The sequence below is a fragment of the Thunnus albacares genome, chromosome 1 (assembly GCF_914725855.1).
Source record: "Thunnus albacares chromosome 1, fThuAlb1.1, whole genome shotgun sequence".
Lineage (NCBI taxonomy): Eukaryota > Metazoa > Chordata > Actinopteri > Scombriformes > Scombridae > Thunnus > Thunnus albacares.
This window is the reverse complement of record NC_058106.1, coordinates 32919647-32991735: the sequence shown is the minus strand read 5'-3', so window position 1 is coordinate 32991735 and position 72089 is coordinate 32919647. Positions and strand designations below refer to the sequence as shown.

The following is a 72089-nucleotide window of genomic DNA, read 5'->3' as shown; positions in this document are numbered from 1 at the left end:
TATAATTTCAATAGCTACATTTCATTGAGTCTGCTACACGTTGAAATAAAATGGTTTAAATGCTTTTGAAACAGCTGTTATGTATAACCTTGGTATCTATTCCATTGACTTGCTTATGTTCTTCTGTCTTTCTTTTTTGATACTTGTGTTGACTTACTTATACAATTTGTGACACTGACTAGTGAACATTTTGAGCATATATAAATTATTACATATATTATCTTACTTCTAATTACCACTTTTTCACTGTCAGCAGGTTTTCATTCAGGGTAAATCCAGTATGACATGAATACTGCATTAGTGCCTGTGAACTGGTAATGCACCTCCTCCTTCCAGTCGTCTACAAGCCAAACTGTGGTATTTTTTTCATCTCTCCCTGTAGCTCACTCTGAGAGATCTCTCTGGGCTTGTCATAATTAAAGTGCAAGCTTTCTGTTGGCCTTGTTATCTCAACAAAAGTGTGGAATTTATCAACATTTCTCTGCAGGACAATGTTCATTTTAACAAGTCATACATTAGTATTTTTGAAAATGTTCCCCGCTCTACCTGTTAAATGTGGAATTCACTTCACACATTTTCTATTGTTCTTTATTCTCAGCCTTTCGAGGGCTCAGGGGCTTTTAAACTTTTCAAGGGTAAATGTGACTTGAATGAAGAGAAAATAACATACAGTATGTAAATACCAATACAAAGGATTTATTGTTAGACTCTCATGATCCAAGGTGAACAGTGTCAATATACATCACAGTTTTTCTCAAATGCATTAGCAAATTATCTGAAACACTGTTGCAATTCTCAAAAGACAAAGGGCAATTACCACACCGTTTTATACCGAGCAACACTTAATTTGTCGTGGAAAAGTCATTCACTTAATCAAGATTTAACTCACGTGTCAAAAGTAAATAACATCTACGGGTTCATCACTGACACCAAAAATCAAATAGATAGATAGACATCAACAGCGTTACTTGTTATGATCTCATGACCATCTTCTTCTCCTTCATAATCTCAGGAAGTCCCAGTTTCTAGTGATAATCCTCTCCTGGAATTGCGTGTAAGAGGTTGTAGGAGTGGATTTATTAGACAAACAAAACAGTAAACCCCAAGAGAAATAAACATGAAATTGATTTAAATAAATCTTATTATCGGAGAATGCATTCAAGCTCTGAGAAAATGCAGAGTGGTGGAGGCGATTTGAATCATCTATCAAGTTGCCAGCAGAAATGCTGTTTTAGCGTAATTCAACTAATCAGAATGAAGGCATTTAATAACTGTGCTCTCTGAAAAATATGAGCTGACAATCAAATGAATTTACTATGCAAGGTCAGTAAAGATTTAAGCACTTGGGAATACCTGACATTTATTTCAGCATCTGTATTACCTTTCCATTGAAACTACCAGACAGTTTTATTACTAATCCCCATGCTTCCTTTCTCTGTGTTCTAGAAATACTTTTACCTTATACATATGAAGGTGGAATTAGCAAACATGAATAGTATGTGTCAGAACCAAAGAAACTTCTGCATCACGTGTCTTGGTGACACTACAACAATAGCTTTTCAAGTGCCTCTGTAAGAAAATCATCATAAAGCAAACCAGTTCTGCATACCCTATGGCACACAGTAACTGGGAGATATACAGTACATGGGAAATGAAACCAATTAAAGGAAAACATGAAAGACATGTCAAGGTTAGCTGGTTGATTTACTCATTTAATGCAGAATTACATTTTGTAGGGCAAACCACACACACATATAGAATGATTTTATATATAAAAGAATATTCAACAATAATCCATGGCAACTACTTGACATAATGTTAAGTAAATGTGGCAAAAAATACTATTTCACATAACATAGGCATTGATTTTTTTCTACTCAATTTAAGATATGGAATAATGGACTGAAATCCTTCATATATAATTTGTTCAAACTTATACTTGTTTATCACTTTTAGCACTTCTTTTCCCTCTAACTACATAGAGTAAGCTGTGAAGCCGTTAAACTTAACATTAACATTGAAGAAAACAACAGCATACTGGGGAATTTGAGTATTTGGTCTAAAATAAAACTGCGGTTCATATGGACCAAAACTTAAAAACTCCTCATTGATGTTGGGTCATTTTTTTTCTCCAGTAATTCCTGATTTAACACATACATTTACATAATACATTAATGCTTCATTAACTTGCAATGTTGATTCTTCACTAACTGATCAAAGCAAAGCTGATCCTGTGCATCCCACTTTCATGCCAAGGCTACATTGTTTGTACATGCATCCATGCATATGTATTATTGTAATAATACATTTGAACAAACAAAACTTGCACATACAAATGTGTCCCCTGTTAAATCAGATGTACTCAGGGTTTTTACAAACACATCTGCCACAATTTGCTTTATGGAATGAAAAGATGCATATGAGATGATATCAACAGAGAGCAAACAATGATTTAAGCTGGTGTGTGCATGTATGTGCAGGTTTGCATGCATGTGGCTGTGCAAACATGCAAACATGAGCGCTGCTGCAGATTTAGAGGGATGTGATGCATTTGTGGTTGCATCTATGTATGCATCTGATTTACATGAGTGTATTTATGTATTAGGGATGTTCAGAGAGCCTGGTATTTGTATTTGTATCTTTATTTGTTGAGGCAGCAAAATTATTTGTATTTGTATTCGAATAAAAGTGGAAAGACGTTTTTATAATACTGTTTTTGTTTTTATTACATATTTAATTTTGGAAAATTAAAGTGTCACAATAAGTGTTCATGAAGAAACTACCTTATGAAGGAAGTCCCCACACCAGGTCTCGAATTGGAGTCTCCCAGATCATAGATGACTGCGCTGACTACTGAGCTAAAACTTTACTCATCGCCTCATGGCAGGCAGACCTCTACCTATTTATACACCCATAACACAGAGACAGCACAGCGTGTAACGTGTGGGGAAGAACTTCAAAGCACTTTTCATTTATTGCCTGTTTTTTATAACCTAAGTGCAGCAGAGGAGAGAGACGGAGATAGCAATGTAATTGACCTACGCACTGGTATTTGACATGGGTTTTTTTTTAATCCCGAAAACAAATCATTTTAAAAATATTTGTATGAAACAAATATTCGTAAAAAAAAAAAAAACACTATTTGTGCTTTGCTGAAACGTATTTGTATTCAGGCACAACCCTAGTATGTATGAGTTGTGAAACTAGTATTAATCAGTATCAATCATGCATGTTTTCTCATTGATTATTAATTAAATAAGTTACTCAAAGTAATTTCTGATGATGTTTATGAGATTTTATTCGGTATGATCGTGAAATATAATATCCAGGATAAAAATTATTTGTTTTAACTTTGAGTTAATATAGAGGACTGTTTTTTCTGCAGATTATTTTCAACTCACAGAAATGTTTTTCAGACATGCTGAGCATGGTCTCACCAGAAAGTTGCAGTAGCCTAAGATGTAATGAAGGACAGACCAGCACCAGGCACGAACAGCCTGAACAAGTCCTAGATGAAGAGTAAAGCCATAACATAAGACACCTTCAGATTCAGTACGGGACTGTCTTTACATCAGCAGAAATGCAGTAAAGACAAGTCATGTTGAACAAATTGGCTATGTTCTCCTGTTCCTACCTCTTCTTGATTTTCACTTAGATGTGAATGTTTTGTTGAATTAAATTGATCTGCCATATGTATTCATTTCAGAGAAATTTATTTTTGAAGTTTTCCTTCCCTCTGAACAGCAGCTACATTACCATAATGCATGGTGGACTGTTTCCATAGAAACAGTATTACTGAACCTTCCTGTGTGATTCTGACATTTTTGTAGTGTCTGAGTTTCATCAAAGCTAATTTTAGTTACAGATGAAGCAGTAATTAACTGACACATTACATAATGTCAAAGGAGATGTACTTTTAATTCTGTTTATCTTTGTATTCGTATTTTTATCATTAGTGATAATTTCTGTCCAAGTATCTATAAGCTATGGCTTGTAAACAAGTCACATGGACATTTGTTATTTTTCTCTCATTTTTATATACATACAAAATTTACCAAACAAATTAAACTGAACAAAAAACACACTTCAGATTTAACATGAAATAATCCTCTTTTAGATATACACTCACCAGCCACCTCATTAGGTACACCTGTGCAATCTAATGCAATCCAATACAACCACCACCCACTACAACCTAAATAATAAACATAAAGTGGAATTATCACCTTTCTGACAATGTCAACAAAACTGAAAATGTATAAGCTTTGTCAAAGTAGAATTTATGACAGAGCTGTTGTATTGGATTACATTAGATTGCACAGCTGTTCCTAATATATACAGTATATAAACATTTTCTAATTTGTTGTTCCATTTCGTCCATGAAAACAAAACAAAACAAGAGAAACTCTTCCTAAAAGGCCCCGAGCACCTAAACAGGTGTCTTCACTCTGGATGATTACCCTCTTAGAATGCAGCTGAGTGGAAATTTGCTGAGTTCGCCAAACTGCATACATTTAAAATAATAATAACACTCAAAATAATCATATACGTGTACTCTGTCCAGCACTAACAGGTCCAACAAATCCAACAGAAGAGTCAGAGAGCTGTTGATCAGACAGAACTATACACATCAACATACTCAATAAGCAGTGTTGGGGGTTAGGGTACTCAGATTACTTTTTGTTGTAAAGAGTAACGAAGCACGTTAGTTTTGTAATTCAAGTAGTCCGTTATTTAGTTACATTTTCAAATAAGCAATCTATTACTGTTAAAATATTACCATACATTTCTTTTGTTGCCACAAAAAAGAAAAGAAAATCCCTGACACATTTGCACTGTTTCTTTTCTGTTTATGCACCTGTTCCTACATCTTGGCAGGTAGCTGCATACTAGTGGAAGGTATTCAGTCCTGCGGCGTTTTTTTTCCCCACCTGAATTCTGCAAAGACCCGTCCCTACTCTGCCTCTGATCGGCTCTGACGCTGATATTTTTACTCTAACCATCTCACTCCTCATGCCTAAATCTAACCAACCTAACCAACGAAGGCAACGAGTACTAGCCAATCAGAGGCAGAGTAGGGCGGGTCTTTGCAGAATGCAGGTGGGAGAAAAAATAAGGCAGCTCAGCTAGCGAGATGGCAGAGAGGACAGCCTTTACAGCATGCAAGTATTCACATTATTTTGAATTTGTGGGTGAAAAGGACAAGAACATCACAATGAAATGAAAATCAGCTACAGATGATGTGCTGTAGACTAGGCTACGCAATGACGGTAGAGTCAATACATTCAAAGGTAGGTGTACAGCAGGCTATGTGCCATCTGGACAATATAACCAACATGCGCAAGGAATCGCAAAGGGGTTTTCATTTTTGGTAACCCTAAAGTACTCTTTACTTTTCTCAGTAGGTAATGCTGTAATGTAACAAGTTACTTTTAAAAGTAACGTTACCCAACACTGCCAATAAGTGATATGGGTAGACTAAGGGTATGTAGGAACCTAAACACCCTGATCCTCTAAGAATAGACATTTTCCTTTTCACAGAAGACAATTTGACTTGTCATATGCCATGTTCTACCATCTACCATACACATACACATTCAAGGATGGATGGTAAAGATGGGAAAGATTCCCAGTTTACAACTTAAGAGTGTTCACATCACAGCACAACTCAAGACAGTTGTATGATTACAGAGTTGGTTGAGTGAGGGTTAAAAATATTGTTCATCAACAATTTAACACCATACCCAGTAATGTATAACCAATGTAATGTATAACCCAGTAATATATGACTTACAGATTGTACATTTTAACTCTAATGGTAATTTCTAGGAGACCATCTACCCTACATTATTCAACAATAGTTTAGTGTCAATTTTAAGTGATAAATTGAAAGACTGTCACCACCAAGTGTTAGCTGAACACCGGTGCAGTGTTGTCCACTTACTCCATGAGTGTCTGTAATGAGTGAACTTTTAACATTGAACAATTTACACAATAAGAATTTGTTAGGTAACACTGTCATCATTTTTAAAATGTTAACTCATTCAGAAGTGTTAATTTAACACTTTCACAGTGGTTCCCATATAAACACTGGGTCAGTGTTAATTTGAACTCTCAGGGTGTTAATTTGCGATTTCAAATTTGCAGTGATCTCCTTGAAAGATGGAATATGACTGATGTGTGGCGTCCCTATTTGCTTGACTTTCAGGCAACTCCATATGAGCAAGAGGCAGGTTGGATATATCGGAGCTTTCAGGAAAATCTGAGTTTTCTAGTTGTAATTATGACTTGAATGTCAGCTGTTACGAATGTGGGAAGTTACAATCTCATAATTACGATATGACATGAACACGACAAAACCATCAGGGAAATGACAGGTGTAATTAATTACAATGATAATGGCTGCATTACATTTAAGGCTGTGGCTAGAATCACTCCCTAATTCACCACTCCAATTAGACACAATTTACTCTATAGTGAGTACTAAATTGAGATTTTGGCAGTCATCACCATTTTGCATCTACACTGACAGCCGTAGAGGAGCACAACATTCATTTTCGCATCTATAAATGTTTTTGTGGACACTATTTTATGTTTAAGTTTCACACTCAGTATTCAGACTCACATAACATGACAGAGGGTAAATATAATGCACTATATAGTGAATAGCGAGTGATTCCAGATAATAAAACAACCCTGAAACTGTAACACCTGAATGGATTCTAGCCTTCATTAATGTTATTAATTACACCCGTGAAGCTATTTTGAATCAGCAAAATACATTTTTGGGGAAATTGTAATGCTGTCTACTTTTCTTCAAATATTGTACGCATTTAGAAAACATTCACTGCCAATATTTTTCAATTGGTTACTGCTACAATTCAGTGAGTGTCAGTTTTACATTTTGTGGGAGAAGGCTTGTGTGTTTCTCATACCAAATAAGTTAAATAATACATTTACTTTGATATTCAAAATTTGATGCAAACTGCATTTTCTCTGTGCCCTAGACCTGGCTGCCCAAACAGTGGCACTATAGTGTTCATATCAAGCAAAATCATTGTGACTGGTCTCCGATATGGCTGGCGATACACTCCCTAAATTAAGTGAAAGCAAATAAATGTTTTATTCCACTCCACCTTCTGAAAATCAGCTGGAAAGTGAAAAAAGGATGCAAGGTCAGGAATAAATCCACCATGTGATTTCCCTTTGGAAATATTTTTATTTGCTGCTTTTCTGTGTATATGTTGCACTCACCAATCAAGGTTTGGTTTGTCCTTGAAAACTTAAAGCTGTTCTAAGATATGTAATGTGAAGCAGAGAGAGGTTCATATTGAGTTTAATTCATTCCGAGGCAAAAGTGGCGATGCAGGGTTTTGCCAAGCAAACTCTGTACTGTCTGTGAGTCTCCCACTGGCTCTCACAAAGAAGGAGTTTGAGGGACTTTGAGACAAATATCTCCCTACATTTCCATGAGAAAATAATCATACATTGAAGTTTAGTTTCATAAACACAAATAATTAATTATTAATTACTTTTTTTCTCTCTTTCAACTGGTGGATTTCAGTCTTCAACTTGATAAATTAACTCTAAAAATGTTCTTTTAATGGCTTGTCATACAGTACAGTAACACACTATGACAAGATACTTCAACTTGGTATTTCTTAAAGTAAACATCAGTTCAATCAAAAATGAATTCTGGCTGCTCCCCATGTATTTTCCTTAATGTAAATCCAGACAGGCCAAAGCACATAAAGCACAGCTGATCCCAGACCAGAAGGTATGAGGACGTGTACAACATGTCAAGCAAATGAAAAAGAATTCAGCTCTCTGCCATATTAGACTACATCTAATACACCCGCTTCTCTGGTGCCTTGCTGAAATATCTTATGCATAAAAAGGCTGGGAATAGGGGGAAGATGTTTAAGAGAAATTCTATTTGATATGTGCCTCGGCAAAGATAAGAGAGTTAATGAAGTTGGAGATAAGTAATTTAATTTCTCTGCCACCTCGGTGGGGAGAGATAAGAGCATAATGGAGAGGAGGAAACTGTTAGCTGAAACTGAAGGAAAAGGCCAAGCTTTTAGTCCGCATGAAAAAATATCTGACAGTCAATAATTAAAACTTATTTTGGAGATGAGAAATACGGTTTCAAGTTGCAGTCTGGTGCTGCAGTTCAGTTTGTGTGAATCATTGTTTATGTGTCCAACATTATCAACATCAGCTTTGCCGTACTCCACCAAAATGGTGGACCCTTCCAAAAAAGAAAGAATGCAGATGAAATTAATGGGGACCAGAGGTATAACAATATACTCTGTATTTTAAGATACAACAACATTACAGAGTGCATATTAATTAAATTATATCAACTGCCTACAGCAAAGTAGGGGCAGAGTGCTGTGAAGCAGCTTTTTTCAATGTCAGAGTATCAAAACAACAAGTAAGTTGCATTTAGGCACAACAAGAATTGAATCTGGGCTCAGTTTGGCTGCCGGAGTGATTTTTCACTCTGTGTCTTTTGGCCACAAGTAGTCAACAGACAAGCTCCCAGACTGACAACAAGCACCAACTCAGTGTGACAGCTCAGACCGACTGATTTCCAAACTTACTAGAAACTCCAGTTTCTCTTTTTTTCCTCCAGACCCTCTTCTTTCTGCTCCTGTCTCTCTACATTCATGAAGTCGTGCCACTATGAAATTCCACTCTCAACTCGAGCAGACATCTCTTCACTTCAAATTGCGGTGCCCACAGTAACTCAGCTTCTGTTTGTCTCCACCGACATCTTCCCATCGATTTTGTTTGCAAATATCATTTTGTGTTGAAAAATTCAACTGAAAGGCAGATTTCAACCCATTCGGTGCAGAAATTGGGGTTTGTGGTCAGCTTAGGTGTTTGGAGAATGTTAGTCCAACCACGTTCATACACACATTTGTGCTTTATCTTCATGAGAAAAGAAATGATAGGTGGTTGGTCTGTAAAAATCATGATTTAATTTATTTTTATAGTCTATTGATTACATTTTGCATTAAAATCTAGAGGACATACAAAAAATGGTGAAAACACAGTTTTACAAAAAGCAATTTTAAGGAATAAATACATAATTTTCTGATGTCAAATGCATTTTTTGTGTTTTGAACAATGATCTCTGCATTATGAATCAAACTGAGCTGACTGTGGTTACACCCCTTGTGAGAGCTCACATTTTATTAGAAGTGACAACACCTGTACCAACAAAAGCCAGATACACAGCAAGGAAGGGTTAGTCACTATTTGACATTTACAGTAGGTCAGTGTTGTTGAACATTAACAATAATACTAAAATGAACAGCATTGCGGCCAATGTGACAGCACTGATCAAACCAGATGGCACCATATCAGGGGACCGAACTGTTTCTAAAGAATTTTAAAGAATTGGACTCAGCACATTGCTGAGGTGTCACATTTCGGGGTAGGACAATCTCTTCTTTCATTTCACAGTAATAAATGTTCACTACAGCATAAACTCAAGTGCTTTAAGCCAGCCACAAACGTATGGAGAAGCTAGAAAAGGTGGATTTAAGAAAGAGGCCAGGTAAACCGCAGTGTGATTTCCCATCGGGGCAGAGAGGATAAACTCCATGGGATTTCATACTGCATTTTTTCACGTTGAAGTTTGCCCAGCAATCGACCCAGTGCCACACAACTTCCTCCCAAGAATGATTACCTGCTAAAAAAAGCGGACCTACTTACATGCCACTTTTTCTACTTTGATTTACTTTTTTGTGTTCCCTATTTTGCTCCTCCTGGGCTACACTAATAACACAGTTTTTCTTTGTGAGTGCTATGAAAAGACCTTCTGCTTATATCTGTAGAAAGAAGATAAAATATTAAATTGTCTGTTCAGGGTTTTGGCTCTGAAAAATCATTGACACTGACTATCTTATTATAGCACAATATAAAGTAACTTCCTTGACTGTCATGTCAACAGTTTTTACATATTGTAAAATATAAAATACACTAAAGAAAATGTATTTATTTTATTTTCAATACATGATAATTTTCTTTTATTATACATATCCTTTAACAGCAGAACAGGGATCTTTACTTTGCACAAGAAGAGACCTGTTTTTTCTAAAACAGAATAGATGATGTATACAGGAAGTATTCCCATGCATGACGTCAATGAAGATGATGTATCAACATGTATTTTTCAGCAGCCCGCTTACACTCACCAGAGCTATTTCAACTATAAAGAAAATATTCTCTCTTTTCTTCATGTGAAGGTTTCTGGTAAAAGCGAGTGGTGGGAAGTAATTATGAAAAATTGGACATGAAAATGTAAAGTGAAAGTGAAAGGTAGAAAATGACTGCTACATGTGCATGTGCAAGGTCAACAAATCTGAGTGAAGCGATCGCTGAATGAACAAAGCATTTCATCTAAGAGATTGATCAGAAATGCTGCACAGTCAGCTTTCTCTTGGACTATTCGGATTCTTTCAGCGGATGAAGGAGTTTAGGGAATATAGTCAGGGGGTTGTATTAACTTATACAACCATGTGGTAAAGCTATCTAATAATGGCAGCAGAGCAAACGGTGCATGGTTGATTAATTGTTGTTCCTTCTCCTTTATGCTGCTGAAAAGCAAAGAACATTTGTAAAATAATGTAAAACGGATGATCTAGCCTTACAAATTTACAACAGCAGTGAAAAGCAGTGGAACTCATATACTGGGCTGATCTTTGCTACATGGCCATAGTCAATTTCAATTTCCACTTAGAAGAATTTGTCGGACAGGTATGAACCTGATAACAACTGAATCCTCCGCAACTGCTGTTGAGTGATATATATTTTTTCCACAGCAACCAAGCAGAGTGTGACAGATGGAAATGTGGGCAAAAGGGGGTTGGAACAGCTTGCTACCACACACTCTCACATACTTTCTCTCACCCACTCAAGCATACACACACGCAGACACACACACACACACACACACACACACACTCACACATACACAGAGTATGCTCTCCAGTCAGTAGGAAGTCCTGAAACTGTCTGCTGCTAGCCCATGAAATAAGCTGCTCCCACACTGTTCCACCATGTGCTTTAATTTTGGGCTTCAGTGGTCAGAACTTCATTCTGTGACCTGGTTTCTCTCAGCTGAACTTCAGAGGTGTGGTTTTCACCAGACTTGCTTTTGTGAAGTGTTTTTAAAAAGTAAAAGTAGAAATCCTGTGGGTAACTACCTCTCAATCATTGCCTGAATCAGCCTCATAAAAAGAAAGGAATTAATTGGAAGATGTTAATGCTGAAGGAGTACTGATGCTGTGATTCAAGAGACTAGAAGTTCTATTAACACTAATGTGAGGACTTTCCATGATAAGTGGTCACTTTCCAGTGTACAGTATAAGCCAAACATATTAATTGTGTGCCTGTCAAAGTATATTGTTATAAAAAGGAGTTAATTACTTGTCACACTGGGCTCACTCTCTTTTAGCCCATATGTACCCAGCAAAGACACTGGATGTGATTTAACACTATGGGTACATACAGGATGATTACATATGCCTACAACCTTACCATTTCAGGTTGATCGATGTCCATAGATGATGCCTTTTTTTTCAAGTCACCACACACATGCTTAAGGCTGAATTCACACCAAATCAGGCGTTATGTGGGAAAACACCAGTGCTCCTATTCATTTGAATGGGATTAGTGCGTTTAGGCTGTGGGGGTGGGGGCCGCAGAGGCACTCAGCGGCCAACTTTGGAGAGACGCAACCTGACGTCACGCTGGATAGCTGGAATTTCTCCAGGGACCTCAGCATTGGGCCTGGGCCATATTTTGACGTGTTCTGTGCCTCAGCTTGCCAAGATTGTGTCATAAAAATATGCATAGAACGGGTGTTGCTTGTTCACTGAATTTTGAATATAATGCTAGAAAACACGCAGGGTGATGTCAAGTCTGATTTCACAAACTACTCAACTAGTTCCAGACTAGTTTAATGACAACCTACTAGGCTCCATTTCAGGTCCAATTACAGTATAAATCATAAGCTGCAGCCATAACAGTTCAGTTTATCAGAAGTCCTGCTAATGAACTCATTGTATAACTGCAAGCTTTCACTCAGAAAATAGTTAGGTGCACTTAGTGAAAGGAACGTCAAACATCAAAAACATAATGTCTGTAGACCATGATAGCCCTGAACAGAAATTATTTGTAATGGTGAAAAGGAAAATGATTAATCTACAACCTAAGTGAAACAGAAGACAAGGTGATGAAGGCTACAATAAAATGCTGAGTTCATTTTATAACAAGTAATATACTAAGAAAAACCCTCAATAGAGTTGGATGCAAAGGAGCTCATATTACTTCCAGGTATTCTCAGGCTTTACTACCTATTCTGCTTATGAGTTATCACTCTGACCTGAAAAAGATTAATATTTTCTGTTCATAAAAATAAATTATTTCGATCATTCACTAACTAAACTAATCACTTTCCAAAATATATCAGAGACTTCTGCATGTATTTTTTTTATGTTCTTCAAAAAGAAAGGAGGGGAGAATGGATCTGCTGCATTTGAGTATCAGTGGAAAGCTTTGTTGTCTAAAATATGAGAATAAGCTGCTGAACATTCATGCACTACTCTAAATTCTTATCAGTCCTATACCAATTATTAAGCACAAATGTTGTGAAAAGAATATTTGGTAGCTTGTTGCATTTAAAGAAGCTGTTATAAATTCTGGGTATATTTCAAAAGAAAATGTATATTTGAATTTGATAGCACCTGAATGCATCGTTCCAGAAGAGGTTTTAAATTTAACTTTGTTTGTGACTGCATTTCCATTAGATGGACATCACTAATAGTCATTTCAAGTGCCATATAGGTTCTCACATATACAGAGCTCATACATAATGCTAGCAGAGTGAACTCAGTGAATGCTATTCCATATTCAATCAGTGACTATGGCGTACGTATAGTCTAATTTATCTTATTTATTTCCACTTGAGATCCCTCTGACACTGTACAAATAACATGTTTTTGGCCTCTGTTTTTCTTATTTCTACACCAAGACCTCCAAGACAAATGTTTGTACATTTATTGGACTTAACTCATTTAAATATGATACCACTAAACTATGTGACTACAGTATTGTGAGTGATGTCAGAAAATTCACAGTTCACAATTCCCCTGACAAACTCAAAATCTATATGAGAAAATGGATTGTAGATTTGTAATGATGTACACAGAGCTGCTGGCTGTGGTTAAAATGAAATTAGTCTTGCAGTCCTGAATCCCCACCCCCTCTGCGCTCACTCAAGAGCCCATTAGTAAACCTGTGACAGACTCCATTCTGTTCCAGAAATATATGGCCTTTCACTGACCTTGTTTGATTACATCGCTGCTCACCATTTCTCTTTTGTGTGTCCAAGAGAGAACCTCCTTAGTCAAGTTACATACCCTAGTATTAGTTCCTGGATTGATTTCTAGGTCGCTTTTCCCATTTAGCATTGAGTCCGAGAGAGGATTTTCAGAGAATACCCATCAAAATGAATGGGGTCTTTGCATTTTCTTGCCTACACTTTAAAAAAGGTTAGTAAAGGCGATTTTTACTGCCCCAAAGCACAAAATGACCACAACACAGCTGTGAGGAGCTGATAGTGTTATTGATCAATACTGCACCCCCATAACATCCATTTAAATCTCCCCTCGGGTTTTGAGTGAGTTATTTAGTGTTAATTATGTATCAGAAAGTGTGACTCAGATATGAGAAACCACGATGACAGAGCGCTTTCCACCTCTTAAGAATAACATACTCTAATACAGCAAATAAAAAAGATGACATTTTTATTTGTTTAGACTAGGTAATTAATTATGGCACAGAAATACATTCTGTAGTTAATCGTTTTAATATATAATGGAGTGAGAAAATAGTTTTTAAATCATATTCTTTAAATCTATAAGCTGTACTTGTTACATACATTGATCTTTAAGTTTGAAATGCATTTAATGTCTAAGCTCCACACACTTAGATACAAATCGATATTCTCTCATTCTTTTTCTTGGATCCACACATATTACCAACAGGAACTGAGAATCCAGTGGCTGTTAGAGACAAGATGGTGACATGGAAGATGTTCCCACTAATCCTTTCTCTGTGACACCTCCTGAATGGTAAATATAGTGGAACAATCGGGAAAAAAGAAGAAAGGGTGATATCGCTTTCCCTGTTCAGCCATCAGTGTCACATTTCACCAGGCAACAAAAGAGAAGCCTGGCAGTTCACTTGAGCCAGCGCCTCGGCTCTCTGTGTTCAAAGACGATTACGCAGAGCAGGGTAAACTGGCCATTTTGTCTGAGACAGGTGGCTGAGTGGCATGTTTGATTTATCTAGTGCACATCTTTGTGCTTGGGTTGATACCGAAAGACAGAGAGTCTGTTTACATCATCCTTGGATAGAGCAGTTGTACTGTGTGTGGATCAGAGGAAGCTGGTCCACAGAGGCAGAAGAGGTTGCTCCTCCTCTATTTTTGAGAGACAAAAGGGAGATCAAAATATAATCCATTACCAAATCTTAGTATCATTTATACAATAAATTTTCTCTCTTCTTTCTTCCATTATTGAAATTCTGATTAAATTGCCTCAACAGTGACACCTGCAGGGCCAGCAAGAGGGGAGAGGGCACTCTGTGTGAAGCAGTGAGAGGAGAGCAGAGGAGGACGGGCTCCTGCTGTCCTCCGTAGGGCGGGATCTCTTATATAAATTTAAAGTGGCAATCTCAAAGATCTCTGTTTCATTCTCTTTGGCGGCACCATATGGCAATAAGTGGTAATTGCAGGTGTGTTCTTTTGAGTGGATAACATTAATAAATGACTCTTATCGGCTTTTTACTTGCAAAGCTTTTATTGCACTCACAGTAGCGTAATGAGTGTAGTTGTCATCAACTATAAATGACAGCAAAGAGCAGCAGAGACTTATTTAAAACAAACGAAACACGGGTTTTGATAATTGCAACAACTGTGCCACCGATACTTTGTTTAAGATTTGGAGCTATGCGCGTCGCTACTTTTCACTTATTTTATGTTATTTACCTCATTTATATGCACTCATTTCATTTCAGCTCAATGTGAGAGTCTCTACTGTGTTTTGCTGTCATTTATGGCCACACTACTTTGTCTCCTCTTTTTTGCTCAGAGGAGCACCGAGGGGTGGGGCTCAGCCCTCCATGTATGTGCTGTATACACAGCACAGCACAGGAGAGACAGTTACGACGGTACGTGCAATAAAAGCTTTTCGAGTAAAATTAATGAGAGTAAGCTTAAAAAAAAATAAGCCACTTCACACGCAAGCAAATGAAGAGTGAGTCTGTTGAATCAGCTCTGCTGATTTGAATGCATGGCAGAAAAGTTGCTGCCAACAGCACAACTATGAATGTTTTTAGTGTTCGATCTTTGTAGTATGCAGCACTGATCTGTACCTGTATCACATTGTAAGCTTTGTGGTACTTTCCTTCTGTATACTAAGAAAATACAAACACATGTTAAGTCTTTAAAGAAGCAGCCTTTTCACCACTCAGGGTGAAAAGCACCACTTGGTTTTGAAAAGCAAATTGTTTTACAGTGAATGGCATATAAAATTGGGTTTTTATATTTCAGCAGGTTATAGTAGAAATTATTTTGGTGTTTTAAAATCTTATTCCATGTGTCCCTTTTTAACTTTGAGCACCTGCCCCTCTAAAAGTCTGTGCACAGCCCTGCATTTGAACATAAGAACATAACATACAGTAGCTTGAACATAAGAAAGTAGAGAGGCTGTAAGTAGCCAACTAGTGTAAAATAACATGATGCCATGGGTTGGTTTTCTTCCTGTCCTCCCCAATGTTTTGAGTCACCAGCCGCCACTGGTTTGGATACCAGCAACACTCAAATGCTCAAACTGTTTTGATGTTTCATATCAAAGCTGTCTCAGTCTCCACATTTCTACTGTAGTGACTCTCATATAATGATGTGGGAAACAGAGAGGAACATTCTTGTTAGCTTTCTATCTATTCCTTAGTTTGAGAATTTTGCCTAATCTTGAATCAACATCACATTTTACAGTTTTTCTTGTGAGATGTTTGTTTATATTTGTTTAGCCCTTGATTCTGACAGCTACAACCTGACTGTTAATCTTGCTGTTCAGCAGCTCTTATGGCATCATACAGTGTTATAATGAAGCAAATATTTACATACCTTTCACATTTAAATAATTGTAATGGATTCTGACTCTGCTATAAGCTTGCGAATATTTCAAGGAGAAAACAACATCCCCTGTAATCATCTGCTGCCCAAATATAGAGGAAACAAACATAATTATCCAGTAAATGCTCACTGCTAAAACAAATATTCACTCATCCCTCAGCCTAAATTTTATACAAGCCTAAAACCTTTTCTAATCAACATGAATAACTGAAGCAATTTTGGCCTCAAATTACAAACAGCCATGGAAACTTTGTAAAAGGGTCATCCACTTACATTTTTGAACTCCTGAGGTAATGACCTACCACTGCAAATAGGCAGATCCCAATGACAAACAAACAGTGCCATGTTTGCCCTGCAAGCTGAGCAGCTGTGATAATTCTCCTCCCTCAGCTTGTTATCTAAACAGGTAACAGCATATGCATACATTACCAGTTTGTAACCCTGAAGTCTGTGGTTGATGCCAGTATGATAGCAGTGTGATAGTTTATTTACCCCTGTAGTGAAAATTTGCTGCCTTTAGTCTCCCTCAAGTGAAGTCAGAGGTCAGCTGCAGGAGGCGACGGTTGGTATGCTATCTAACTAATGTAAGTTGGCATTGTTAAGTTTAGTATTCAACTGTGAATGCTTATGTGAGGGCGTTAAGACAGATAGAAAACTAGATAGATACCATGAGACCATGAGAGTTAAGTTTTCACCACCACAGCTGAAGGACTGGAATGGACAGAGACATCCTCTGATTAGATGAAGCATTGCTAGCTTGTCTATTTGTAGTGTCCTTGAGAAATAGAAAAAGAAAAGTAAAACAGCAAACCTTTTTAATAAATCTGCCAAAACATTTCCACTAACTCTGTTCAGAATGTCTGTATGAAGAAATATCAGATAGTAGAGCATAAGAGGGCACAACAAAATGCCATAGTAGGCAACAAAAGTCATTTTTAATAATCAACTTCATCAAAAAACTTCTTGAACAATACTGTCAAATAACAGTACTGTAGTTTATAAGATAACAACAAGATTAATATCTCATACAGCCAGTAGTGGTCAGCTGGCAGTAAACATAATAGCAGATTAATTCATACAGTATTTTACAGAGAACTAAACCTTAAAGAGGACATAACATGCACAGTTACAGGCTCTACAGGAATATTCTCTATTCAAAATATAAACTTCTCAACTAGATCCATACATGTTCGAGCCTGAATCCAATCTGAAATATTCAAGTGGACAACGCAAACAGCCCATGAACAACCTTAGCAACAAAGACTGCTAAGGTTGATCTGACAAATGATCTGACGTTGGTTTGATGGGGAAGTAAAATGACAGAAAATCACAGAAAGCATGCTATGTGCCCTTTAACCATAACGTTATCCAGTGGCGTGGTGTGACTTTTCCACTAGGTGGGGCTATGGCCCTAGGTAGCTCTGTGTATTTTGGCCATGAGCATACGCTGTACAATATAGCAGAGAGCCAGCTGCTGGTGTCTAGAGGCTAGGCTAGCGGTTTCTAAAAGTTTAAAAAATATATCTTTTGGTTGTCACTTAGAAACTGCTTTCACTTATAATTATCACCGTAGTACCACAAAGATCTGTGTATGTTTTGCCTGCCTTCAGGGAGTAAATGTTATCTAATAGAAAATCACCCAATCTGGCAACATTTCTTGGGCGTAAAATTTTCCGCCCCAGATCCAGTTATTTTTGGGATGCGGTGTCAACCAATCAGGGGTCACCAGGAAAAGCTTAACATATTACACACATACTGCCATCGGGCGGAGAAAAGTATGCCCATACAAACACAGACAAAGATTGTAGGCAGCGCTTTTTGATTAGTCATTGCACGTTTCTGTAATTATGTATGACTTATACGATAGCAGCATCAGATTAGAAAATGCTACTAAAGTATGTGTCTTCCTGGATTGTGGACCAACACCGTATTTTGTTGTTCAATTTTGAGAACTGGTTGCCAACCTCATAGTCTAAGAAGTGCAGCCATATATCTCCCCTTAAAATCTTTTCAAACTCACCAGCCCCGTTTATCATTGGGCTATAAAGAGTAAACATTAACATAAAGCTTTACTTGTCCTTCTCACGTTCTCCTCCTTCAGCAGGTCTTATGTAGTGTATGCATAGAGCTGAACTGAACCTGTAACTGCAAACTAAAATCGTAGGAAATGCTGCAATCATTGATGGCTTCAGAGGTACATTTGTAAGAAGAATAGCTACATGTCAGTCAAACTCAGCTGTGGGAGATACAGTATGTCCTATTGTGAGTTGGGCAGAAGTGTATACAATGGAAAGATGTATTACGCCACAGCACAGGCTCCGTTCAGAAATGTACCAGTGGTGTCTGAGATTTCACAAAGTCTGAATAAATGAAGGACTGATAATATTATCAAACTTAGAAATCAGATAAGTTTTGCTTACATTGTACAAGGAAAAAAAGACACATTTTGGTTCGTATGTCCCATTCATTTGCTGATACGTTATGTATGAAAGTCATCTGTATGCATCTACCTTCAACAATACTTAATTCCAAACTCATAAATCGACCACTGACTGATCTGCCATCTTTATTTCCATCATCCCACTCATCACTGATGGGCGGATGACAGTGGGGCAGATTGTTTTTTGACCAGCTCATCAATCAAATCCACTAAATCTCCATGATACTATATGAGCTTGCACATTAGGGAATAAACACACGTTTGGATAATGTTAATGTGAAATATGATTCATGACTAGCTGTTTTTATCTCAGATTATTGCTTGACACAGTGATGTATTTCACAGATTTGTGCAAGATAATTTTAAATGTCACGCCATGCTGTTTGTGCAATGAGTCTGCCTTGTCTTTTATATTATTTTGCTAAACAGTGATGACAGATATATTTAAATCCACAAGTGTTCTCAGTTATATTTTATGCACCACAAACCCAAAACTGTACATGTTTTCCTGTTTGTTTTGTAAAGTTTGAATTCAGGTTCAGGTTTTGCTCTTGGCTTCCTACGATCATGAACCATGGTTACCACTGATTATACAGTAAAGTATCCTGTCCTTAATTTCTTTCTATGTTTTTTTATGTTCTTGGGCATCATGCAGGGCAAAAAACTTTACAACATGTGAGTTTATTAAAGTAAATCAATTAAATGGTTGAATAAATGAAGACCAGGTACCTAGCGCCACAAAGGTGCTGATGCAGCAGGATGGAGAGAGAGCGAGAGCTGAACAAAAAAGACCTGCCCATTATAAACTCAGCCCACTAATCAGCATAGGTGCCTGCCAACAGATGATCAACCTGGAGGGATCAACAGGAAACACCAAAATAAAACAGGATGTAACAGTTCTGAAACAACTTTGCAGCCTTATTGCCAATCTATGGCATATATATATATATATAGTAGTATATATAGTATATATAGTATATATAGTATATATATATATATATATATATATATATATATATATATATATATATATATATATATATATATATATATATATACTACTATATATATATATACTACTATATATATATATATATATATATATATATATATATATATATATATATATATATATATATATATATATATATATATATATATATATATATATATATATATATATATATATATATATATATATATATATATATTTATATATATTTATATATATATATAGTAGTTTCAAGTCAAGTATACGTCCCTGAGAATACTCAGGGACATCGCATTGCTAGTTTGACGAGCTAAAAAGAATAGACTACACATGAAATGTTAATTCATTCATCACTGAGCCCTGGCAATCAGATTAGCCATTTTTATAGTGTTTATTTCAAAATCGCAGATATTATAAATCAGTCTACTGTGGATGGGATAAAGCTACTGTTGTTTTCATGAAGGACAGTGAAAAAAGTGAAATATATATTTTTCATCATCAAAAGCACAGGGAGACACATTCCACACTGAGGTATATATGTAATAAGAGTAAGGCCATGTTCAGACCAACAGTGGGCTTGCATGAAAAAACACAGCCCTCTGATTCAGTTGAAAAATTTTCGGAGATCACCAACAAAAGCCCCAGATCAGAGGTGTTCGCTTGGGGCTGGCAAATCAGCTCTTGTGTGAACTGTTCAAAGACACAACCCAAGAGACTTGCCAATGCAGCGCAGATGCCTGAAAGATATCCTGTAGTGTGAAAAGCATTTTGACTGGCAATGAGGGCAACAACAAGCTACAGCCAATGAGAACACAAGACACGGGGTGAGGGGAAACCTGGGGTAGGAGTCGTAACACCTGCAACACAACAACATCAAAAAGCATGGTTACAAGAAAAGTACTGTAGTCTGCTTGGATCCAAGAAATGGGGGAAAATTTAGTTGAACTTTGGCCGGAGTACCAATGCCTTTTCGATGTTTCCAACGAGCTGTACCACAATCGGGTCAAGAAAGAGAGGAGTTGGAGAGAAACTGTCAATTCTTCTTAACATTCTTCTTAACTTTCATTAATCCAGTAGGAGCTAGTTTATCATATTTTAATGATGAGAGACAGAGCACATGATGCCTTTACAAATATGCAAAGTCAGTTTGAAACAAACACATCATATTCTGGAATGTATAACAATTGACAGTCCTTGAGAACACAGTATTCAAGTTTGATAAAACCAAAACCGAGTAAGAGTAGGAGCAAACCCTTGACACCTAGGCAAAGGGTGATCCTCAGGGTCATGGATTTCATAAAACAATATATTGTTCACTGTCAATGTGAGACCACTGTAAGTTATACAGTCTAGAAAGACACATTTTGCAGTATACAAAACAAACAGACTGCAAACATAACTATTTTACTTATTATTATTTTCATTTCTTCTCTTCTTCTCTAGGTTTTTATTATATTTCTTAATTAAATTCTGCTTTTATTCAGTTTTTTTATGGTGAGCAAGAATCTAATAAACTCAAACGTATGTGCATCATCTACAGTTCAAGTATACAGTACTATGAAATACATAGTGTACATGTAATAGTGAGGTGCACCCCTGACTTTTGCATATTGCTTTTGTAGAAAGTAATAAGTTTGAGCTATGCAAAGTATAAAACGTATGTGCACATTATTAAATTAAACAAATATTAAAGTATGTTTCCATGAGTAATATAAAGATTATTACATTGTTAATGTCAAAGTTGAGAACAATGGCCATGATTTGCTACTTCTGTAGAACTGTGATGTCCACTGACACCATTTCTGTTTCACCTCTCTTCCAGCTTGATGTGCCATTTAGTGAGCAGGATGACACTGAAGATCAGAATGATCTTTCAGAATCACTCAAACAGTCTCAGACACTGCTGTGGAGCCCTGGCACACCATCAGCTAGTACATTACGTACTGCCTCCCCTGAACTGAATGGTTTGATAAAAGGAGCTTCCTCAACAGCTGTTCCTTCAGCCGCCCCATCACCTGCCAGCAGGAAGGCACAAGGGGAGTCATTCACAAGGGAAGGTCAGAATCTGACATAGAGCTGCAAGAAGCTTGTTGTTTTAAAGCAAATGGCAGCAAAAGTTGATGCTGACCCAACTCCTTATGCATTCACTACATTTGGAAACCAGGTAGCATCTGACTCAATCTAACTAGATTGAAAAGGAACATCATGAATATGATATATGATACTCAAGATGCTGAAAGGAATAATCCTCCTCCTCCTCACATGCACCACCAGTATCGTACACATTTCACCCCAAAATCCTTAAAAGGCAATGCAGTATAAACATGAAAATATATAGTATATAAACACACACACATATCAAGAAAAAAATGCTTATATTACAAAAATAACTACACATTTCATGTGCTCCTCCTGCCAAGGAACGCAACTTGCGGGTGAGACAGAATAATCACACAGAAAGTTTTGTTATATTTTTACAGTAATTGTTGGGTTGCACTCCCTTCTATGCTCCACCAGCTATAAAGCCCCCATCCCTTTATTCCTCCAGGCTCCACCAACTATGTTATGGACAGCATACTCACAGGCTTCAAAGGATGGAGGTCTATATGCCTCAGACCTGCGCTCATGGAAGAAGTTATGGATGCATAGGAAGGTCATAGTTATCTTAACCGCCTTGTCTGGCTGCAAGTACAACATGGTGGATCTGAAAACCCTCAGCCTGTTTGCAAGAATGTCAAATGCATCTACTCTCTATGCCCTAGAGAGATGATAGTTTAGTACCCTTTGACTGCGGTCCATCTGCCTGAATGATCATGAGGTCATGCCTTTTTTTTTATTGATTCACAAAATACAAACAAAATGACAAAACATATGCATTTCTAACAGTAAGTCAGCATACAAGTGAGTCCTACCATTTCCAAATCCCTTCAAACCTTCAACCCTATACCAATGCACCCCTCAATCAATATCAGTCATAAACATCATTGCTGTACTTTCATCTTACAGCACAGATAACATGCAGTGTTGATACTGTAGAATAGCATTATCAGAAAAAGAAGACAACAATCATTAGCCTAGATTAAAAAAAAAACAAATAAAATATTAAATAGAAAAAAATGGTGGTCTTGGATTTTTTTAATTTTATTTTTTTATATTGACATTAAGTACTTTTCCACTAGCACCCATTTTTCAGCATATTCTGTCTCATTATTTTGCAGTTGGAAAGCTACCTTTTCCAACAACGCTTCAGTGATCCATTCTTTCTGAGCTGGTGTATTTAAAGCAGTCCATTTATTCATGATTACTATTTTTGTGACCATACATAATGAAAGAAAGATATTTTTTATTCTTTGAAGATACTCTGCTGAAGTTATGCAAATCTCCCAATATACATGATTGTGATGTAAGTGGAATGACTATATTAGTGTAGTTCATTGCTTGCTTTGTCATACCCAACAAAAGATCTTTAATTTTTTGCAGTCCCATGAGAGATGGAGAAGAGTTCCTTCAGCAGCACCACATTTTATACACTTACTGTCATCCCTTATGCTCATTTTATACAGCTGTGTTAGGGTGTAGTATACTCTGTTAAGTATTAAATTGCCTTAGTTTTTGTACAATGGAAGGGCTGCCTTGTGTTTTTCCATATATCATTTCAGGAAATATCATCCACTTGTTTGTGGAGATCCCTGATCCATTTCATTGCACAAGTCTTAAATTGATCTTCGGTGCTTTCATTTAAAATTTGACACATTTGAACTATATTTTTTATTGCAAAAGCTGTGGTTAAAAGGCACATTTTCAAATTCGTGTGTGTCAATGTTCAATTTATCTATGGGAATATTCTTTTTTAATAGTATGCTGTAAAGTGATGTAATTTAAGTACTCCCACTCATTGTGGGATACTATGTTCAATGATTAACTCATTAAAGGTTTTAAAACAGTTATTAGAAAATAAAGCTACTGATTCCATGGTCTATCCATTTATTCCATTATTCAATTTTATGACCTTTTTGTTTACTGTTATATTTGAGTTCTGCCATAGCTGTTGATTTATTGAGTAGCTGTGTTAATCCCAGTGATCTTTGTACATGATTTCAGAATGTTAAATGACGCTTTGATTGGGCTTTGCATGATTTCCTTTAGAAATATTTTCATAAAATATAGACATTTTGTGTCAATGTTTAAGCTTTGTAACATATTGTCTTCTATGTATTTCCAATCCTTGCTTACAGAAGGATTGAATAATTAACTTATTTGCTGGCAACCGGCTGACAAGAGGTCATGCCTTAAAGGATATGCATCAGGCCCCTCACTTTGCGCCGGTCAGAGTGAGTGAACAGTCCAGATTCTGAGACCCTACCTTGGATACCCACACTTGCATAGATGAACTTATAGTTTGCATCCACAGCAGCCACCGTTATCACAGGGAACCTGCCCTTGTAATTATGGTAAAGGCTGCCACTTCATGTCGGAGGTTGCATGTAGATGTGATTCCCATAAAGCGCACCGATGCAATGTGGAAATTGCCATTTCAATTCAAAGTCCCGGGCTATAGTCTGCCATTCTGCCTCTGTTAATGGTGTCTAACAATAGAAGAAAAGAACAGTTAAGGCTAGGAGTTAAACTTCATTTGGTACACTGATTCTTATATTTGCCATTGATGGTAAAAATAATAAATTTCTGCAGTACTGTGAATATGAGTTCATGACTTAAGACTATGACTCTTACATTACAATTTAATTACATAATAAATATAATAGCAGTGCCCTATCAAAATACAAATATTGTGATTTTTGCCAGATTGCTTAATAGAGCATATTATCTTTGTGTCTACAGTAGCCTAATGTGTGGTGGTAAACAGATCCTACCTTCAGGAAGTCTTTTTTATGACCTGGTACAGAGCAGCACAGATCTCCATAACTGTCTGTGAAATAGTGCTGGTCCTAATCTTGTACTGGAACCTGAGGAACTTGAATGTTTCACCTACATGAGAAATAAAATAATTACAAAATATACAGAATCAGACATTTAAAATGAACAACGGCTAAATCAATGTGATATTATTTTGATATAGCTCTGGCAGACCCACGTATCGCCAAAAACCACAGGGTCAAAGATAGACACTCTCTCAGGGATATTGCCAGTCTCAATTTGGTGCCCTGCTTGGTTATGAGGTTGACCATCCCCAGCGAGAAATCAAACTCCTCTGCTGTCATCCGCAGTAGCTCCCTGAACCCATTCTTATCATGCATCTATTTGTATGCAGCCACAGTAATATAGTTTCTATCAGAATACATTGCATATACACAAGCTTTTCAGTATTTGTAACCTTGTCATCCTTGCCGAACCAAAATATACGAGCAGGCAACTACCTAAGTTTTCATTGCAAAAATATTTATTTACCTCCAACTCTCGCTGCAGAACAGACAATCCTTGCTGCCCGTGTATCCCAATCCATTCTCTCACCTATATTATTTTCTTTTTCTTCCTTGTTTTTTCACTGCAAACCAACACACAAACAACTTACATCACTCGTTTCTTGCAAGCATCCATTTCTGGAAGAAAAAAACCCTGTCTCACACATGGTAATGTGTCATTTCATGTGTTTCTTCTCACATGTGTTTTTGTGACAAAACATAGATTAGAGACCAGACAGACCAGACCTCCTGGTGAAAGATCTTGTAATGTGTGTCCACCAGTCCTGTAGTGTGCAAACCACAACAACTTCAAGATTCCCAATTACAAGACAGAAAGTTGTGAAGTATGAACAGTATTACAGAAATCTGATGACTTTGAAAGTCATGTAGTGTGTGCTTGGCATTAGGAACAGCGGTTGGTATGTTGAGCCAAATGCTAAAACAAACATACTACCATGTCTACAATGACAATGTTAACATGCTGATATTTAGCAGGTAGAATGTTTACCATGCTCACCCTCTTAGTTTGGCATGTTACCATGCTAACATTTTAAGAACTATATACATTTAACACTAAAAACAAAGTACAACTACTGTCCTAATGACAGTAGTAGTTTTCAGGTATTTGGTCATGAACTTAAATATTAGAAAAATAATAATTTTGACCTGATGATGGTGCCAGAAAGTTAAGTGATCTTGAGGGGGACATGAATACCAAATTACATGTCAATCCAATGTTGAGACATTTCACTCTGAACCACAAATGTAAACTTCATGTTGGCACTTGAGGATTAGGAGTATATAGACATTCAGGTTCATCTGGGAACCTGAATGTCTATATAGTCTTTTGTGCTAATTCATGTACAGTAGCAGATAACTGAAAACTTTGACTTGCTGGTGGTGCTAGATATAAAGTCAGGGGATCACCAAAGTCATTCAGATTTATCCTCAGGGAACCATGACTATTTGTACAATATTATAAGACAATATTATATGCCAAAAAACTGATGTACCAGCCGACATTGCCGCCACTAGAGCCACGTGACTATTGTGCCCTAAAAATATTCCCACTATATCATCCTAATTTTAATTTTCCACAAATCTGCATACATGTGTTTATACACTGAGGTAATATATAAAAAATATTGAAAATGCTGTATGCAATGGCATTACAAGTATCACTACCTGGGGCTATTACACAATTTACCCTCTGTCACCAAAAAGCTTGTTTCATTGAGGCATCTAACAAAAGTAGTTCATATTTAAAAGCCTGTGAACCACAGCACATCAGAGGGAGCAGCCATATGGCTCAGATCAAAACCTCCCCTCGACTGAAAAGAAAACTCTGCTAATTAAACGCTTCCCGATTAATTCAGCCACTGTAATTAGACGGGAATTTATTCCACATCAATATTTCACTATGTCAGCAGAAACGCCGCCTGGGCCATGAGAGAATGGAGAATTACCACCCCATCACACTGCACTGCACGCACACACACACACACACAGTTGTGTCTCCATTACTTCAGAGGACATTACATTGATTTACATTCACTTCCTGGAGACTGGGCTTCCTGGACTTGCTTTTTATCCCCATAAGGGAGGCGAGTCCCCATAACATGGCCATGTTAACAGATTTATGTCCCCACAACATGAGGAATACTTGGACCACACACACACACACATACACACACACACTATGTATGTGAGTGTACACACACGCACACCTGCCCCACTTATTTAATCATTTGTCTTTCACACTGATGAGCTATTTTCCCTGATAACTGATTTTGCGTGATGGGGTGACGCAAGAGATGAAAAGTCAAAAGTTGACCAAGCCTGAACTGTAACTGAGGAGCCTCCAAAATCAGATCTACCCCCTCTCAAGACTTACACAATGATTGCCAACATGAAACTGAGCACACTACAATTTATAATTTAAATTATGAGTCATCTGAAGCTCTAACCTTACAAAATAAGGAAGAAATCCTTGCTTTGTATTATCATTCTGAGTTATGAATTTCTTTTTTCTCTTCCTCTAAAATGGATATGTAATGTGTTTGAATGAATCCTTTCAGCTGCAGGATGATGGCCCTGTTGAAGGTCTATTACTCCAGATTGACTGGATAAGGAGGTAGTTATAAAACCTTATCTGTTTGACTCTAAACTTATTTATTGGATACCTTGAGAAATAACTGACTGTCTATGACAAAGTTCCAACAGATGTTATTTCCCAAATTACTGAGGCCCATAAATTTGAATGAGTTTGGGCCATGTCCCGGTTGGGAAAAGGTGGTTCCTGTTTGTATTGTTATGTCAAACTTATTTTAAATTAAGTTGAAATTACAGGGGTGTAGTGTGGTAGTACCTTTGACTTGTTTTACAGTAGCCTAATATTGTATATTGACTATGTTTGTTTACGAGTCTTTCTTTATGCTCTCATAGTAACTACTGGTTTAAATGCTGTATATTCCACACCCCTCTCATCTTGGGGACATCTAGTCAGAGACTCCGGTTCAAAAGGAACACCACCACAGCACTTAACCACAAAACATTTAACACTCAAAGATCTCAGCTAGTACACTGTAAAGACAGGACTCCCCCAGAGAGGAAAACTGGAGTGTGGTGTATGACAGCATGCAACAACTGTGGGGAACACTACATCGGTGAGACAGCAAGAGCCCTGGACAAAAGACTGCATGACAAAATACTAGACCAAACCGGTCACAGCATCAACTAAAGGATCCAAGTCATCGACCAGAAGAAGGTGGACAGTCAGGGAAAGCTCAAGTAGGACATTCACATCATGTTTCAGAGAGGTGTTCATTTACCTTAATGGTCATTTTTGAGGCTGTAATTTGTAATGGTGTTGTATTATGAATACAGTCCGTGTACTCTCTGTGGTGGTTATCTTTTATGTCACCTCTTGTACTTCTCACATTGTTCTTTCACCTTGCAAAATAAAAAAAATAAAAAATACATTCTGATTACATAAATTTAAATATATATATACAATATCTGTGTGTACATAGGATTCAACGTGTACTGTATATTGTGCAACATTTTCTTCACCTTGAAATATCTTCACAAATTATACTTTTATTGTTCTGCCTTCTTTGCTGTAGTTTCAATTTGCGAAACATAAAAGAGCTCAGGTTTGATGATTTTCTGTATTTTTCTTATTGTCAACAAATCTCATGTGAGCACTAAACCATCTTATAAGATGATTGATTCTACTTGATCCTACTTACAAGAATTGTGTGTGTATCCAAAGCTTGATATATCTTATTCTTCTGTGCCGTAGACCTCCACTGTTGTCCAAAAACTATAAAAAAATACGTCAATGAGCCACATTGTTGCACTGGGTGACATGTTCCCTGGCCCCACAGAGTTTGGGCATTTTAGTTTGTTGCAATAACAGTTTAAGGGCAACAATGGTGGTCTACAGCACAGAGGAATAAGATATATCAGGCTTTAGATACACACACAATACTTGTAAGTGGGATGAGTGCATTGAAATATAAAAAAATATAGAAAATTACCAGCCTTATCCTTTACATTGTCTGCATAAGCTCTTGAAAGTAACAATATTGCAAAGATGTGTAGAGCAACCTTTTAATCAAGATCATGTGTGACAACTTTACTGGTAAGTAAAACAAATGTTTTATTTGCTCTTTTTCTTTTTCCACAGTGTGACTGTTGCTCCTCACTGAAGGATGAGTCATCAGACTCGTTTAGGTCACTGATGACAGGAGTTTGGAGCCTGCCAGCCTAGTGAACAAAGCCAAACATGTCAGTCTGACAATGACAAATAGGACATCTGTATACTGCGGCTATATTTCATGTAGCCAAGCTAAGAAGATGATGGCCAGATTACACTGAATAGTTAAAGAGATTCTTAATAGCTCTATGGTGCTATTTAATTCTGAGACAATAGCTCATTCATGTTTTATGGTCTTAGTTCTTCAGGAGGTTGTCCTCCTTTCTTGGCTTTTAAAGTCTTACAAGGTTGGGATGTTTTATGTGTCATAATGGCCAGGGTAGCATCCCCTCAATTAAATGCCTCTCACTTCATTTCTCACCATAGGAAGTGACTTTTGTCTCACTGAGAAGAAATCATCCAGGTGAAGAAACCCTGCTGGTCACCTTCAGAAACATTAACACTCAGACATGCATGAAGACATTTAAGCATGGATTGTTCACAATAAATGTGTTTATATCATATATTGTATATATAGTGTGAAAGGAAGAAATTCAACTTTGATATTTAAGCATTATCTAGGATAATGAGAAACTAAATACATAGCTTTGCTCAGTCAATGGCACAGTTGGTTTTCATCCTTTCTCCTATTCATCTAGCTTAGACAAACAGTTCCTTGAAGGCTTGTTAGTCACACAAGTAAGGCAGCTGGAATGGTTGAAGCTTCTTTACTTATTTTCTTAGATAGACTTCAGTGTCCGTCATTTCTTAATAAAGTTGCATATTCTTGAATTACAATTATTGGTGTATCATTCGTTAAATTAAAGATAATGTAGAAACACAGAAAAATAGTTCATGAATTACTACATTTTTGCTAATATAAAATTGTAATTCTTAACTTTAGAAAGAAGCTAAATATTCATGTCAGTGAACTAAATGCTGTTCAGCAGTTCATAACTTAGTCTAAAGGAGGAAAGGCAGAATTTTTGCATTTTAAAATTCCTACATTGTTCCTCTAAATCTATTTTATGTTTGCATTTAGAGCAAATGTCCTTACAGGGTCTTAAGATTTTTACTGACTCTTGGGTACTAAATAGGGTTGGTGAACTGTAGAAATGGCTGACCTTAATGCTGAGATTTGTGGCTTTCACTCTTTTACATTGTTTTAAGTAGCGAAACAAAGATACTGATCACTGCAGTAGGTCTATGGTATATTGTCAGTACACCAGAGGGTTTTTTTTTTTTGATCAGTGACATATTGTATGTAGATAGATGTTGACACCATTTGTATGAGTTTAAAAGATAACTACTTGAAATGACATCCAGGATGCACATTAAATACTGTATCAAAATGTATGAAATCTGCAGCCATTCAAAACCAGGATCCAACACACATACTGTAACTGCAGTTTGTACTCACGGTTTAATTTTTATGTATTTTGTCCATCAACCTGTCAACCTTTTCTTTTAAGCTGTCTGTAATACTCCTACTGAAAGGAACATAAAAACTCTTAAGGAACACATCCTGTGTTCCCTCTTTTCTTTGGACATGTGAGAAAGCAGAGGTTGTTCAAACCACAGTGAGATCAAAGTAGTAAAAGCGGTATAGCTGGGAAACCAACTTAGGGCCACAAGGGAGGATTATATGTGTCTGAAATTAAGCTGCCCTGTGGACTGTACCACACAGCTCACCCTTGTTGGCCTAATAATCTATTCACCGCACTTGCTGGAGGATTCATTACGAACAGCAATTACCTATAGACCAGCACAGCAGTGGCATGGGTTAACCATAACAGTTTTACTAAAACTGTAGTTACAACACCCTCATTTAATGATAGTGAAAAGGAGGTCTATTGTTTTTTGGTCTGGGGAAAAGGCTGCTTCCTTGCCTTTTCACTAAACCGTGTAACAATTAATTATTTATCAGCCAACTTTATTAAATAAAATAATACAAGCTTGTCTCAATTGCATAATTCTTTCAGGGTCCTACAGGTTTGTGATCTGTTAAAAGGTCAAAATTACTGCGGATGATTGGATGAACCTGTGTGTTTTTTGTGATGACGCAATTTGGGTGGCATTACATTTCCTCCAAAATGTATTTAGTGTTGCAATTTAGAATCAATTTAGTTTCCTCTGTTCCATTATAATTATTGTCAATAAAGCTCCACCTTTTTTATATTAACTCCTGCCTTCAGTAGTTACAGAGGTCATCGTCCATTCCAACATATCACCTTTACATGGAGTGTTGAAAAGGACATTAACCATGCCTTTTACTATGAAACTAGAACAAGATGCAGCAGAGGGGTATTTAGATAAGGGTATTTATGTCATTTGGATTATCAAGTGGTCATCACAGATGTTTGTTGAATGAGGCCCTTGACATTTGCAGAAGGGTTTAAATGGTAAATGGTTTAGGACAAAGTCTGGAAACTCTGTCCTTGATGTTCACATTCAGGATTCAGTACTGTGTGGGTGGTATTCTACTTGTCATTCAGTAACTGCGTGGCTGTGGCAACATCCAGTAGTTGATTCGAGCTGACTGAACTGTAGCATAACAACAAGCCAGCAGAAATAGCTCAATACTAAATCTAGTATGTTAAAAATGTAAGAATTAGTTGTCTTATAAAGAGCAATTTGTTTCTGCAATGGCAAAATGTGAAAGTGGTTCACTGTAATATTAAAAATGCATGTATTTCTTTTAAACTGTGTATCAGACACACAGATTAAACAGTGTTTTTCACAATAAATCTAATATCTTCCCAAATTCATAGCAAGTCACCAAAGATAAAAATAATTTAGATAAAACAATGCAGATGAAGCATAAGTTTTTGCATTCTAATAATTCTAGTCTATATAGTCTTTGATATAGTTTTTTGTGTATTCTTCAACTCTAATTATCTTAAAGAAAAGCAGCAGCCATTCTGCTCAGATCCATTAGACACAATTCGCTGTTTTCTTAGGGTTATGATACGTGTTATATTTCATCCAGTCTAACTATTCCGTTCATCTTTATTTTCTGCTCTGAGCTCGACAACCGCTTGTTTCCTATATCTGACATGAGCACTTCATTCAAATATTGGGTGGAGATAAACTAATGTGCAGTATATGCTCCAAAACCTCCACGATCCAAGATACCACCTGCAGCATCTTCCCTCCATTTTTGTACTCGCTAATAAAGTGTGGAAATCTCCCCAGCTGGCAGAGGTCAAGACGGCGGACCGTCTTATGAATAGCAAACTCTGCTTCAGCGCAGCATTTCTCCCCTACCAAAGCCTGAGCAAAAAGGAGCACAGTGAGGGGTCACACATTGCCTGGCTGATGGATGTGTTGTAGGTTGAGTCAGCCTGTACAAATGCTGCCTGTGTTCTTGAAGGTGGATAGCCCATGGATATATCCATGGGCGTTTACATTCTTGCTGAGCGCTGAGATATCCATGGGCATATCTTACCAACTCAGCATATTTTACCAACTCAGCAGTGAACATTGGTACACCAGCAAAGTGACTGCTGTGTACTGTAGCAGAAAATATGACACTGACAGACACTGACAGACAACACACAGCAATTTTCCAGCAACTGAGCAACAGGAGAAGGGATGACAGTGTGAAAGACACAGGGTTTGACAAGGGCTGGACAGGAAAGTAAAGTGCAAGTTAAACTTTCTTTACTGTTCTTTGTTTTCCCATAAATCAGGGTGGGGGAGGAGTGTGGTTACCATGTTACCAAAATATCCCTGGGTTGCTGCTCTGAAGCAAATGAAAGGAGCAATTAGGTAGTCTAAATGAGAGGGTTGGTGTATGAATTAATAAAGACACCTTTTACATCATATACAGGTGACTGGTGTTGCGCTGGTGGTGTTTTGAGTTGGTATACTGTGCTCTTTGTTGTGTACTATTTACCACTATGTAGAATTATACTTATCATCACTATGCAACTACGTAATGTCTTTGCACAAGTGGTGTGTCAGTCTGGGCTGATAATCCTGCAGCCAGCTGCATAAGAAACATTGATTATTTGCTGCCCCCTACTGTCTTGAGGTTGTAGTACAAGAGTAGTATAAGTATCAGTGGAGTAGTGAATATTAGGAATTAGAGGAAAAACAAATAATGCAGGTAAGGTGGGGTGGGGGTGGGGTAGATTTAATAATTCATAATAATAATTCATATTTCAATTATGTTATCACTGCATGCAGTATTCTCATCATCTTTCTGCTGCAATGTTAAACAATGCTATTAGGCAAACACTTTCACTACTGCTGTTGAATTTTGTTTCATTTTTTATAAAAAGTACAAGTAAATGTGCAGTTAAATGTATTCATGACTGACAGCTTGAGAAGAAGGAGACAATTTTTCAAGTACTGTTTTTGGAATATTGTATTAAATACCCAAATACATCCATGCAATCACACATTTTGAAAGCTGGTTTCCTCAAAAACAACTGAAGCTGACAACTGGAAGGGAAGACATCTCATCGCAAAGACTGTGTCCATACTGAACTATAAAATGAGCCATGTAAATTAGGTTGAGTCTTATCTACAATACAAAACTTAATGAAATAAAACTGTGTTAGTTTTGTATCTGAAAACCTTCTTGACCTTTAGTTAACTGTAAAAACTGGCATGGTAACACATAGCCTTAAAACACTGACTCCTTTTTTGTCCTTTATGTCCTCATAAAAAAACTGCCAAGACTCCTCATTCTTGTTGTCTCCTGTGTTGTTCACTCTCATTGTGGTTCTGCTGTTCAATCATCTACTGTTGGGTGTGAGATTATTTTTCAAGGACATGACATTACTATTTTCTTTGCTTGTCTTTGGCTGCCACTAAGTTTTAAAAAAATATTTCTGAAATGTTTGTCATCAAGTTTAGTAAGTCATTGTGCATTTTCAGATTTTTAATGAGCAATACTGAAGTCTGACATCCTCTGGTAGCAACCTCCAAACAAGTTTAAAATTTGAAATCTAAAAACTGATAACAACACGTGAACAAGCCAAAGTGACTTTCAGATACCTTCCCCATGGAAATGTATCAACGTAGTCATGTTTGATATCTATTTTATGTTTTTTTCCATCATTTGCCCCAGGCACTGTCCTCTAACAGCGCAAATTGTGCATACCAGGAAATGCAGGTCATACAAGGAACCTGTTTTCTGCTGTTGCCTTATGGGAAGGCTAGGACAAACAGTGAAAAGACATGACACTTCCTGATAGGTGTTGATCCCCATGCTAGACTTGTGAAATAGAGACCAATCTAAGGTAAGAAAACCTTATAGCAATTCATTTTATAATCCATTTTTAAAAACTGTAATAAATAATATAATTTATTTGGCAAGTGACCACATTAAAAATGGAAGAAAAAAAAACGATTAATTACTACAAATGAGGGTCAATGCAACAGTTCAAATTATAGCTAGCAATATATTGCAAGCTGAAACATCAAGATGAGATATCTAGTTTGATTGACGAGAGGTCAATGGCTTTCCTTTCTTTTTCTTTTTTTTTTGAAGAATAAGGAATTCGATGGTACATTATTTTATCGGAGTGCAACGATTTAAAGACACTGTCTCTTTAAATAAGAAACAAGTGCAGATGAGTAAGTAGTCACGCTGGACGATACTTCCGGTTTAAGCTTTTACCTTCAAGATAAAAGTGAAGGTTTAAGGTTTTTGTACTTGACAACACCCCTCTAGTGAAAGAATTTTTTGATAACAATTAGTGTCAGAATAATAATGAAATGATATCGAAACATGTGTCCTGTTTTAACTGCAGAGGCGAAAATACTGACAATTGACCAGTCAAAACAGTGTAAAAAGTAAGACAATGGAACATGCTTGAATGCATTATGAATTTTGAGCACAACCCTTTCAAAATCATTTGTCTTGCAACTGCCAAATTGCAGTACATCTGCATACCTACTTTTTCCCCTTCATTTTTAGCCATTTGACTTAACATGTTGATTTGGATTAGGCCTATATCTTGTTCAAAACTTGATCGAAATCATAAAGTGATAAAATCATTTGCAAAACATATTGGCAGATAATTCATTTTAATAAATGCATAACATAAACAAACATTTTGGATAAGGATCCTTTGAATTTGGTTGAGGATTGTGGCCTAAAAATGTACTCTGAGTGGCAAGTGGTTGGGCCCAGGCCCACAAACCAATGGGTGACGTCACAGCGGTTATGTTTTTTTTTTCTCCCTCAGCGTTAATACGCTTTTATTCTGAATAAATCACAGCGGAAGTTGTATTGTTGTTGCCGCTGGCGGAACACAGCAGTCATGTTTGTATCGTGTACTTAGCCCTGATAGTCTGTAGCTACATATTAGCTTGTTTAAATGCTCCAATTTTCACCCAGGCTGTTTTCTCTCTGTAATCATGAACAGGACACAGCTGAAGCGGTCCAGTATCTTGAGAATGGCTCTGGCCGGCTCGGAAACGATGGACCCAGACGGACACGGAGAGACTTTCTTACTCCGAGCTGTTAGAATAGCAGCTGTTGTTGTATTGTACTGGTTCGTCTCAATCACAATGGTGTTCCTCAATAATCATCTTCTGGACAACCGTGATTTGGACGCGCCGTTATTTGTGACTTTTTATCAGTGTGTGGTGACTGTCGGGCTGTGCTGGCTCATGCAGCTGCTGTCCAGGTTGTGCCCGAGACTGATCGACTTCCCGTCGGTCAGATTCGACGTGAAGACGTCCCGGGAGGTTCTGCCGCTGTCTGTCGTGTTCATCTGCATGATCACCTTCAACAACCTGTGCCTGAAATATGTCGGAGTGGCTTTCTACACAGTCGGTCGCTCCCTCAGCACAGTTTTTAATGTGCTGCTTTCATATGTCATCCTGAAACAGACCACATCTCTCCAAGCCTTACTGTGTTGTGCTTTCATCTTAGGTAACTTTTTTTCTTCTTCCCTAGATGTGGGTTTTATGTAGTTCCTCTAAAGCAAAAAAACGTCCATTTTGCAATTGACATTTGTCTTGACTTTTGCTGAAATAGGTCAGTGGATGTGAATAACATTTGCACTCATTGAATCCTGTCAGAAATACACTCAGTTGTCAGTGTATTAGGTATTCCTTCATAGCTAAAACTAATGCAGTTTAGCACAACAGCCATGCGATAAATCATAGCTGCCTTCATGAAGGTTAAGGAAGTAATGTTGAAACTCTTTCTGTAAGAGAATTTTGGAGGCTGCACTTTGTGGTGCTGGAGTGTATTGCATTATAATAAAATGTGTTTTTAATGCACTGTATTTCGTATAAGTCACGTGACAAATTAAAGGAAGAACCTGAACAAATGAGTGTAGAAACATAAGGAATGCAGATGCTTCCACATGGTACAATTTAGCAGTTAACATTCAGTCTTGCTCTGTGGCATGTATAAAAATGCTGAGCAGGCCCAGTTGACTCTGATTTTGTATCAAGATGGCAAAAGGAAAAGATCTAAGTGACTTTGAAAGAGGGTTCATTGTTGGGGTATGGATGGCAGGAGCATCAGTCACAAAAACTGCTCAACTGGCTAGTGTTTCAATAGGAACAGTGAATAAAGTGACATCTGCATTTAGATCTATGGTAGAGACATCATTTAACATCTATAGGAGATTTTGGACCAAGGTGTTAGCACTCTTCACCACCATCATCAAATGAGGGAATATCTTTTGGAAGAATGGTATTCATCCCTCCAGTAGAGTTCAGAGACTTGTAGAATCAATGCCAAGGTGCATTGAAGCTGTTCTTGTGGCACGTAATGGCCCAACACCTTACTAAGACATTTTATGTGGGTTTTTCCTTTAATTTGTCACCTGTTTGTATATGTCAATGGGACTCAACTAATATATACTAGTATTTATTAGAAGGTAGGATTTAATACAGGGTTGTTCTATGTGCATGTAGTTTTTGGATGTTATACCTGATAAACTGGCAACTCCGTGTATATTTACAGATATCCTTATATTGTTTGTATTTCAATTATTGATTCACTCAGAATTCTATATAGCTAGTCACTAAGAAAAAATATCTTTTCTAAGCTAAGAAACATAGGTAACACAATGTGTAAAATTATTGAATTTTCCAATTTGTCCCCAGATACTTTATGGAGTCATGATTGAAAATTGGTAAATAAATAAGTAGTATTCCATTACTGCTGACATATTACTTAATCTTGAATAACTTTGACTTAATAGTTTCAGGCATTTATTAAGCCAAATGGCAATCATAAATTATTATTTATCTTTCATGGGCTCCAGTTGAATGGATGTGACAGTTTTCACAGTTTTTATATTATTGCAAATTCAATATATTTACAATTTGGACTCTTGGTTGTTCAAAAAAACAAAATAACCCAAAAAGAAGTAATTTAAGGACATTGCTTTTGGCTCTGGGAGCTTGTGAGCCTTTTTAAAACTATTTTCAGACATTTCAAGAGCAAAGTATAAATTGATTAATTGTAAATCATAATAAAGAGATTTATAGGTAACCAACCATCAGTTACAGCCTGAGCTTCAATCAATATTCAAATAAAATTCATCCAACGACACCTTGGCTTTTCTAGTGTTAAACATACTTTATTGTGTGTCTCTAATATGACAATCTTGCATGTGTCTTTGGTTCTCAGGTGGATTCTGGCTCGGTGTGGACCAGGAAAGCATGGCGGGGTCCCTCTCCTGGTCAGGCGTCTTTTTCGGGGTGCTGGCCAGCGCCTTTGTGTCTCTCAACGCCATCTACACAAAGAAAGTGATGCCTGCAGTAGATGGAAACATCTGGAAACTGTCCTACTACAACAACATCAATGCCTGCGTCCTCTTCCTCCCACTTATTCTTGTGTTTGGAGAGTTGGGTCATCTCGCCAACTTCAGTCGCCTGTCTGATCTCGGGTTTTGGGGCATGATGACAGTCGGAGGAGTGTTTGGTTTCACTATCGGCTACGTCACAGGCCTCCAGATCAAGTATACGAGTCCGCTCACGCACAACGTCTCAGGGACTGCAAAGGCCTGCGCTCAGACTGTTATTGCAGTAGTGTACAACTCGTCAAGTAAAAGCCTGCTGTGGTGGACCAGTAACATGATGGTTCTCTGTGGCTCATCAGCCTACACTTGGGTCAAAAGCCTAGAAATGAAGAAGACTCCCTACAAAGTCCCCCAGGATTCAGCCAAGGAAAAACTGCTGTCAGGGGAGAAAGGCAACATGGGAGTGTAACCTTTTGTAACTAGGTTTTCACTGAGAAATGTTCAGTTTTTATCCATATGGCGTAAGAATGTTGAATTTTAGGATATGACTGATTAGGGATTGAAGCGATACATGCGGTTTTTGCAGTGATGTTGACTGAGTTTAATCATACTGTTTATACAGTTTGACATATGATAAAGGTGTTTGAAGTCATTTATATGTATTTTTTTATTTAAAGCTATTTACATTCATTTGGGGCCTTTTTACTATTACTTTAAAAAAAATTGCTGAGAAATATAATAATGTGTCTTTTATGGTGTAGACTACCAGTGAAGGAAAAAAATCCTGTTTTTATTCAAAGAAAAGATGCAAAACATTAACTTGTAATTGAGGATTTTAGTGTAATATAGAAAACTTTTCTACATTTATTGTTTAATTATAGTGACAATAGTTTTATTAGAGGGGATGTCAAACATAAAAATTGCTGCCGTTTTTATGAATGTATGTTATTTTAATGTTATTAGGCTAGCCTCTGGCTGGGAACATCTCTGCTTTCTCAAATATGAACAAAACCAAGAGCCATCAAATAAACACTCCTTCCTTTACACTGATGCAGTCACAAACTTGTACATCATTTACATATAGGCTATATTATGTATTTGCATTTCAAAACTAAACTGGGGCAGACTGAAAGAGAGCCTTGGGAGGGTATTTACTTACAGGTCTCTCATATTTCACGTGTGCTCTTACATTTGAAATAGGATTTACATGCGTCAGTATCTTTACAATAATACATTTCACTCCAACTGAGTAGTCTTTGTTTGCACTTGTAATTCAATCTTAATTTATTGTATGACATGACAGGTAAAGGTTTGGGTAAACCATTGTCTATGTTCCAAACCAGCTTTTTAAAATGTCTTTCTAACATTTCATTAAAGCTCTGGTGGTTATGTAAACTCAACTATTTTAAAGTTTTTTTTGTATTATGAGCGATGATTGTGTCATTGTACTCAGTTCTCTTGTTGAATAATGAAATTATTAGTGGTCTAGACAGCTATTTTTGTGATATGGCATTCTTGTTAAATAAAATATTCATAATTTATATACATTCCTTGTGTAAATTTACATTCTCTAAATGCAGCTTAAATTTAGAGACCATATTATTGATTATAAATCTTCAAATTGAATTTCATGATAATTCAGAGCTGAAAGAAATGTAGCTTTTATGCTAATATTTATGTCGTACTTAAAATATTTAAGACCAATTTAAAACGGCTCTGAACTTTTACAATTTCACGAGAAATGAATCATCAGTTGATTTCAGGCCTGTACTGTAATGTTGGTAATGACAAACCTTTTTGTGTTCTGAAACTCTTTTGTGTTCCAGTCACTGCCCCACTACTATGAGCCCAAAACAGAGAAAATCTTACAATAGAGTGGTTAATGTCCTCCCCTGTTTTGTGGATTAATTAGTTCCTTATGGCTGAACTTAAAACCAGCTGGGTGAGAACTTAAGTGTTACTGATGAAATGAGAAAAACCAGTGTAGGTAAAATGTTAATTTTAGTAGCCTCTTATTGTATCTTCTTTTATGTTTTGAGATCTGGTGGATCCACTAGGAGTTATTCTGTCTCACATTGCTTTGTCACTGTTATATGTTAATCTAAAAATGCTTGTTTTGAGGACAAGTCGAATTGTGTGTCTGAATTTTTATCTCTGCAATTCTCGCTAATTTTAAGAATACACTTGCACAGGTTTATTTATGACAAGAGAGGTCCCCCCCTCTGTGTCACTATATATGATTAGTGAGCTTGTTTTTTGTCAACACTGGATGGAAGTAAGGAAGGTCAGTGCGTGTTGGATCAGGGTTGGATGAGAGTTTCTGGCCTCCAAATGGAACATTGCTCTGAGCAACAGAGGGGGCTAAAAATAGCCAACATAGTGCCATGGGTAATTACATGAACCAAAAAACACTGGTCTCTGATGTCAAGAACTCATTTCAACAGTGAATCTGGCCTTGTGACACTGATGAAAGTTTTATAACTGTGTCATAATGTGGAAAGCATAATCCCCCCCAACCCTTGTCTTTCTCTCTCATGTCTGGTTGGGTCAGGTTCATAATGACAGGAGGAGGCAAAATCTTTGGCGATGATTGACAGTTCAAAGGCTGCAAGAATCATTAGAAGTCATTCATATTTTCTTTATATTTGTCAGTTCAAAGTAGTGGTCGAAATATGTCAGTTTGTTGATGGGAAAGATAATTACTAGTGGGGCATTTTTTTGTTAAAAATCATAAATATTCCTGGTATGTCTAGAAGCACATTTTCATCTTGCCATGACAGCTGCATCAAGTGTATTTTTGTGCATCCAAAACTGAAGGAAATGACTGCATATCCTCCACAAGCCACTTTTGGTGTGACAATAAAAAAAATAAATGGTTGTTTATATTGAGTTGTTCAAGTTCTGTTTATCTAATTATTTTAACAAAAAATTACAAGCCAAAGTTGGGTATCCATAATTTTTGCCTGATCTTGTATTCTTCAGAGTGTCCCACACGAGGATCATAATTCATCAGTCACACCTGTGTCATATTTTCAGGGTAAAACATTATTTATGTCGACTTGTGGACTTGAAAGTGTGGCACAACATATTTGGGCTATTTTTAAGCAAATACATGGTATAAACTTCAATGACAACATGATCGCATGACTTCAGAATTATTTCTAAAGGTATAATTGAAATGCAGCTTTATGAGCACCTTTGGCTCTAATTACAGCTTTCAGTTTTCTTTGACACATCTGTAATTTTCCCATATTATTACTGTATTCCTCCTACATGTTTGTTCATATTCAGTCAAGCTGGACTTCAGTCAAGTTTTTCACACTACCTAGTCCAGCACCAAATGGCACACATATACTTGACTAGCTAGTGAAGAAAGTCAGGAATTGGTGGACACCAAACCAGAGCCTAAAAGAGACTGAATATTTGATCTTTTTTGCTTTATATCTGCTTGGTGCTTGGTAACTAGGCTATGCTTTGTCAACAGATTAGCCATTGAACTTCATGTAATGATACTATGTCATAGCCATCAATGAAACCTGTGGTTATTGCTTCAACAGGAAAATTAAGACACTGTCCTGCTAACTTTTCATGAGCTAATATTGTTAGCTCTGCCTTCTGCTTTGTGAAAAGTTTTCTGATAATCCAATAAGTAAATGGTTTATTTATCTTAACGAGAAGGAGAAATTTCTCAAGTCATAAAGAAACACTTCATCCTTCATTTTTTTCTGGAAATTTGAAAATCACCAAATTTGGCAATTGGTGGTTTTACCTGGACAGCAACAATGATCTGCATAATCTTGATGTACTGTAGATCACTTTTTTTTTTGCACTACATAGTAAGCCAAAAGTCCCAGAATCTCTCTATCATCACCCGAATATGAATTTTACAATCCAGGCTATAGTATTAATTAACAGTTGAAGTCAGTACTATCAGTCTCAATCTGTCTGCTTACCACCTGCTGTAACAGAGAAAATAAGAGCAGATATCAAAACATGGAAACTCCTAGGTAAAGGCTTAAGTAATGGAAAAGAAATCTTGGGCATGAAATGTGCTGTGACGAGCCCGTCGGCCTCATTGCTCCTGGCGAAATCTACGGAGAATGACATCATAAACATTTCATAGGGTCATTACAAAGGACATCTGTTATCTGTCTTCCAAGAAGTTGTGAAATTGTCATGTCCGGCATGACAGCTGGTGGTGAAGCAGTAAATACATTTGTCTTTATGCACATGAAGAAATGTAAACTTTTTTTTTTTTTTCACATGGCTTTTCAAGTATTAGGGGGAAGCTCATTTTGCATATCTAAACTTCAGGGAGATTCACTGCTGTTTTAACTTTCGCTGTAAACTGACGGATGGAATTATTTTATTTCCTCTGGACTTTCAACATCACTTTTCACTGTTTTACTCATTAGCTTTATTTTCCTCAAATGCATTTTCCACTTCCTTTGCCAGTAAGTATTTTTCCCTCGTTACTATTGCAGAGCTCTGCACTCATTCTAGCAGCAAGAGCAGAGCAACAAGAGCTGTCTGCAGACTTTTGCAAAGGAAATTCAGGATTTTACGAATGAAAACATTATGGAGGGAAAGAGTTAAAGATCTCTATATGTTATGCTAAGATGGGGAAAGTCATCGTCCATGGCTACGTCACATCTTAAGCAGACAAGGAAGATCTCTAGGTAATACTGAGCTAGTCCTACTTTCTTGGAACATACTTGGAAGTTTATCACTGTGAGCTTGGCAGCAAAACATGTTCACTTTCTTCATAAGAAAAATACCAATGCCCAACTTTCTGGACTTCAAACACTACTATTTCCTCCTCATTTTCTGTTTCTGTGTAACAGCTTGGCCACATGGTAAGTAAAAAGTTTTTTGTTTGCAGTTTTAATTTGATATTGATATCATTCTTACCGTATAAAACTTTGTAGATGATCTTTATGTCACTTTGTGAGTTCTCCCTGAAAGTGTTGTCCACTTTTAACAAGACATATACTTAGACATAGACTTACTGACTAACAATGGAGTTATTTCATAACGATGACTCACTTCTGCTGCTAAGACTTGTCTCAATTCATGCTACAGACTCACATGCCAAGTGCCTCCATGCAATAAAAATACCCCTCATATATTCTATATATAGCTCCTTCTGTGGCAATACTCAACATAAACTGGACTTATCAGTTAAAGTTTAACATCTGTCAGAATTTTACAATGTTAATTTAGCAAAGAAATCAATAACTTTCAATGGATGAAATGAAACGTATAATGAGGAGTCCTCTTTGCACTGCTCTGTGCAAACAACACACTAATGTTATCTTTGATGTGTTTGAGTGCACAATAAACACAATACTGAAGATAGGTCCATTAACACTCTATAAACCGTTCAAGTTAGGGTTCAGAAAACAAAGCTGGCATGTTCAATTGGGTTGTGGAACAAATTTGAACCTGTTTTTGCATCCCAAGCTGCTCAAAATTGTATGTTATTGTAGGTCAGAGTTCACAAGGTGGGTATACAATGTCAGTTCAAGATGTGAGATTTGGGTCACACACAGCATACAGTCCAGCTTGAGCTTGACATCATCTGCCATAAAATCATCTGCCAAGATAAATTGCACAACTCTGCAGCTGCATGGTTTTTTTTTTACATGGAAACTCCAATCTGCCTTTTCAGATAAGAGGAACTTAAAAAAGGACAGATTTGCACCTCTACTCTGTTCATTACATGTCTATAACCACATGTAGAAACAGAAATATGTTGTAGCAGTTAGTGCAACAACTTAGTGTAACTCCATAGCTGTATTCTTTTAACTTCTTAGAGCCAAAAAACACAAGTGTAAGGAGTCAGAGGTTTCATAACATGGACATTAAGATTGCTGCCAGTGTCCTTTGCTTTTGTTTCACAGCTCAAAAAGGGGACAACTGCCCAAGCTCTGAGTGGAGTGTCATGTGTCGTCCATGTTGTGAGTACCACCTGATCCAGTGTCGGTGTCCCTCACAAGGGTTGAAGGTGGGCTACACTGTTCCCTGCTGTCGAAATGCCCTGGATGAGTGTGACCCCTGTATCATTCACCCAGGTACAGTCCACTCTCATTGTCACGTACAGATATCCTTAAATCTGCAGTAATATGTAAGGTGCTTATTTTATCTTAATACCAGTTCTGCCATTACTTCTCATGCTATCTAAACAGTCCTCTTTTAATTACTTACAAAAAGTTGCTGCTGTCTCACACAACAGATTGTATTCGCTGGAACACGCCTACGACACACCGGGTGTTCAAATTAACAAATGTTAAACCTTTGAGTTTAAACGAATGATTATGGTGTTATTGGTCGGCAACCAAGAGTAGAAAATTAATTTGAAAATGTTGCAAATTATTACTTTTAGGCTACTTTTTCATCTTTTTTTCTGCTTTTGTCCTTCCCAGGTTGCAGTCTCTTTGAGAACTGTAAAACCTGCCACAATGGAACATGGAGAGCCAATGATGATTTCTTTGTCAAGGGAAAGTATTGTACAGACTGCCGCCAAGGCTGGAGTGGAGGAGACTGTAAAAGTGAGTTACTTACAATGTGCTTCTGATTAATAAAGGCACTTTCTTGCCACAGAATGAGCTGAATTTTCTGAATCACGATGTAACCTGAGTTAGTAATAATAAATAGTCATATGATGGATATGGTATTATGACTGCCCTCATAAAATATGGATTATATAACTGTACATAAATATCCAAAATACTTTCTTATGAAGTTGTTTGCCATATGTGTAAAATATGTCAGCTGTATAATTCTTGGAACATCAAGCAAAATGTTGCTCTGAGGCCTCACACACGTCATACATGCTTCACCCCATCATGCCCAAAAATGCAAACCTGTTTACTCAACTCTTTGGCTTAATACACCATGTAACAACTTTTTATTTGTTGTTTGTTCCTGTGTTATTTCCTAATTGCTTATGCCTAATACAAATAGAAAATGGCTATTATTGTCCTGTGACCAGGACAGTGATATTTTGGAATTAACCTATTTCCAGTGGGAAAACAGATGAACTACTGACTTCTAAATCTTTTGTGGTCACTTGTATAACTTTAGTATAAATACATGTTGATTTTGATTCATATGTTGTTTTTTCTGACTTTATGTGAATGGAAATGTGCAAATTCTTCACTCATTTTCCCACTGGAAGTAGGTCAGTTTCAAAATATCATTGTCCAGGTCACAAAAGCAAAGTTTGAAGGGAATAATAGACATTTTCTATACTTTTTAGGCATAAACAATTAGGAAATAACTCTTACTACCCAGAAACAAATAAATTATTACATACTGATATTTCTTTTATTGCTCATAAAATTTATTTTTATAGATATTTACTAGCCAGTTAACTATATACAGTTATCACCATTTTAGAAGTTTTTAAGTTTAAAGGCTTATGTGCTTTTAAATACTATCACTGAAAAATAATTGATCCATTTCAGAATGATTGACAGGTCTTTTGATGCATAGACTGACAATATTTGACAACTAAAATTACTTACTGTATAGAACTTTAAACAAATATGTTTATATTTGCAGCATTTGTAACCATTCATAGCAAGTACATACTTTTTAATTATGCATATAGCCTGTAATTCGAGTAACCAGAAGTTAAGGAAACATAATTCATCAAATAAAAATATTTTGTTTGTATCGTAGTGAGGAAATACCCAAATTATTGATGGAAAAAGGGTCCTTGGGGCCATAATCATAATCAGTACTGTGGTCCAACACTCTAGTTGTAACATACTGTAAGGACACTTGGTGGCGACAATGCTTTGTTTTTGAATTTCAGCCAGCTCAGTTGTTACAGCCATGATGAACTGCAAGTATATAGCTGAAATTCATGTTCTCTAAAAATAATGAAATATTGATGATGACGATACCTGTTTTTTCTATCAAGAGCATGAAAAGAAGCATTTTCCTACAGCAAAACCATACATAATCAGTGGAAATCAAATGTGTACATGTATAGTCCTAGCTGTATTATTCTACAAATAGAGGGAAACAAACAGGTTTTCCTGCTTGCCGCTCCTGTTATTCATCGTCACGGTATTTTTCCATTCTTTATTTTTTTCATTTCCCGAGGGGAAATCGCCACTTGGATGCCATGTTCTGTCAGTTTGACACACACAGGAAGGAATGAGGCCTTTGTGCAATTCATGTTGTCCTACACAACCTGCTTAGTGCGTGCATAGGACCAACTGACCCTGCATTCAAATTAAACAGGCTGTATAATTCCACTGTTTGCTAAAGGGACAAAGCGTACAAAAATGTTTGTGAATTCTATTGGTGGGATTTTCCCTGTTTGTTTTGCTTATTTAGTCTCCTAAAGAGGACACATGCCAGCGTGAATACAAGCATTATGTACAATGTGAAAGTAATTACAATTTTCTTATGAGTAGCCTGTGGAGGTGTCATTCAGCGAGCTCAAGGTCACATAGTCCTGGAGAGTTACCCAACAAATGCTCGATGTGAATGGAGAGTGCAAGCACAGAGGGGCAGCAGTGTCGAGCTAAGGTGGGTCTCTTTTTTTCAACACTTTCACACAAAATCAGTTTTTATTGAAAGGAAAGAAATATCTCAAACAGAAAAAAAGTTCACTCTTTATTTGTAAAGTCAAGTGTTGATGATCAACTCGCTCTAAGTGATAATGTGTTTTTAACTGCTGCATCTAAGGTGAAAATTAGTAGGATTTTATAGTTTGTTTGGATTAATGAAAGGGCTGGAGTTGAGAGTAGTAGTGGTAGGATTGATATTAGGCTAAAGTCAGGGCATGGATCGCCATAGTTTGAACAGATGCTGTAAATAATTAAGTTGTTGGTGCTTTCACTGCTTAGTTCCCTTCTCTGGTTGAATGTGTTCTTTCAAGGTGAACTCACATGGTGTAACAGTATGTCTGAGATCAATAAAAACGTGTCCATTGGATACGATTTGATTTCCGTCAATCAAAACACAGATAACAAACTGCACTGGATCCGTTTAATGATTAAAATCTCCCTCGAATCTCGAACATAGACTGATGTAAGCAGACCTGTAAAATGTTTTAATCACTGCATTCGTCAACTGCCTCAGTAAACTTACTGTCTAATGTTTTGTTTTTGTGTGCTGAGCACTACTGTACTTTTCCATCTGCAGTTGGCTCTTCATGGAATCAAATCAGTGTCAGACTGTCAACTGATGTTGACACCAAAGCACAATGGATAGACAGCCCTGCATGAGCCCACATAATTGGACTTATTGTTTACACAATTCTTCACCAAGAAGACCAGTGTTAAGTCCTTTGTTTTGGCTTTGGGAAAAAAAGGTTAAAGTAACATACGTTTTTTTTTTTTTGCTTTTTTTTTTGTTATACTGCAGGTTTTCACAGATCAGTCTAGAGTCTGACCATAACTGTCGTTATGACTACATCGAAGTGCGTGACGGCGACGAACTGAGCTCCCCTGTGATTGGACGGTTTTGTGGGGATCAACCACCTCCTCCAATAAAAAGCTCCAGGAACATATTACACATCCTGTTCTCCTCAGATGGCTACAACAACTTTGATGGCTTTGTTCTTACTTTTCAGGAGAGTTCAGGCAGGTATAACTTGTAGAACATGTTAGCAATGTGAATGTTACTTACACATTGGAAGCTTACGGCATGTGCACAGGGTAGCTATGATAATAGAAGCACTAAACAGTATAATGCAATCTGATACACTGGCCTCAAAATAATGACTTCATTATAAATGTTATGGTGGATTTTTGCTTTACTAGAGTCCATTTTTTGCAGTATTATTGTATTATATTGCATTGTAATGTACAGTGGTTCTGTTATTTAGTCCACACCATGTGTAAGCATTAGCTAATTCATTGTTTAAGGTGGTTTTCTTTGTGGTACCCATAGAAAAAGAATAACAAAGTATCAATGTGATATTCTCATCCATGATATTCAATAAGTATCTACTTTAGATACATATATCATGAATACATGATACTCTGCCATCCTTTGTGCAGTCTGCAGCCTATGTCTTTGTTTGCAGGCACCATATCTTGGGCACTCTTGGTTCTGCTGTGTGTGTGCAGCTGCCTTACACAGGGCAGCGTTCTGAGACGGACATTCAGCGGAACAGATTTATTATACTCATCTCACTCCATTTGCCCTCTTTGAAGCAAATCATGCATCTAACTTGCATCACATTTATCCAGTCTTTTCCCTCAAGGACTCTTGCTAGCTAACCTAAACAGCCAAAATGGGTGTAAGGGCCATCTCAGCAATATGTCTTAAAGGATTACAGTAAGATTCACAACTCAAATATCTGAGAATTCAGTTGTTGTAGCATATGATTGATATTAGGAAAAACTCACTTATAAAAAAGAAAAACATCTATGGTAATATAAAATAAAGACCAAACTAAAAAGGTAGTGGTTTTTGGAGAGGCAGCAATTCAAGGGCTCCAATTCCTTCTTGCTTAGGTTAATTTTGATTTGATTTATTTATTTATTGAATGGGACAGTGTGCAGTTTGAAACATTAAAGATGCATTGCACCAGAGTTAGCTTGGAGCTAATTTGCATCTGTAGTCCCCAACAAAAAACACACAACAGCACAACAACAAACAATAAAAAGCAACAAAACAACCCCCCCCCCAAAAAAAAAACAAACAAACAAACAAACAAACAAACAAAAAAACAAACAAACAAACAAAAAACCCCACACAGAACACACCATACAAAATACAAAGCTACACACAGCACATCACATACACCCACAATGTCAATTAGAAATAATGAAATGACTGAACTCAGATTGGTCTTTAGTACATGTTTCAATCTGGTCTTGAATGCATTGATAGAACTACAGTTCTTCATATCATCAGGTAGGGCATTCCACTGAGTTGTGGCTTTCACAGAAAAAGGTGACTGCCTAAATGCAGTGCGACGAAATAGTATAGTACAATCTTTTATAGAGGATATTCTGGAGGATTTATTGGGACACTCCAGTCAAAAAGCTGTAACTTGCGGGGTCCCACAGGACAGTGTCCTAGGGCCATTGTTCTTTTGACAACATGATTAAAAGCAGTCTGCTTGTGTAATCTTTATTTATGCAGGCTATAATGCATTCAACTTCAGTACAAAATATGTTGAGCATCTAAGGGTATTGCAAACTGGGAGGGAAAACAGATATCATCTGTTTTTGGAGCTCAAGTGAGAAAATCTCCAGATTTTTTAATTTAAGGTACATTTAATTAATTTAGATGAGTTTTGGATAACCAGCTTTCACACGTGGGAGGATATGACAAAATGTTAAGCCAAATTTGTCAAAATACTAAATCATTGTCCAGGAAATCTAAATCTTCTAAATGCTGTTGCTAGGGCTGCAATTTAATGGATTTTTGATTTTGGTGCAGTTTCCCACAACTCATTAAAAAAATTACCTTAATATGACTAAAAATAAGCTTACTATAGTTAAACCCAAATTGCCTCCCTTCTTGGGAAATTGTCAGAATCTCAATTTATTATTTTACTGTGGAAAAAATAATTATTCAAATTAAGTTAGGTCTGACTTAGAAAGCTGTAAATAATGTAGTTCCTCCTTATTTATCCCATAACTGTTTGAATATCATCAGGGATTGCCATAATTATGCAACAAGAGGTCATTCAACTAATGTTATTCCTTTTAGGGTGAAAATACATGCAGTGTTTTTGAACAATAACCTGATGTCAAAAACAACTGCAGAATGGGAGGGGGGTTTAACGCCATCAATTTTGTTTTATCTATGTGAGTTCAGTGAATTGTAAAATTATAACACATGTAACACATTGTGAACATTTGTCCTTCATTTATCACATCCTCAAAATTTCTCCACAGTTTCAGTCGTCAAGAATCCAACGTGTGCATCCCCAGAGAAACCAGTGAATGGATATTTGCTACCTGTATCTGGCCTGAAGGAGGAGCTTGTATATAACTACCATTGCCATCCACCTTTCATACTGATCGGCTCCCAGCAGACGACCTGTATGCCTAATGGTACATGGAGTGGCACACCTCCCACATGTGTAAAAGGTACTTTTTCAACAGGTTGCTTCTGGTCCTCATTTTCGGTGTTTATACAGCATAAAAGCCACATAATGCACTTATTGGATGAGTTTTCTCTTCTCTCTCAAACACATACTCATACAGCACAAACAAACACGGTCCGGTGTTCCCCTCCACCCAAATTGCTCAATGGCTACTACAGACCTGCTCCTGACACAGCTGGAGGCGCACAAACGATTGAGTTTTCCTGTAAAAACTCTTACATTCTGAGTGGAAACCACAAGAGTACCTGCCTCACTAATGGATCCTGGAGTCACAGGCCACCCAAGTGTGTGAGAGGTATTTGTTCTCAAAAACACATTAGGGTTGGGAACACACTGTCATACACATAAAGTAAGCTATTTTTTCACTTCATTACAATGTGAGGATGACACAAAATGTTTCCAACATACAGTAAGTCTCATTATTTGTTTATGTGATACTCCAATTACCTGAACATTCACATATCCTGACATGTAAAAAGCAACAATTTTGCAATTAGAGCACTATGATTATTACCTTGCGAGGCAACTGGATTCGCAAGATCACAACATCAGGCTTTAAGTTATGTCTGAATTGCTGGTGGTTCAGACCAATCCTCTCAGGATTCTCGCATGATCTTGTGATCTTGCAACTCCAGCAGCCTCACAAGGTAAGATGGTGATAGACGATGATAGACAGATGGGTCATCCTATCAACTGCCAAGTATTTTTTGAAAGTGCCTGCTCTTTTCCAAACAGTTTCCAAGGCCAACTTCTCAGATGGTTCTGATGAGTGTATAGTAAACAAGGCTATTTGTTTGAAAGGATGGATCAGTAATGGTTTTGAATTATTCTTTATAATGAATATGTTTGTCCCTGATATTTTATTCATAGAATTGTGCTTGTTAATTCTAAGTAACTCAACCTTCTGCGCACAATTATTCATTTTACTGCAACAGAACTGTTTCAGCAATGGGGTTTCAGAAACATACTCTCTTGGACTAATATTCACCTGTTTCATTTGCCCTTTTAGCCTGTCGAGAGCCCAAAGTGTCTGAACTTGTGCGACAAAGTGTTGTAAAGCCACACCTTATATCAAGGTATCCACTGCGACACTGTACTGTGTGTATTTATATGGTTTTAGTCAACTTAAAGCCACCATGTGTGGGATTTTTTTATGTTCTTTAGGCATCTTTAGATTCTCAGAAACGAAATCCCTGTGAAACTGGGTCCAGTCTATATGTTGTCATTCAAGTTAGTTTCCAAAGTTGGATTCGTTGGAGGAGGAGCAGCAGTGTGCATTGTCTGACCCAGTGTCTTTGTTCATACTGCCACTGTGGGGCGCCAGAATCAGAAATGTTGGAAATTTACACATGGTGGCTTTAAAGAACAGAGACTGCAGGATTTGCAGGATTTGAGGTTGAGCCTGTGGATAAGATAAGTCACCCACCTGTATGTAGTCCAAAAAAAAAAAAAAAATCATGTCATCATACAGGTGACTGCAGCAGCAATTTGTGTCTCAGAAACTGAGCAGATGACATATTGATAGAGCCTTTATTTCATTATAATAGATTATATTGTTTTTAAATTTTTTGTTTGTTTGTTTTTACAAATATACCCACCATTGTTAAAGTTACATTCTCTGATTTTTGTAATAGGGTCACCAAATTCCACCGAATCCTCAAATTTCCTTTCCATTTTGATACAAATTTATTGGATACTGAAATAAAATCAGGGGATGTACCTTTAAAGGGGACCTATTATGCTTTTCCTTATTTTCAGTCATTTATGTAATGTTACAATGTCAGATGTTCATACTTCGTCAACAGGTCAAATAATGAGGTAAATATATGTAGAAGTAACCCCTGTGAGCAAAAAGCACTGGCTTCAGACTGCTCCGAATGCTTGGTTTCCAACATTTTTTTCTACTTTCAGCCCGAGTCAACGTCAGCTCATAACGGATTTATTTATGTGGACATATGCTCCATGCACAGCACGCAAGTTCACTGCTCCACTCCACTGATATTATGCTATTTTTCCATTGTTAATATAATTATCTCCAAATATGTCCACATATTGTTGTTTTGACAGTTTTTTAGTGCTGCTAATGAAGCTCTGATAATTCAGTGAAGAACATGTTTTATTCCCTGTAACTTCTTCACAGTAAGAGTCTCTCATTATTTAGTCTTTTTTTTTTTAAATCTAATTTAAAGCAGTAAAGCAGGAAATGTTGGGTTTGCATAAGCGGTAACTTAACACAGCTCTGATATGGCTACCTCCTGGCAGGCTTCCAGAAATATGGCGAATCAGAAAAGAGAGGGTTCAATGGGAGGGAGGCCTTAAAGAGACTTTAAACTGCCTGTTAAGAGACAGAGGTTGAACTGAGGGGCTGCAGTATAAGATAAATAAGGAGTTCTTTGAACTGTGAATCATTCAAATCTACTCTAGTGGTGTCCAAAAAAAAAAAAAATAGAGAGCTGGAAATGAGCATAATAGGTCCCCTTTAAGAAGAGCTTGAAAGTCCATTCTTGACCTTGGAAATAGTAGTTTGACCAAAAAAATGGTCTACTTATTAGAAAGTAGCTTATAGAGTTTTCTTCCTTCGCTGATGACAGCCATGATCATTTAATGTAGTGACAGTTTGCCACATTAAGTTATTCACACATGTGTACATGAGGAGCTATTTAGCCAATACCTATTCTCTTTTCCCCAGAGGGAGTCCAGATCAAAGACTTCGCCTCTCATCCACGTATAACATGCATGACTTGTTGTCTGCTGGCTTTATTCCACTAACTTTGGATAGACAGTCCAAAAAAAATGAGGCTCCCTTAGAGTTTCCTCGTGGCTTTCACCCAGTCCACACGAGCATCGAGTACAAGTGTGCCTCACCTTTCTACCACCACTCCGGAAGTTCCCGACGCACCTGTCTGAAGACTGGCAGGTGGAGTGGGCGCCATGTCTCCTGTTCACCAGGTGAGAGCAGCAGCAGTTCACTTGTGAGAGAAGTGAAACCTGAGTCACTGTGAAGGAGAAGGGCTAGAGATAGGATTGTTCTACCTCAAATGTTTTGTAATGTCCCTGTTGAGAAATTAAGCTTTTCTATAACTGAAAGACTAACCAACACAGTGTGCCTTTTTTCTGGTAAATTTGTTGTCAGATGACTTTGACACTCTCTTTCTCTTCTCTGACTGTCATCTCCCCACAGTGTGTGGCAAATTTGACACTTTCAGCACACACAACCTCACAGACACTCAGTGGCCATGGCACGCAGCCATCTATATCCGCTCCCCTCCTGATCACACCACCAGCAGCCACAGGCCCCCTGTAATGACCGTGTGGGACCAGCAGGGGCCCTCAGAAGAGTCCACATTCTGGTACCTGGCCTGCAGTGGGGCTCTGCTCAGCCAGCGAGGCGTCCTGGTGGCGGCTCACTGTGTGGTTGAGAAGGACAAACAGCAGCCGCTTCACCCGGCCCATGTGAAGGTTGTTGTAGGCACACAGTACCAGACATCCAAGAATCGGATAAAAAGCCTGCGCTACCTCAAGGTACAATACATTCTACTTGTCAGAAAGTCCCAACTAGTGTGTGAAAATGCATCATTTGTTTTAAATTTCTGACCTTATTTGATGAATCTGTTGAAAACGTATTGAGATCTTTTCCCCTGTGGTGACTTGGTGGTCAAACCACAACAAAATACTGCACATAGCCTAGATATGGTCATGTCCTTTCACAGTAAGCATGGATTCCAAGGTTTGGTATCTAAATGTCTTCTGCAGTTGAAAATTGCCCAAATCTGGATGAAAAGAAAGGTAATAGTCATTTCCATTGGGGTAAAACATCAGTTATATTTGATCTGGAAAATCTTTTCAACCAAATGTGTAACCTCAAAGCATACATGTTTTAGACTGCAAATTACCAAAACCATGCTTCTAGTTGTCTTTTGATGGTTTTACATCTTCCATTACGTGTATTTCTGTACACCTTTTTATTTTAAGGTCATACTGTGCACAAAACTTTCCCATGATTTCAAGACTTACCAAACAGCAGATGAAATAATGGAGTATTAAGCAAAGACTCTTCATTAAACAAACATAATCCTCAGGATAAGTTTTTGTTTGTAAATGGTAGAGGGTGAAATCCTAAGGCATTTAGATGTACACTTAAAGCTTTACTGGGATATGAATATATTTGACTTGGATTTGAAATATTTGTGCATCTTGAAGTATATTAGCTGGTCTAGATTGATATTCTAAAAACTTCTTTAGGAATCAAGCTTTCTCAGGTATTCTGACTTCCAATTTTCTGTCTTTTCTGTCACAACAGGTTTCAGACATCTTGGTGCATCCAGATTTTTTCTCTTCACCAGACTCTGATGTGGCTGTGCTCAAGCTTATGGACAAAGCCAAGATCAGTGAGCGTGTGTTACCAGTATGTCTACCCGAAATACAAGGAGGAGAGGTGATGGCTCAGGAGGCTTTTACTGTGGAGTGGATGTCCCCAAATGATCACAAGAGTTCAAGCCGCTACACTCCCTTAAGCCAGACGAAACTTGTTGAGTTGGGTGATATTGCTCAATGTGAAAGGGCATTTGCTAAAGGAGGAGCACATTCCACAGTGCTCAGTCACAATACATTGTGTGTCATTAGCAAACCATCCAGTCCTCAAAGCCCTTGTCCCAGAGTTATCCCAGGCATCGCAATCACACCGCCTGTGTTTTCATCCACAAGTGGCAACTTGTCCAGTCACGAGGAGACTCAGGGAGCCTCTAGTGCAAGCTGGCAGTTGCTTGGTTTAGAGAGTTTCATCTATGAGGAAACAAACTGCCACCAACAGACTTACACAGTTCAGACAAAAATAGCCAACTTTCGAGACTGGATAAAGGAAAATATGAAGTAGATATTTTTCAAAAACTTTAATTTAAAGCTGATTTTCAAGAATTTACCTTTTACATCTCCATTTTGTTCCAAATTTGTTAAGCTCAGAGATGATAAAAATGGTGGAGAGGTTCTTGACAGTGATAATGCTGTGATAATTGAGTACCTGCTATCTACAGTATGTCAATATCATGTGCGGTGAGAACTCCACTTGTCTGTCTTATGTGTGGATGTTACTGCTCTGTATTTGCACCTGTTAAGCCAAATGAACTTCAAACAATTCATTATGAGCTGGTCAAGATACACACCCTCATGATCTCTGAATGTTATATACTTTGGAAAAATTGGATAAAGATTTCAAAAATAAAGAAATTCTCCAGATGACATTTTGAGTGTTTGATCTGTATCTCAGCACTCCACCCAGGTAGTATATGATATTTTTAAGTTCATGACATTATTCCTAGTGATAGAGAAATTTGTACTTTTTCTTAAATGTACTTATCTTTTGGCACTGTGCGCTTCAAGCTGTCTCTAGATCCAGGCTTAAATCTTAAGGTGACTTTGTAGTCAAAGACGCTAGCACAGTTTGTCTTCAGAGAATAGTTTTATTTTATTCACCTACTGTGTGTTTATTGTTTTCATTTATTATGTATGCTTTATCCTGTTCTGGTTTGATTTTCTCTGTGAAAAGCAACTGAAGATATAATAATATAATTTTACAAAATACTTGTGAAGACTGTTTTAAATAGAGACCTACAGAGTCCTGTACAATCAAAAGTAATCTCCAGAAGGTCAGAGTGCAGAGTTTCTATCTTGACTCTCCATCCTGCTCTGACCTCTTGTGTTTCTGGAAGTTAAAAATAAATCCCAACAGAGATAAGTCCTCATTTGCAAAATAAAACACATTTGTGAGCAACTGTGCAAACAGTCATAAAAAAAACCAAACATTTAAAGTTGATATTAGTTGATTTTTGTTCATAGTTTTTAAGCATTCTTATGCCTTCCATATATATATATATATGGCTATTATAAACCACTAACATTCAAACATCTTATACTTCAGAATGCAATTAGGGTTCATAGTCCTCATTTGCATGTATTGCCAAGCTATGCATGTGTGCACGTGCATGGCAGTACATCGTGTTTGTCTCAGTAAATATGTGCAGTACGTGTGTGTCTGCAGTGTGTTTGCATGTGAGGTGATGCATTCGTGAGTTTCTCTGCAGACTGCCCAACATGTGCTGTCATTGAGAAACACACTTAGAGGATTTACTAAACTTAGCTCTTACTCCTGAGACGCAGACACCCGCTGTGCTCTCTACGGCTTTGTGCAGGACAACCCGAGCCTGGCCAATTAAACAATGAGAAGCTCAGTCGTCGGTCTCTGCAACTTGCAAAGGGAATTATCCGAATACGGTTATTTGATTTGCAACTCAAGGAATATATTTCTCCATAACACAAAACATCTTAGCAGTTACATAAGTCAAGACTGGAGGATGCATTCGACTGCAGCTGTAAACACATTGATAATTGTACTGCACATCCAAACATATGGAAAGGAACCAGTGCAGTAAACATATGCAAATGTAAATACATTGTAAATACAAGTGCTTTCAAAACTGTCTTTAATATTTAGATGTAAAGTGACTTAATGGGCTGGGATCTTAATGTTTTGCACTAGCAAAGTTCTCCATCTGCATGATGTCATGATGCTAAAAATGGTGTGAAAGTCTGCTAATCTATTACTCTTTAAGTGAGAGAACACCCCGCCCACACCTGAGAGGAGGTACTGACCTCTCATCTCAAATCTCCACCCTCTGTCTATGCATCAGTGTGTACACTGTGCATGTGCAGGGAAACTGTCTAGGTTGCAAAGGGGGAGGTGCAAGGATCTCTATTCCTTACAGAAGGAGAGGAGGAGGAACCTGTTGCAACACCTGAGTGATTTATTTCCAAAAAGTCTTAATTGTGAGTGCTTTAATTTTAAGAATACTTGAAGGAAACTGACACTCCAAGCAGGGAAGTCCACTAATTTAAAGAAGACAAGACATCCACAGGTGAGCATCTTTCATTTAAAGATGAACTGGATAATTACACTATCATTTCATACAAAAATAAAATGTGCATCAATGTGTATGCAAACAGGTAATTACAAGTGATTCGTAATGTAAAGGGGAACCATTTTGCCTGGGATACAAATGATTTCCCTCAGGGTGACCCAGTATTCATCCTCTCTAGTGTCACTCAGCATGTTGATGGTCCTTGAACTGAAGATGGCTGCTAGATTATCTATTAGAGATGATTAGTTGATGTAGTTAGTGCTGTGACCCAATTCTCGGCATACCTGAATGTAATGGTTGGAGCTATGCTTGGTTATATTCCCACTCCTAAAACTAAATGAATTGCTCATTGTGGGTCATTTCAGGATACTGGCAAAATGCCAACCAGTGAAAATCATCAGTGCACAAAGTCTAAGAATAAGCTGGTATGGCCCTTACAATTCTATTAACATATCAACTAAATGTTGTGAGTTAGTGAGTTAAAAGATTAATAACTTTACATCTCAGGACAGGAATAAGTCAACTTTTGCATTTTATGTAAGTGACAGTTTCTTAAAGCAATGCATAACTGCTGGCCTTGGGCCACGTATGCATCATTAGAGATATGGCGCTCTGTGAGATTCACTCCCACCACGCTCCCCAAGTCGAGACAAGGCTGCAAGAGGATGAAGTTCAAAAGAATCGCCTGAAGGAACACACTGTAAATCCTGAATAAAATTAACTAGATGTGTTGCACATCCGACAGCTTTTTATATCATTCAGACATAATCACATCTTTCTACAAGTGTAATAATAATAAAAAAAAAGTTTTAGAAACACAGTAGAATAAAAAATGCATTTTGCTGCATAAAGACAATGTACTCTTACACAGGGGTTTGATTATATTTGGAAATTGGGAATCTGTAGAGTACAGTAATGCCATAAACACTCTTACGATCATCATTCCTCTTATTTCTTCTCTATACTTTCCTTTCTATCACACACTAACTCAAAATAATCAAAACAATCAAAATAGAACAAGAGAGCTAGAGAGTGTGGACATCCTTTAATTTGTTGTTTTGCATAGAGTATCTTCACAGTTCCAGCCTGTGAATCAAACAAATGAGCCTCTTAGTAATGTTTAAAATCGAGATACTTCATAGACACTAGACAGAAGATATTTTATGTATTACATGATGAAGAGGAGACATTTTTATATTCACTCACTAAAATAACATGTTCATGTCCAGCTGGTGTCCACTACATTGGACAAACATTCAAAAGCCATTTTAACCACATAAAATATAGGGATTCCTTTGAGTCTTTCCTATAATTCTACATGATTATATATTTTTTTACATCTTTTTTGTGATATATTAAATCATGAATTCAAAATTGCAGAATGAGGTGGAGATGCACACAGCACCTCAGAAAAATCTCTCTTGCAAACAAGAGTTCAGGTCAAGAAAAATCATTTTCAGCTATTTAAATGACATCACATTTCAATGTGATGTGGTTTTCTGTGCCTAAAACATGAATGTAGAGTTTATATTGTACTCATTTGACTTATGCTTCCATTCAGCGCTGAAGTGCATGTTCTTACTAAAATAATGATGAAATGTTCACATGTATAACCAAACAATGTTACACATAATTCTAGAATTTCATTTTATCAGTATTTCTGCACTTTTACACCTACATTCAGCACTTTGATACATTATTTCTGTAGGTCAAACATAAGTGTGCTGTAGGGCTGTAATCACACTGTATGACTAATTATTATGTGTAATATCTATACAACCATAGAAGCAGAACAGTATGCACCCTCAGAATTTCGTAGTAAAACTCAAGCAAAACGTGCTGTATAAAGACCAACTTTACTGTGAGATTTATGTATTTCAGCTTGGGACCTTCATCAGAGTCATCATAAAACACATATTTTGCCTTCAGAACTTCAGACTATATTTATATATCATAACACCTATGATATTATTTACTCAGGGGGCACATATAGCCAAGGAAACAAACCTGGGACAAGGTTTGGCGCAACAAACCTTATGATTGAATTAATTCCTGAAAGGGTTAAATGCTTCATTCTACTATACAATTAAATCAGTATCTCCTCTCCAGGTATTGCTGGTTTAAAATGTCTTTTAAGTAATTTAAAATTCCACCTTCTCCATTTGCTGATTCACAGCCTCAGGCAAATTATTAGCCTCTAAATGTGCAATTATTCTCAGTAGGCAAAGGAAGCAGTGAATGGCTGAAAGGTACTAGGAGAGACCTTGACATGTGTCATGCTATAATTTTTAAATGCTACCACTAAGTTCACTTTCCTCTCTAGGCCTTTAGCCACAAAATATGTGACTATAAAATATCTTAGTGATACAGGACATAAAAATATACCATGTCTTCACTCAAGAACTTTCTATAAACTACACAGCGTTAGGAGTAGGTCATCATGGGATTATTAAAGAGAATAATTCTGTTAAATTCTGTTTCATCTTGACTTGGCTCTTAAATCTGGCACCCATTAAATGTATAATGCAGGCCTCCCCATTTTGGCAGTGAAATTCAGGCCTCTCAAGAAGATCCTTTACCACACAGTCTGGTGCCCATGGTTTTGGTATCATAGATTGTTTTTAGAACTGTGGCATTTCAATGCAGAAGAAACAATCAGAAAATAGGCTACATCATATATTAAGCAACATAAGTTTCTGTGTGTATATATTATATACATACATACATGTCATATAATGACCATAACTGAACACGTCATATAAAAAACAAATAAATACTGTATTATGAATATATTTGTTTTTTTTCCAGGAACTAGATGAGAAGTTCAATATCAATATCATCTCTGTGCAACCGCTACAAGTAGCTCCAAGACATGTTTAGCTTAGCTTTGCTCAAAGACCAGAAGCAGGAGGAAACAGCTAGTCTAGCACCATCAAAGGTGCTTTTGAACAAACCCAAAGCTGTTTTATTTACACATTGTATGTGTATATGTAAAAAGCCTGGAAAGAGAAAATGAGGCATTGTGGTTTACGAGCAGTTACAGTACAAGCAGGTGTGCGTAGCATTTTAGAAGTCCTGTCTTTCTTGTGAAGTTTCTGGCTTTAACCTTTCTGAACTCTAAACAACAATATTGGGTGTATTGTTGGCTAGCAGCTACCTAAAAAGATACAACTTGCAATTAAGATTTTGGAGCTGTTGAAAGGTGTGTATTTCTTTTTGTCTTTTTGAGTTATTGCCAGCTGTTTCCCCCTGCTTCCAGGTAAGCTAAGCAAAACAAACAAATCTCTTTTGAATGCACAGAGATGGAAATCGATATTGATCTTCTCCTCTAACCCCTGGTAAGACAGCAAACAAACATTTCCTAAAGCAGCATCACACTTCAGTGTGTTGCATCATCCTAAGCACACAATTTAGCTTCAATATGCCATACACGGTGTGAAGACAGAGAAAATGACTGAAATGAGCAAGGAGAAATGGCATTTCATTTTCAACTTCATTCTCAAGCGGGGGACATGATAGCAGAGCAAGTCAAGAGCTCTCATTGGATCTGAAATGTTTTAATTGTTACATCTCCTGCATAAGAGAAATTGACTCTCACAATCAGGAGGCTGCGCTGAGCTCTGGCTTTGATCCAACTGAAATCCTGCTCTTACAAGACAGATATCATTAAAATCATCATTGAAACAGGATCATCTGCTCTGCATCGTAACTGCAATCCACCTTTATGATGCAAAACAGGGTTACTGCAGTATTAGCTAGAGCTAACATTCACTTTGTATAACCTGATCATCCACCAGGTTTTTTAAAAAAAATTATTTTATTTTAACAAGTTTTGTTTTTTGTAGTTTTTGGGTATTTTCATTGTTATTGTTGTTTTTTTTTCTCAGAACACCATTACAAATGGTATTTCACAAAAGCTATAGTTTTCATCACATGTGGGCCAAAAATTTGGGTATTTTTAGTTTGTTGAATATTTACAGTTACTTGTAGATCAAAGACATTCAGTGCATATTTTGAGGTCAGGTGAATAAAGAGGAAAGGCCATGCAAAAAACACATTGTTTTCCCGTTGAACCTCGACTAGGCTTGACACAGCTTCTCAGTGTACTGTATGTTCAGGATCATTGTCCTGCTGGCAAACCTCATTCATACAACTTTGAGCCATTCGTTAATCTGTTCTGATTTCAACTTGAAACAAGTGAAACATCACCACATCTGTAAATTTTCTATTATGATAATTATACGCACTGCCTGTTCACATAAGCTCTCTATAAATTTTAAAGTTTGGCTGATCCATGTTTCTGACTTTCTACAGCAGTTGAACTTTGGTGTTACTTATTTACTTACTTTGTTTGCCTCAGATTGATGATCATGATTTGGGATTTTTAGACATACTCTAACTATTCAGCTGTGTTCACATACTATAAGAAAGCCAGTGATAGTGTATCATACACTACAAAAAGTCAACATGGTGAATTTAATCTTTGCACAATTGTTCCAAAAATGTCAATCTTTGGTTTCATGAGTTCAAGTGATGGAAAATTTTGGCAATAGTTTTGATATCTTTTGTGTAAAAAATTGTCATGGTTGATGTCAGACAGCTCATTCCTTTATGTACTTATCAGATGAAAAACACAACATCATATGTAACAGTACTTTAACAGACAATCAAGGAACAAAGGATAAGAATAAATTGTTACTTCTCCTCCATCTTATTAAAGAAGTAAAGCAGTTAGAATCAGTATTCTTCTGTTGTGCAGTTTATACATAATACTGTGTATCTATCAAGGTCAATAAATTACAATAATTAGCCTGCTTCACTACAAAGACCATCAGCTTTAATGAGTCATTTAGTCTCACATTGATTTTTCAAGACGTTTTCTTCTAACGAAAAACCCCAGTTGGGTTTGAAAATTCGACTTTAAATGAATGCCAAGTAAACAGAATAACTGCATCTGAATGCAACTAACACTAACAACCTTGAGAACAGAACAATAGATATTCTCCTGTCATTTATAGATTTTTTTACTTGTATTAAGAGGAGCTTTAGGACTCGTTATAGACAAAAATACTTCGTATTATGAAGAATAGTTGCAGTGTTAAAATTTGCAGAAACATTAATTTTAAAAATCAATTCAAATTAATTAATTATTTAATTCTTTCTGCTTGTCTGGGTAAATATATGATAAATTATAGCATATTGTTGGCTAATTACCACTGGTAATAAGTAGGTAAATACAGAAACTATAACTGAAATACCATAAGAAAAAACTCCATTATTACCCATCAACCCAACTACGTACTGTGTTGTTGTTACAGTCTTAGGCTGGTAATAATAATATAATTGCATACTTTATAGGAAAGTAGGCAACCAAATCTTAGAAACACATCCTCCCATCATAAATTAGTAGTTATCCAAGGTTTATGTTGGCAACAGCCCAAGTTTAATTATGTCCTATCTAGAAATTAACTTTCTAGAAATCTAATTTCCAATAGATTACTTTTTCTTATATAGTTATTGTTTGTGGCTATATCCATTTATAAAGGGTTTATTAGATTTCCTTTATACTTACCCAGCAACAACCTCCACAGGAACAGTGTTCTTCTAGTGTCATAGTACATTTTCTTAAATACTGGGTACATTCTTGCAGATTTTTTTTTTTTTTTTTTTTTTTTTTTTTTTTTACAATTTCCTCAGTAAGCTGAAAACAAACAAGGCTTCCCTTATACTATCCTTTATATGTAATACCATGGTATTACCATGTTCTTACCATATCTTTTGTAATAATTATTCCCTTATCCATGCAGTTAACAGGAACTTGTACCATATTTGTCCTATAACGTTACCAAGTAAAACATGATAATTTACAAGCAGTAGACCAAATAAGTTTGGAGACAAACGTATGTTTCCTTCATTTGTACATGAATAATAAAGCACACATGACTGTTTGTAGTTTTGACAGTTTACTCAGTAAGCAAGCTGAAACTTAAGTGTAAAAGGAAGTCTTGTTTGTTTCCATGGTTTTACCAGGCTCTCTTTGTAACTGGTTATTCCCTTTTCCATGCAATAACACAAACCTCCACCATCTATGTTTTGCAATGTTATTAGGTAAGACATTATAACTTACAGAGTGAGTAAATTGAAATCCCATGGTATTACAAAGTCTTTACCATATCCTTTCAACAAAATGGATGGTTTCCTTTCCCATGCAATATAGACAAATGTGTACAATATGTTCCATAGTATTACCAACTAAAAATTGACATTTTATTGAATAAGTACACTGAAAGAGGAGAACTGTCAAAGAAAGTGACTCTTAATGACATAGTTGTTACATTGTACTAAAAAAGTGTGCTTGTGTTGTAAGGATCATAAAATGAATGTGTAAATACATGTGACAATATGTACCAACACAAAGCTTAAATTGTTGTCACCATGTAAATATATAACTATTATACACTTAAAAGAAACTGGGATATAAGAAACAGCTCCCTACTGTAGCACTTGTATTCCATTTAGGCTATCATGCTACTTTGTTTATCTGGGCTCTGAGGAGTAAATATGAAAAGATTGAGTGGTTAACGAAACAGTTGGCAGGTTTATTACAGTGAGCATTCAACATTTCTCTTACAGTTTACGAAATTTAAAAAAACAAAACAAAACCCACAATGAATATATTATTATGTATTATGCCTCAGTGGCACTTTCTGATCCAAATAGCTGATCTGTGGCATAATACAGCGCACGGCATGCATAGGAATATGGAAGTTCTACAGTTGAGAAAATGCAGTGCCAAAAGAAAGTGCTGTCTGATGGCAAGGTAAAGCGGTGAAAATATTCTAAATATAGTGTACACTTAAACTAATATTGATTTGTTTTAAGTGGGCCTTTATTTAGGTGGCTAAAATACATTTTGCTGCTGGCCCTGTCCATAACAGTGCTGGTACTCCTGTCTGCTTCTCCAAACTGGGAGCATGCTGACACCTATCTACTGTAGGCAATAGACTGACTATGGATTACTACCTCATACAGTCCCACTTCAAAAAATCCGAACTATCCCTTTAAAGTTAGGGTTAGTTAGATTTAGAATTGCTTGTTCTACAGTATCAGTATTTTTGCTGCAGTACTTTGTCCACCACTGCGTACAATTCAGTTATTACAAAATGTATGGAAATTAGGACAAGGGGTCATGGGTGTAAAATGTAGTGCTGTTTGAATAAGATAGAATCTGATATAAATATATTTCATCACTTTTATACATTTTTTGCCATTATTGATGTTACTATTGTTTATTACGTACCCTTAAATGATTGACATGCTGGCTGAGTAAGTCTCAGGGGTTGTGAGAAGTCCGAAGAGATTGTTTATATAAAACATAAGGGGGATCAACATTAATCATGGCCCAGTGGCCCTTGACTACTAAATTCTACTGTGTGGCCACTAAAAACACAGCATTGGTGGCCCAAATAAACAATGAAATGACTTGCTCTGGCCACCAAATTCAGTGGCTTGGTGGCCTAATTGGCCACTTGAAGTAAAATTAAGCATCTATCCCTTATTGTGCAATTTAAACTGGAAATGTTGGGAGTGTTACTATATCAGTTATTGTGAAAATATTGGCTTTACCTCCCGATGTTAGTTCGAGCAGTTCTGCTGTCATCTGTGGACTTGCTGGAGGAAAAGTGTTGGATAAACAGCTGTAGACTTGAGCTACTGCTGCCTGGTGTTTGCATGGCGCCCGAGTTTGTCCTGCAGGGCACGAACACGACTCCAACTCCATGTCCACAACATAGGTTTGTGTGGATCCCTTCACCATGAACTTCTCTGCAATCTATACAAAATATAAGTAATACAAGGGGCAATATATTTGCTTTAAAGTCACGTGCATGCATATAGATTCCTCTGTGACAAACCTGTAGGATGTCATCTAATGACACCTGTTAAGATCCATTGAATTTCACCTGCTGAATTTGCGTAGCTGCAATGTTGCCATCTTGGGGAGGGAATTTGGATCTCTGGAATGATTCCCAGCATCCAAGGGCAACATCAACAATGTGTGTCTTGTAGTAGATCTCCAGCCTTGATGTAAGGAGTTCGAAGAGTGAGGAGGATTCAAGGCCTCCTTTGCAGCATCTTGTCCTTGAGGACACACTTTGCTGCTTCCACAAAATTGTTGGTGTTGCTTCCTGTGGTGAGAAGACTGCTTCTATATCTGAGTGCCCAACACTCTCTATTGTTGTACAGCTGTTCAATGTACTTTAGGTATTTTTCATACCTGCAATTGATCAAAAAAAGAAACATAAGAAATGTGCATACATCAAAAATGTAATAACATAGTGAAAAAAAACAACAACCTTAAAGTACCCAAACAAAATAGCTTCATGACTGCATAACATTGGATTAACAAATGTAATGTGATGTGATTATGGAAATTTCTGTCCTGCGGCTAAACATAAAACAATTCTGCAGTGAGCACTAACCTGACTGCAAGGGGATGTTCTCTTGCCTTGCTGTAAAGCTTGTCCACCCTGGCTACATCTTTGCAGTACAGCATTTCTTTGACCATTGTGAATAGAGTTGGTCTGTTTCAGTGGTCCACACCACTCTCCTTGCTCCACAGGAAAAGTGTGGCATCAGGAAATGCCTGCCCCAGAGCTCCCCTCTCTGCCCTACATTCACCTATGATAATGATCTGTGGTCCTGCCTGTCCCCTGCCAGCAAAATCCTTCTCTCCAAATATTTGTTGTAATAGCTCCAGCCCTTCAAGAATGGTCTGCTCATCCCCCAACTGGCAGAGAAGAATGCCTAGCAGGAGGCCACCAGTGCAGCTGTGGGTCAGCAGGAGAAACACTCTGCAGTTCTCCCTGTCCATATTGCCTGAGGAATCTATGAAACACAGCTCCCCACTTTGCTTCAGTTGGTGCTCTTTCTTCATCAAGGGAGAACACACAGCAACAAGAGGAGCTCCCCGGGAGGATGTTCCCATTAGGGCACAGCTGTCCTTGCACTTCTTGTTGTAGCTCTCCACTTGATTTTGCATCGCTGCCAACATGGTTGGACCATTTTTAGTGCCATACTCCTCCCTACACACCTTGCAGAACAGTCTGGTAAATACATTAATTTAGTTGGTGTTTGTGTCACTTTCATATTGCAGAAAAGTGTAATTCCATTCACTAAATACATTATATATCATTGCATTGTTACAAATGTAGTGTGTAGTAGTTATCTTGACCATGTTTCCTGATGTGATGCCCACCTTTGCACATATGGCAGGTCGGGGCAAATCTCCCTGTTGGCTGATGCATATACAAATTGCTGTCCATATTCCATTTGGAGGTCATGTTTAAGTACCACCACAGCAGATGTAGGAGTGTGGCCAATTTCAAATAGCCCCATCAGGTCTTCTATTGCCTTTCACCCAACATCTCAGTGGTGGATGGTATCCGCAACATACAGGTGGTGATTGTGCCTACTGACCAGCCATACTTCAAACAGCAAGTCAGACATATATGGGTCTTTAGTCCTATAACATATATTAATATATTAATATCAATATTATGTCTAAAAAACAATGAAATTATGAGTAAGTGGATCAACAAATTCACCTACTCATTTCCCCACCAGTACTCTTCAATGTCACAAACATTTTAGCTTGACAGCAGGTGTCCTTAGATGTTCTCATTCACCATATGCTGACACTTGTAACTTGCCTGAGCAAAATATAGTAGATTTACTGCAGTATGGGCCAAAGGAAAAAGGGTCACTAATAAGTTGCTTTAAGAAATTCTGACAACTCTTATCTTGAATACCACGTGCACAGTGGCATCAAAACCAGTGTGGTCTCCCCACGAAGCCACCTCTTCTTAAAGGCAGACATGGTACCTGAATAGATTTGGTAGCCAACCCTACAAGTAGGAAACAGACTACTATTGATTAAAATCCACACACATAATAAACTTGTCGGCCTTCACATATATCTAATACCCATATTTTAAATATCTGATACTCACGAAAAGTGATACTGTAACACTATCAACTACCATACCAACACAGTCATTATACTGAAGAATGACTATGACAATATTAGGAAAAATAAAGCATCTTTGGGATACGTAGGCCAAGCAGTGTTCTGATGAGATGAACTAATAAACTAATACAACAATGTGAATGAACAGTGTTCCTCATAGTACTGAGTTATCTTGTCAGATACCTTCAGCTGCAGGTACTCCTCTATGTTGTCCTGTTGTCCTGAGGACACACAACCACCAAGTCTGGAATAAAAGCAAAAAACAGAGAGCCATTTACAAAACCGTATTGCAGGCCTAGCTAGATCATTAATTTATTACGACCAATACACAGCTAACGTAATAGCTAACTTACCTGCTCGTACTGAGGACACTTGGAAGGCTGTAAAAAAATGTGTATGACAAGTAAGATTTAACGCTAGACTAACTTATTATATATTGTTTGCTTCTATATTCTAACTTAAAACCGTGGCAAATCAACATCAATAAATCAATTACCTCTGCTCTGCATTACTGTGAAAAGCATTATTTTACTGTAGCTGTCATATTTTGCGGGATGAGCACGGTTTCCATGGGAATGCATCCATCAAGGCTTCCTGTGTTCCTTCGAGGCTTTCATCATACAGAAGTAGGCGTGGTTTCATCTAAACTGGGTTGAAAAGTGATACCTCTGGCTGCTCCAACCCTTTCTCACTGGGTGAGCTGATGTGCTGAGAATAGCCTGTTTCATGACCTTTAGTGCCCATATACATTTATGTGGGTTACACCACCATAAACACAGAACCCTTAAAAATACTTTTGAAATATGAATTAAACCATACTAAACTAAACTTGCACTGAGGCAAAGTGCAAAACTGGGTTTGTAGTTCGGTTTGTGGCTAAATTCAGAAAGTAAGGGTCCACACTACTGCACCGTAATACAGTTTAATCCATATTTCAACATATTTTGAAGGGCTCTGTGTTTTTGTTTTCTATGGTATGGAGTTATCTCTTTGAACCTTGTTTCTATTAAGTGTATAATAGTTATTTATTTACATGGTAACAACAATTTAAGCTTTGTGTTGGTGTAAGCTAACTCTAATTTTAGTCAGTTTGTTAGTCATTATGTCACTTCATCCAATATGTAACAAACTATAACTAGTAAATAAAGATGAGTACAAATTGTTTAAAAATTATTAAAATAAATACATCATTGTACCAGAAGTAAAGCAGCAGTGCAACTATGCAGGTTCTTTTCATTGCATATTAAAATAAATCAAACAAATCCATGTGTATCCATGATTCTGTAGTTAAAACAATCTAGTTAATTAATTGAGTACCAGTTAATATAGCCTACGCTTCCAAACCCTGCATAACTAACTGCATAATCACTTGGCAAAACTCAATATGCATGCAGTGATGGAGACGAACCACTAAAACTTTTATTTTTGAATCAGTATTATTATTATTATTATTCCCTTTTTAATAATAATGATTATACCATCTTATCTTTTCCCCTTTTTATTGTAATACCTTCTTATCTTATATGTTTTATCTTATGTCTTTTTGTCATGTATGATCCTATTTGCCCATGTTTTTTGATTTTTATCCTGAAGCACATTGATTCCACTACTGTCGTGTGAAATGTGCTTTATAAATAAACTTGACTTGACTGGACTATTGGAGAAGAATTGATGGCTGTTGCTACACACCCTCCTGGACAACTTTCGGCATTTCCCAATTTCCAATTAAAGACAATTAAAGGAGACCTTTGGATTCCTACTAAAAGTAATCTGTGAAGACCGTTTTGGTTCTACTAGTCCATGGACTCAGAGATGACTCCTTAAGTTTAAGGGCAACACAATACATTCCAGGTTGAACCTGTAATTGTTAATGTATTAAACCAATTATTTGAAGGTACTGATTTATTAACAAACCAAGGTTCATTTTATTTTGTATTTATACCTATCCATTTCATTTTAATGGAAGTGTAAGTTTCCTTTAATTTCATGTCTATAAGGTATGTAAGGAAGTAGGATAAGGGTACTTAAGGATACCAATGCTCCAGTCCAGCAATTCATACAAATAAGTGGCTATAGGTAGCAAACTGCTACTAGACTCTAAATAGTTGTAAAGTTGTAAACATATTGTTACATTGTACATCATGTTTATTTTGTGACATTTATATCATAAACACACTTTTTTAGTACAATATAAGTACTATGTCATTAGTTAGTAAAACTATGGAATGTACTATTTACCTTCTTATTACCAGTGGTGATAACCCAATAATACATTATAATTTACCATATGTTACTGGGTAAATACTTAGGGGACTATAAAAGGAATAAATGAGTAATTAACTAGCAAATTAAAGTACATAAAAATCCTTAACAAATTATGAGTGCCTAACACAAATTGTAACCATGACACATTTCTGATTTGTGTGCAAATTTTTGCTGTAGTTTCAGTCTCCAACAATATAACTGTACAATAATATTAGTCCATAGTTTCTTTTTTTTCTTCCACAGCAGATCCACAAGTTACACAACCTGTAGCGGAACAATAATATTTATCTAATCTGAAAGCATGAAATCCCCAAAAGCGTTGCAAGTTTGACACTTTGGCACATCAGAAAACCCATTTAACCCTCATTGTTTCTGGCCCACTGAATTATCACTATTTTACCGACTGACTGACCCCCAGGATGTGTGCTCTGACTAAATCTCTGTGCACTTTATGAACTTTGCATGTGCACAGAAACCACATGTCTACGTTATGTAACAGAAGTTAGTGCATGCTTGGAATTGTATTATTTTTAACTTGCATCTATATAGAAGGGATGAATGAGGCAGCATCGAAAACTATCTTCTGTTTAGACACTATGATTACACATTTTGGCTTTATGCTGAATAAATGAATACATGAAAACACCAGTTATGATATTTGATTATAACTTTGAGATTTGGCTAACATGCCTTTCTAGGTGTGTTTCATATAAACTCCACATTATGATAAATGACCTGTTAGTTGTAGTTTGGTCATTAAAGAACAAAAGGAGGGTTATGGGACCATATTCAGTTTGATTGGTTTTGTCAGTATTCATTTAGTAGTCTGAATAAAATAATCCTGATGATGTCATAGTGATGTCATGGGGGTTATCTTTGCTTGACCTAGGAGATAACAAACAAACTTGTAACAGAAAGCCTGTGTTACAAACTGGGGGTGTGGAGTTTGAAAGACATCTTTACAAGGCAATGTCTAATGGGTCTAATTAATGACACTATCAAATTGCATTGAGGGAAATGCAGGACACAGTGTTTTCTGAGCTTGACCCAAACTGGGGCGAAAATAGGAAAATCTCAGCCTCTGCTGCTTTGATTTTGACCATTCGTTTTTTGAAAATCTGTCTGTTGTAAATCGTAGCTGTGAGTCAGTAGCCTCAAGCAGAGATGATGAGCAGGTTAGAGATCTGGTAACCTCACTTCATTCACTTCATGCCTGTTCAAGGCAGGAATGTTACACCATTATTCTGCCTCGCCGTGCTATATCAAATGTACAAACACAGCAGAATGTGGGGGCATTGTTGCTGTTAAGCTGGCAGCAGAAGTAGTAACAGAGCCAAATTGATGTCTGTGTGAAAGGGAGAGCCGGCATGGTGGTATAGGTCATACTAGACGCTGATGCTGTCTCTGATTTTGGAATGCTTGCATGCTATTAAAAATCACACACTGGGGCAGTATTATGCCAGCTTTGTTTGGTTCAGTGTAAAAAAAGAAAGCATTTTAATGAGGGGTCCCTGTTTAAAATGGGCTACTGACTCAAGTGACATCACTTGAGGTAGTTTACCAGATTTCACACAGCTCCTTCTGGAGCCACAAAAGGCTTTATACCACTTTTTTCACATATGCAGTGGAGCTTCCCATTAAGTCAGTCAGTTGCTGACAAGACACTATATACAGAAGATGACGAAATATCAAGCCTCTTTATGACTTTGACTTTACAGTATAAAATCAATGATTGTCAGAGCTCTTTGTACTGCACATAAAAGCCAAATAGTTGCCACATAAATTACTGTTTGTGCATTAGAGGCAAGGGGAAAGGAAGAAAGTCTTAAAAATATTTATGCCACAATGTCAAACACTGGAAAGCTGTTCTGGCAAAGACAAACCTTAATCAAATTTTAACAAACAATCTTAACAAATTTTGTGTGACACTGTACATAAACTATGTGCACAAAATAATTAGCTTCACCAAGCTGGTACTGTGGGACCATTGTATGCCAGAGTGCTTTATTTTGTCCACCTCCTGCTTCACGCAAGGTTTTTTTTTATTTTCTTTTTTTTTTTAAATATCAAAGAGGTGACAATCAAAAAATCCATCTGTCAGAAAATGAATTCCAAAGAGTGCAATTCAGTAACAATAACAGTGATAACAAGTGTAGATTAGGGTTAGATGTTTTTCCAGAGGATTGAATATTGTCTTGAAAGGACACTGAGTTTCATGGCTACCAAACACAGACTTTGGAGTTTTTACTTTCCTCAGTGATAATGCTGATCCCAGTTCCACCACTCAATAATCAATCAATTTATTATTGATGTATTATCAATCAGAGCTCATTGTAGTATATACTTTTTAAAAAAAAAAAAAAAAGAAAAAATCTCTTTGGCTACATGTATGGAGTCACAAACCTGACAAAATCTAGTAAAAGGTTATCAGACAAGTAAAAAGTATAACTGAATTCATAAATATGATATAAAATATTGTGAGTTAAATAATTAAAATGGACTGTACAGTAAAAATAAATAAAAAAGCATACATCTTTATATTTGTTTTTTATTTATTGTGGTGGCAAAGGGAAAAATACAAAAAACTCTTTTGCTTTTTTTACCAGCTGATTGGAGGTGAAATTCTTAGTAATTTAATCAACAATATAATTTATTAATGGATAATTTTGACTTGTCTAACAACTTTTATCAATTTCAAGACTCAATGTTAGTGAGGTTTGTGGTGTCTGTGAATTTGTACTGCAGAGATGTCTCTTAAACATTGCAGCAATTGAGTATAAGGGAAGGTCCAGACAGACGTTCTCACACTGTTAATAAGAGGTCAATATTGCTTACTGTGTTCAGTTAGTCATTAAACATCTAGTATATGAATTTACTACCATGAAGTACTTTGGTTTCAATAACAACCAAAGGATGAGACCTTTGTTTTATGATTTGTGGAAATATCTAGTTAATCTAACATCTAAGTTATCACAGCTGTAGACTTGTTCTTGTGAGTGTGTCTGATCCATCTCTGTGTGTATGTGTGCTGGATTAGGATGGCTCAGGACAGATTAGTTAATTATAGACACCTGCTGTCTAAGCGTGGTGTGTGTTGTCAGGTGTTGCAGCATGAGGTCAGCTTGATGCAAAGGGGAGAAAAGGCGGAGCGAGGTGTGGAACTGCATGGACAAATGGTTTGCCATGTGCTCTTAGCTTGTCTTTCTTCTCCCTGTCAAAGCTCTGACAGCAGCTCAGTGATGGGTATCTTCACACACATGGTTACAAGGTGTCACCTACTCACCATACCTCTACCCAGTAAC

General features: G+C 37.0%; 2 protein-coding genes and 1 long non-coding RNA gene across 4 annotated transcripts; 2 read left to right on the top strand and 1 right to left on the bottom strand.

The window, feature by feature from the left end:
* Positions 1–33937: 33937 nt before the first annotated feature.
* On the top strand, positions 33938–39888 carry slc35c1 (solute carrier family 35 member C1). Of its 2 annotated transcripts, XM_044355524.1 has the most exons (3): positions 33938–34019; positions 35151–35662; positions 37382–39888. In XM_044355524.1, exons 2-3 carry the CDS (start codon positions 35182–35184, stop codon positions 37960–37962), a joined length of 1062 nt encoding a protein of 353 aa, XP_044211459.1. In that variant the 5' UTR covers positions 33938–34019; positions 35151–35181; the 3' UTR covers positions 37963–39888. The 2 variants fall into 2 exon arrangements, with proteins under 2 accessions (XP_044211459.1, XP_044211454.1); XM_044355519.1 differs by lacking the exon at positions 33938–34019 and having other exon boundaries at positions 35013–35662.
* A 2058-nt stretch (positions 39889–41946) lies between these two features.
* On the top strand, positions 41947–54819 carry LOC122985107 (inactive serine protease PAMR1-like). Its single transcript, XM_044355508.1, has 11 exons — positions 41947–42349; positions 43397–43567; positions 43919–44044; positions 45926–46040; positions 46881–47098; positions 49373–49567; positions 49685–49879; positions 50594–50660; positions 52274–52533; positions 52766–53106; positions 53885–54819. Exons 1-11 carry the CDS (start codon positions 42244–42246, stop codon positions 54455–54457), a joined length of 2367 nt encoding a protein of 788 aa, XP_044211443.1. The 5' UTR covers positions 41947–42243; the 3' UTR covers positions 54458–54819.
* Positions 54820–63873: 9054 nt separating this feature from the next.
* LOC122988679 lies at positions 63874–65590 on the bottom strand. The gene is made up of 3 exons (XR_006404852.1): positions 64976–65590; positions 64457–64770; positions 63874–64326 (listed from the first exon to the last, which is right to left on the bottom strand). It is a non-coding gene; the product is annotated as an uncharacterized LOC122988679 (long non-coding RNA).
* Between the last annotated feature and the right edge of the window lie 6499 nt (positions 65591–72089).

What these genes read in the sequence shown, in the direction of transcription:
- slc35c1 (XM_044355519.1), top strand. Translation starts at nt 35,143, where the DNA reads ATGAACAGGACACAGCTGAAGCGGTCCAGTATCTTGAGAATGGCTCTG. An exon ending in GTGTTGTGCTTTCATCTTAG is followed by an intron (nt 35,663 to 37,381) that starts GTAACTTTTTTT and finishes TTTGGTTCTCAG; the next exon opens with GTGGATTCTGGCTCGGTGTG.
- LOC122985107 (XM_044355508.1), top strand. Translation starts at nt 42,244, where the DNA reads ATGTTCACTTTCTTCATAAGAAAAATACCAATGCCCAACTTTCTGGAC. An exon ending in GGCAGCAGTGTCGAGCTAAG is followed by an intron (nt 46,041 to 46,880) that starts GTGGGTCTCTTT and finishes GTTATACTGCAG; the next exon opens with GTTTTCACAGATCAGTCTAG. An exon ending in GCCACCCAAGTGTGTGAGAG is followed by an intron (nt 49,880 to 50,593) that starts GTATTTGTTCTC and finishes TTGCCCTTTTAG; the next exon opens with CCTGTCGAGAGCCCAAAGTG.